The sequence below is a fragment of the Alosa sapidissima genome, chromosome 22, assembly GCF_018492685.1.
Source record: "Alosa sapidissima isolate fAloSap1 chromosome 22, fAloSap1.pri, whole genome shotgun sequence".
NCBI lineage: Eukaryota > Metazoa > Chordata > Actinopteri > Clupeiformes > Clupeidae > Alosa > Alosa sapidissima.
In genome coordinates, this window is record NC_055978.1 from 11566111 (window position 1) to 11638199 (window position 72089).

The 72089-nt window shown below is 41.6% G+C and overlaps 1 protein-coding gene across 1 annotated transcript; it reads left to right on the plus strand.

The window, feature by feature from the left end:
• The first annotated feature begins 7128 nt into the window (after positions 1 to 7128).
• cradd (CASP2 and RIPK1 domain containing adaptor with death domain) lies at positions 7129 to 57516 on the plus strand. Its single transcript, XM_042078233.1, has 2 exons — positions 7129 to 7776; positions 55495 to 57516. The coding sequence occupies exons 1-2, from the start codon at positions 7473 to 7475 to the stop codon at positions 55788 to 55790; spliced, it is 600 nt and encodes a 199-aa protein (XP_041934167.1). The 5' UTR covers positions 7129 to 7472; the 3' UTR covers positions 55791 to 57516.
• Positions 57517 to 72089: the final 14573 nt, after the last annotated feature.

The following is a 72089-nucleotide window of genomic DNA, read 5'->3' on the forward strand; positions in this document are numbered from 1 at the left end:
AACTTACAGAATATGAACACTACAATAGTTAAAAATAATAGTTTCAAATAAAGTTGAAAAGCCTACATTAAGCATAATAACAATAGTATCAATAATAATAACACTATCAAATGAACAAAAACCATAAACATACCAACCATAACTCTGTAACAGAATTAATTGATTAAGTGCAAGGTGAACAGATGAGTCTTAAAATATTTCTTAAAAATCCCAAAACTATCACAAGAACTCTTGTCTTGACTATGACCTCTTAGTGTTATTGGATGGCCTTGTCTAGATAGATAGATAGATAGATAGATAGATAGATAGATAGATACTTTATTGATCCCCAGGGGAAATTCAAAGTCTCAGCAGCATACAGACAACTAGCATCTAACTCTGGGGTAGATAGCTAATAAGCCAATAAGCTCATTTCTGGATTAAGGTGCCCTGTGACATGTAAAAAAAAACTGCACAATTGTGCCAACCATATCACCAAAAGACGCTTTTCACCGTTGACACTCTTCCTGGTGCCAACTGCTCAGCTAGTTCTTGCTTGCGCTTTAGAGGTGAGTTTGCATGGTTTAGACCAAATGTCCTTAACGCTACTTTAAGGACGGACATTGTGCTGTGTAACATTGTGCTTTTTGTGCTAGTGGCTTTTTTGTATTCACAAACACAGGTTTGAAGCCTTTTTTCCTACCATCTCCAAGATACTTGGCATGGCGTACCCATCCCATTTAGGTTATGTACTAGGCTACTGCACAAGTTGTTATTTTTATTTGGATTGCAATGCGATTTGACATACAGTAGTTTGATTGCACTGAGAGTTTATGTCCATTGCTGATTTACAACAGTTGCCCCTAGTTGGGCCAGCAAGCCAGTAGTGAAAGTTTGAGAATCAGTCAGTGCAGAGAAAAGGTGATCCCCTCTCAGCCTGAAGATTAGCTGGGAACTGATACTCAACAAGTGACTATGACTGATACTCACCTCTTTCAGTTTAGGTCCATTAGCCTTGTACGCATTATTGGTCATGGTGATTACTGGCCAGTCGAGTCGTTCTTGGAAAGGTTACAGCTATATTTGACTTTTACTTGTCAAATATGTGTTTTTTTCCTTCTTTTCTAAGCAAACCCAAAGCAATTGAAGATACTGGTGGATATGTGTTAAATCCTATTATAGACATGTGACATCATGGAAAGAGGTACATGGAGGGCTACACTTTTTGCACACCCTCCACATGCACACACACACACACTTTTTGCACACCCTCCACATGCACACACACACACACACACATACACTTTTTGCACACGCTTCACACACACACACACGCACATACATTTTTTGCACACCCTCCACATGCACACACACACACACACATACACCACCACTGGCATTTTGATGTTCTTTTAGGGTTTCTGCCGACACTGAGGCCAGGAAACACTGTGTAATGCTCCCTGTCATTTCCCATTTCTCCCAACCCATTCACAGCACGCCTTGACTTGCAAGCAGAAATATCATAGCGTTCCTGGTTATTCCTACGTGGAATCAGTCAAACTCTCCGGGCAGAACACATAACTGATCCCTGTACCCCAACAGAGGGCTGCTTGAATGATGATCTTTCAAATGGATGAACTATGCAATCGTCCCACCTACTTTTAAGGCCATATAACAATGAAATCATTATAACTATGTTTAAAAAATAGGATAGGTGCTAAAATGAACGGTGTGTGAACCTGACACAAAGTAACATTTATTTATAATGTGACCACTTCAGTTCTTTACCTTATATTCTTCATTCTTGCTTGTAGAATGCATTCATTGGAAGTGCAACTACTCTTTGATATGTATTCATGTCATTCATCATATTCCATATCAAATATCATTTCATAACATCAATGAAGAAACTTGTGTTCTATTTGATTTCAATTCAGTTCTCATATAATTTCAGTCTACAGTATACCCATTATTTTCAAAGAGAGTGAGATAAAGGGCCCTATTTTCGCGATGCAAAACCTGGCGCAAAGCGTATTATTATTCTGACACAAATTTTTTTCCTATCTTATACTTCACTTTTATTAAATAATGCGCCCAGGGGTGTGGCAATTACTAACATAAGGTGTGGTCTGGCACATGATCTAAAAATCGCTATCTTATACCGTCTAAAAAGCATTACGCCACTGACCAAGAAAAGCCTGGTCTATAGTAAAAGGCACATAGGAAACATGTCACTTTCACGAGATGTAAGCAGCAATTCCTCTGCAGAATAAATATCCTTAGGTTATTTATTCAGTCATTCGAACATTATAGGGGGAAGTTTTGCTTTTTTCAGGCAATGTTTTTGCTGGTAACCCATTGTCAGTCAATATTGAAAGTAATTAACTGTGTATAACTGTTTTGTCGTTGACTATGACACCACAGTGAAGTTAGTTTCACTTATGCCTATATGTTCAATTAATAGACAAGTGCAGATGTGTGTAGCCTATACTCTACTCGGTTTTAGTAAAGAATGGCTTAGTGGAATACCTGTTCCATACGGTCTTGCGTACAAGCAGATTCCTTCAAATACACTGCTGACTATCAAATTACTGATGCGCTGTTTGAAGTTGCCCTGCTTGCTGTTAAAGGGAATGACAGATGTCCTCCTCATTGGTTTAAAGGATGTTAAGCCCAAAACACATCCATGACTGATTAAGAAACATAAGAGCCACCTTTTTGCGCCAGGCACCTGACGTTTGATAACAAAACCACCCCGAATGTGGACTGGACAAACCCCTAAATGTATTTACGCTATTTGCTAGTGACCATGCCTTTTATATTGCTAAATTAATGCCCAAAGTGTGTGTGAAAGAGAATAAGAGTGAGTGAAAGAGTGGGATAATTTCTTAACAACCAACCAACAGCAGGATCTGCGTTCACATGCACTCTGTGGCGAGACAAGTTTTTCTTGCTTGTACTGTAAGTGGCATCCATCGGGGGACAAGAGGCACATTTTATATATAATAAATGTATTTATATTATTTATTTATAATTTGAACATACTGTTTACATACATCATAATAAAATATTTAAAAAATAATTATGGAAGTTTAAATTTAAAATAAAAAGCTTTGACATTTCAAAAATCGCTTAAATTGCAATCTAATTAAACCCTTTTAAAGCTATTGTTCATGCTAAACAGTTAGTCACTATTTAAATTATAAAAATAATATAATTGGCACCTAAAATTACATACTCTTGGCCCTGAATCTGATCAAACTGGTCTCAAACAGAAAAGATAGAATTTCTATTTAAAAGCAGAATTTGCAGGCATTATTATGGACAACTATGTACACACTTCACCTTTATGTGAATATTCAAACACAGTTTTTACATTAAATTGAATATTTTATGATTATTATGATTTATCAACATTTTTAACACATAGGTTACATGTCAAAGGTCATACCATTTGACATGTAACCTAAGCTTGCCTGGCCATGGCCTAAAAACACTATTATGTTACTTTAAGAGAGTTGCTAACCTTGACTCATAGCAGTTGGGGTCTTGAAGGGTCCTTCTCTATGACATAATTTCCTGTCACATGATTCTCTGACATAATACATACAAAATTGCTCCTTAAATGGTGGTTACACCACTTTATATTTTAAGTGGTTGATGTGACAAACACGATTCCCCATATTAATTCAAACATTCAGAACAATGGGGTTTCATTACTTGTAATAAATATAGAAAAGTTCTTGTGCAAGATCATGCCAGATTTTTTTAGAAGGGATTTTGGAGAGAATTTCACATTTTTTTCAGCAAGTGTAAATTATTTGGTTCATGTTTTTGTGGTTACACCGTGTTGACAATTTTACCCAAATTCAGTTAATACTCTTTCAAAATTAAATAAATCCAAAACTTGATTATGGTTTGATGAAAATTATATTTGAAAATAATTTGTCAAATTATTTTCAAATTTTAACAATTTTGTATGTAATGTATGTAACCCATATGTACACAAAAAAATGAGCGTCACGTCATTGACCCGCGTATTGTGTGTGTGTGTGTGTGTACTGGGAAATTAACAGGCAACGTGTGTAGCAGAATGACTCAAAACAATGAGATTTAGATGGGAGATTACAGGGTCAGCAGAAGGTCCTGTTTGTGTCAAGAGGGACAAGATTTCCAACACCTCCCATCCCCCACACTAACACTAACTAAAAATCTCACAGTATCCACACAGTGTTAGGGGTACCGCTAGGGTGTGGGGTGTGGGGGAGTTAGGACGATTCTAAGAGCCCAGCACTGACAGGGGACCCCCAGAGAATCCCCCTGATAATACTATTAAGGTCAAGTAGCTTAAATGTATAACACACACACACACACACACACACAGCTCCATGCCCTACAGGAGCAGTGAATGTCTTCTGACGTGAGGGGAATCCTAAGGTTAATTACAGTTCTTTTCAATCTTTTTCGTGCCAAATGGTTCCATTCAAGCCATTAGCTTCAAAGCTTAAAATCTCTTAAAACTAAGCAGCAGACTAAGCTGGCTGCAAAACAGCATGCTGTCAAGTCCCCTTATGTTTTCCCTGCTCACAGGCACAAGTTTGAAAACACAAATGCGGGGGTGATAACTAGCTTCCCAGATGTCACACACAATATACCAGACACACAAGTTTGTGACCGTAAAATAGCAGGAAGGGATGCAAATGGATACTTTGCATTTCATGTCCTAATCTAGAGATCAAACAGTGCTCTACTGTTCATCTCAGGTGCAATACAACATAAAGACAAAGACTATACTGTCTTATTTCAACATTTTGGAAATATGCAAATAGGACATTCACCATACCAATCTAGAGAACACACAAACGTTGCTTTCCTGATCATGTGAGACACAATGTTATGTTACACAGACAAAGGTTCCATTGTGTCGCAACATTTTGAATAGATGCAAAAGGGACATTCTGATCTGTTGTGATAATATCAGTGCCATGGGTGCCATGGGGGGCTTTAGCACTCTGGCCAGGTGGCATATAAAACACAGCGAAATGAGTAGGCCTCACCCAGTCTCTTTGCAGCTTTTTAGAGCACTGGACCGAAGTTATAACTCAATAAAAGAAAAGGAGAAAAGGCCGCTCTGTGCAGAAACTTTCATGTGAAACCCTCAAAACTACCCCAGGTATTGGGACAACTTGCTATTGGAGGCAGTCAGGGGCGTAGGCTAATGCAAGCGAAGGGGGGCACAACAACCGAATATGTGTGTGTGTGTGTGTGTGTGTGTGTGTGTGTTTTGTGTGTGTGTGTGTGTGCGTTTGGGTGGGGGTATACAGTGCTGAATGAAGTTGGGTATACTCTATACGTCTGGTCATACAATTATTGTTTTTGTAAAAATTGTCACCAAAATACATCACTAACTAAGAGTGATCACAATAAGGCCTATAAGCCAGACAGAAATGTTAGCTAACCATGGAATATACTGGCTCTGGTTAACAATAACTGTTGCATAGAATATACTGGCTCTGGATGACAACAACTCCTGACCTGAGGCACTCAGACAGGGACTTTCTGTATGTTTTTTGAAAAAAATGCTGACTTTTCCCTCTGCATTTTGACTGGGAGATATCAAATGGAATTCAGAGTTTTAAAAACAAGCCGTTTAGCTTACTGCCATAATATTCAAACAACTGTGATTATGGTCTACACAACAACGCATTACCTAAATTATTATTTATTGACTACCATTCATGTTGCAAGGAATATAGCCTGTATGCTTCAAAAATAAAAATGCCCACTCTATGGCTTAGCCACTTGCAAAGAAATATGTAGAGAAATAAATGGAAAGGAAATACATTAGTATTTTGAGATATTTTTTCATACATAGTAGGGTGTAATGTTGAATACAAGGCAGAAATCTGCTGTAATTTCTACATGAACACATACCAATGGATTTAATAAGTTATATTTTGACATGAAGTTCAAGAATCATGTGGTGAGTGAGGAGCTTGGGAGCTATTTAACTGAGTAGTAAGGGCGTGGAGATTGACAGAGAGCTGTATGTTATACATGAATAAATTTGATAGCTATAAATTCAAAGTCATTATTCTTGCAATGATCCCCTCGGCTCAGAGGCAATTTACAACTATCAGTAGTATGGCTGCACAACTAATTCGATTTTTGATTAAAATCACAATTTGAACTAGAAGTTAGCTAATCGCAAAGGGTACAGTTAATCATGCAGCTTGCAACTCAGCCCCAGTAGTTACAGTAATCTTGTCACATCTACGATTTTTATATCCATATCATCTGCAATGTTTTACAGACTGTGAAGCTTTCCTATCAGAAGTAGCTACTGTGCTTCTAAGCACTATGCATGCTCACCATGTCAGAAGTGGCCTAAATTAACACAGTCTACGAGTCTGGGGGGTCTTTTGGAATATAGAACTGAAGCATTAACTTTAAAAAAATAAAAATAAAACCAAATCACAATATCTGTCAGAAAAATGGCAGATATTTTCCCCAACATGTGCAGCCCCAGTAACATTGCATCAGTGGTACCTATAAGGCCTTTGGAGCCGATAAGCATCTGTAATCTGTAATTTTGGCTGTAATAGCCCATGGTTAAATTGATTTTCTCAGTAGGCTACAAATACAGAGGAACAGTGAGCCAGGCAGTACCTGGAATATAATCTCAGATATAACTGACAACTCATTCCTCTCAGTTATGATTCAAACCAAAGGATTTGCATTTTTCAAGAAATTTCAAAATGTGCTAAATTGCTAATCTGTCTAAGCCTGGCTTTGGAGTTGGATATTTTCATCGAAATAATTTGTTGTGTAGCTTTTTTTTTTACATGACTTTAGACCTCAGGGATGTAAAAATATTACTAAAAGTATTACTAGGCTACTGCTGAAAAAGTAGCCCTAAGGTTAGTGGAATAGCATCAACCTGTTTAATGCCTACTAATCAGATTTATTTTTTCAAATAATATTCAAAAGTGCTGTATCACACACAAGCGCTTGCCTGTTTTTAGTAACAATGTCGGTAAAACGCTCAAATAGCCTAATACAATAGGCAGGCACTTCTATTCACGCCACACCAACAGATGTTTCCGGGGTTTTGGTTTCTCATCGGACGGTATGTAGAGCGGACACGAGCCTCCTGGAAAAGTAAACACGAGAAACATTGACGTAAGAAGAACAAGCAGTAGCTATCGTAACATCATATTTCACAGTACATTTCTTATGTTATGTCTAAAGAAAACAATTTGCCCTTGAATATGCCTAGTAAATGTTTATTGAAGTGCAGGACTTTGATGAAGGCTAGATACGAGATAAATGCATGTTAGCTCATTGTGTGATGAGTGACTTCAGACTATCAAGTTAGCTTGCTAACTAGTCAGAAGTTCTTGGTTAGTTGTGACTTGCTGCTGTGACTTAATGTCATTTCATTCAGCCAACACGTTACCAACGTATTTATCAGATAATTTGCTGGTATTGACATGGAGCCTCAGCATAAATATATTCTTCGTAAACACAGACTGGATCTTTCCTCAAACATCAGCACAGACGACACTATCGTGCAGTACCTTTACCAGGAAGACATCCTAACATTGGATCACGTGGAGGAGATTCAGGCACAGAGCTCTAGCAAAAAGAGAACTTTAATGTTGCTCGACATCCTCCCAGGCCGAGGGCCGAAAGCCTTCGGGACATTTCTGGAGGCTTTGGAGGTGGAATACCCATGGGTGCAGGAGAAGCTGTTGCAGAGACTGGACAACAACGCTGTCCAAATCACAGGAACAGGTAAAAATAGGGCCCTAACCCATGGGCCTGGTTAAAGTCCCAAAGTATGTTATGTTTTACGAGGGTACATTATGAAAGTCCTTACAACTTAAAGGAGAATTCCGGTGTGATATTGACCTAAAGTGTATTGAAACATGATACCGAGTGTGAACGTATGTCTCATAGCCCATCTCGACTTGTCCCCTGCACTCCAAAATCTGGCGCTAGTTAGCCGATGCTACCAACAACTTTTTCAGTACTGGTGCTTCGGCATCGGGCTAGCCATGCAAATAAATCACTGTTTTACACCCATTTATGAGGCTCAATGTATCTCCACACTTCATTGGTAGACTTCCTAGGGCCCTGACATTTAAAACGAGACATTGAGAACTTTGAAAAAGCACTGGTAGTTTACTTACAAGACGATTTATACAGACAGTATAAATAATTCAAAAATAATTCAGTGGAAATGCATGGATTCCAGTTTCTTCCAGTAGCAGCAACTGGAATCCATGCATTTCCACTGAATTATTTTTGGAATCTGATCCCTTATCATAGCTGTTCATTCTTACTCGTTGCTCGACTTATCGTGACTAAATTCAAGATGGCTGCAAACGCTAAACTTCGTGAAGATACTGTCTGTATAAATCGTCTTGTAAGTAAACTACCAGTGCTTTTTCAAAGTTCTCAATGTCTCGTTTTAAATGTCAGGGCCCTAGGAAGTCTACCAATGAAGTGTGGAGATACATTGAGCCTCGTAAATGGGTGTAAAACAGTGATTTATTTGCATGGCTAGCCCGATGCCGAAGCACCACTATTGAAGAAGATGTTGGTAGCATCGGCTAACTAGCGCCAGATTTTGGAGTGCAGGGGACAAGCCGAGATGGGCTATGAGACATACGTTCACACTCGGTATCATGTTTCGATACACTTTAGGTCAATATCACACCGGAATTCTCCTTTAAACTACTAGTTCTACAGCAATTTAACAGCATCTGGCTGTTTGGTTTTGTCCATTTGAAACACTGAAGATGTAAGCTATAATATCGATGCAAATGTAATTTATTATGACAATCAGTAAATCCTAACAAAATCATAATTTTTGATCATAATTCAATTACTTTTTTTGTGAATTGTGAAGCAATTGTGAAGTGTCTGATAAAAAAGGCACCTTTTAAAAATCTAGATAGAAATGTAGCCTACACAGTTTAGAAGAAGAAGAAACATTTTTTTGATGGCTGTTAACAAGTAACCTGACTCTCGCCAGATGAATTTCGTTCAGCCTAGCTCCACTCATCCATCTGGGATCAATCCATTGAAGTGTTGCTTCATAAGGCTGGGCCTAATCAAAAAATGCTTGCATATGATTGGATAAGCCACTTGTCCGTCATCTATTGACGTGCTACCTCAACCACTCACATCGAAGCCAACCCGTGACGCTGATAACAGTCTCACAGTCGCTTCTACGCTATGTCACATCTATGAAACTCCCGCCCTGCGTCCTGATTGGCTTTACCATAAAATCTGGCAAGAGTCAGGTTAGTTAACAAGCACCATTATTGTTGTTTTCTAGTGATGCTTTGTCATTCTGACTTCAGGTAAGAGCCCTGTCATAACATGATAGTTGAGAGTTTTCTTAAAAGCTCTCCCTCAAAAATGGCTCTGCCAGGTAGTCTATTGCCAGTGTGAGTAAACCCTCCGGGTCAAAGGTCACAGCTTATTTCTTGGCAGTGCCAGTACACAACATATTGAGAGGGTGGCTGCATTTGGATTTTCTGTATTCCTGTAATTTTTTTCTATCCTCTTCCCCTTGACTTTGATGGAGAACACGATGAGGTTACAGGTGATATGTGGAGGTCTGTAGGCTTTAAAGGAATGATCCAGAGTTAAAACAACCAATGGTCTATGTTTGGATGACTTACGTTAATTGGAGTACTTTTGAGCTAGATGTTGTGTGTGATGTCTGTATGCTACTGAGACCTTGAATTTCCCCTTGGGGATCAATAAAGTATCTAAAGTATCTACCTTAATGCAACGAAATGGCTAATAGCTTGTAGTGCTAGGGGCATGAAATCACATCAAAGCATAATCAACTTCACAAAGCAAACACGCATCACATTCAGCCAGGTCTGCGCAGCGCTGCATATAAGTTTGAACTGGATGGGTTCTAGTCTGGGTTCTGGGTTTCAGTGCATGTGTTTGTTGCCCTTCACCTGTCATAACTAGCCTGTTGCCTAATAACTACCGGTTATCAATATACATTAGAACTTCCACATGTACTGTACTTTATTTATCTGTTATTGTCATCTCTGAGCCAAAGTGGGGCCTCATAAGAGCTGTTGCTATCAGCCCAGCTCGGCGTCAGTACAGAAGATGAACCAATGGGGTGACTGAATGCCGCAATTATATCGAAACAATAACTCAGACTGAATAAATGAGACAAACAAGAAGAATTAAACTTGACAAATGACAAAAGGGATGAATCTGAAATATGTTCCTGAACATCCAAAAGAGCCTGTTTGAATTCTTTAAGTTTCCTACTGCAGAAATATTGAATAGGCTACACAGTTCTGAGTTCTATGAGTCTCAGAATGACACATGGAGAGCATTGATATTGTTCCTCAGTTGACTCCGAACAATCTCTGTGTTTTTGTTTAATTGACCTTATGAGCACTTTAATCGGCCAATGCTCATTATGACAAAATATAATAATAATAATAATAATAATAATAACAACAACAACAACAACAACCTGGATTTGTATAGCGTCTTTCATGAAACCCAAGGATGCCTTTGAATTACAAAGAAAGTGTATTTGTTTTTGTAAGGATGATGACAAGTGATAATACACTAGTCATGTTGTTATGTCTTTATAATGTAGTGTGGCATGTATCTTGTTTTAATGAAATCATTTCACATTATTTAAAAAGTGTTATCAATATAGCCTAGAGAGAGTAACCTGACTCTCGCCAGATGAATTTCGTTTGCGTGTGTGTGTGTGCGTATGTGTGCGTGTGTGCGTGTGTGTGTGCGTGTGTGTTTTAGTGTATGCATTGGTGCATGTGTTTACTGTTGTATATCATGTGTATCTCTTTGCATAGCTTAAAGCAAGGGTAAAGTCGGGATATAAGGAGGGGATATAAGATTCATTGTTGTACCTTGAGACACAGACAGCGTTCAGTCCTGTTTTTCATGGAAGCAGCACTAGTTCTCAGTATTACTGCAGAACACACACACATACACACACGCACACACGCACTCTCCCGTATCCTTCTTTCTAGGAAAAATATAATCAAAGCCATTTGGAGGCTGCTTGCCTCTGACTCTCCCTCCCCCTCTCTCTTTCACTCAGTCTCTCTCCCTCCCTCTCTCTCTCCCTCCATCTTTCTCTCACTACCTCACTCCCTCCCTTATCCATCTCTCTCTCTTTCACTCACTCTCTCCATGGTCATCTTTTTAACTCCCTCCATCGCACTCTTTAATTCTCTCTCAGGCTAACAATCTCTCTCCCTTTCTTTTTCTTCTCTCTCCTTCTTCCCCCTCTCTCATCCCCCTCTTTCTTGTTCGTTTTATTGACTGGACTCTGGGGAAGGCGCTCATAAATGGCGGTAGAGGAGGTACAGTGGGCGGTTAGCACGAATGCTGGAAAAATCAACTCCTTGGGATTCGAAGAAGCATCAAAAGTATACAGTTCTGTTTAATACAACTCTGACTGCAACGAAGCGTGTGATATGAACAAGGTCTATGCAGCATGTTTTTTGCACTGGAAAGAAGTTTAACACAAGTATTAATAACATGAATGCTAATAAATATTCATGGCTTCTGTTCTGCGAGTTCATTGTTTTTGTTGATGGCTCCGAATGACGCATGACCGTTGCCATGGAAATTGTTATGTCCCTTCTTTAAAGACAAGTCCTGTTGAAGTGGGAACTAGAAGCCCCACTCCCCCACCCCGTTTCATTTGGTATCAGACAAAAAATAATATCATATTATTATATATATGTATATAATAGACAAATGTCTGTGTTAGTGGATAAGATGGAGCCCTATTCCTGTAGCTTGTTTGGTGCCGAACAATAAGCCTGTAGGTAGAGGCACACGTCACTACTAATGAATGTTGCATTCGCTTAATATTCTGTGGTTGAACAGACACCGCACATACCCGTGGCTGTGTGTGTGTGTCTGCGCCACTGCCTGCCCGGCTGGTAAACATTCATCTGATCTTCTCTCAGAGGAGCTCAGGGCGATGAGAGCTTGTGTGTGTGTGTGTGTGTGTGTGTGTGTGTGAGACAGGGCGACGAGAGCTGCTGGGTGTGTCAACACAAAGCGGACGCAAGTATATTCGTCACTTTTCAAATGTGTTTGTGACATCCTCCAGTCGAGTACGCACCACTGCAGCAGAACAAATACTCAATGTTGACAACACCATGTGAATATGAGTCAGTAGAAACAGCTGAGTAAATAGCTTAACATTTAATCTAATAAAGGCTTAGCATGGTACATCTTGCTGTGTGTTCTTGTGTGTGAGAGTGTTTTATAATACCTTTATGTTGCCTTTGGTCCAAGCCTTACACAAAAAGTGCCGGGAACTGATAGAAAAAGGAGATGGTGCACTGAGGGGCCATCCACACGGAGACAGCAGAAAGCAGAATGACAAGAAAAGAGAAAAAAGTGTAGGGTGTTCTATAGCCTGGTGTTCTATAGCTAGGAGTTCTATAGCCTGGTGTTCTATTCCCTGGTGTTCTATAGCCTGGTGTTCTATAGTGTTCTATAGACCCTTTCAACAATAAAAACAAATGCTTGAACGTTCTTTTTGGTTCCCAATCTACTTCCTCTGCATTAAGATAACATATGGAATGTTAAAACAGAAGCCTTGTGGGGCCAACTATGATGCTGATAATGGAACTCTCTTGAAAGGGTCTATAGCTGGTGTTCTATAGCTAGGTGTTCTATAGCCGGGCCGCAGGACATTCCTAACCGGGCCGTAGCCTACGACATGAGTTTAAAAAAAATGCATGCGAACTAAACTAAATTTAATTCGCAATAATGTCACGTTTTTACATGGCATAGGTCTATATGCAGTTGTTTGATTGCACGCATGTTTGCATTTTGCAAGGTCTATTTTCTTACGTCTGTCTGTCCCGCCTTCAACACTTTTACATATTGCCTTCAGCGCTGCGCAGCCTCAGGTCAGCTCACTTCACTTGATCAGTTCTTGGCGAACGGTAGTGTCACACAAAGTTAGCTAAACTGCTAGAATGAGCAACAAAAAACAAGCATCTTTAGCAGGTCACTAGCAAGAGTGTTTGAGTTGCGAGAGCTGCTGCAGAGATTTCTTACAGAAAAAAAGTCACCGTTAGCTGCACATTTTAGTGATGAGGACTGGGTGTCAAAACTCGCTTACCTGTGTGACATATTCGGGTTGCTTAATGACCTCAACTTGTCACTCCAGGGGAGAATGACGACTGTCTTTAAACTGGCAGATAAAGTCGCTGCATTTAAAGCAAGCTTGATTTGTGGGGACGATGAGTGGACGAGTGGGGTGTATTTGATATGTTCCAAACAGTAGTGGGGGTTTTAGGAGAGACTGAGGCAGGGCCCTTTCTCTCGCAGCTGGTGCGCGATCACCTTGTTGCGCTTTCAAATGAGTTTGAGCGTTACTTCCCATCCTCCAAAGATCCACGGCAAACCAATGAGTGGGTCCGCAACCCATTTGTCAATATCCCGAATAGTCCTAACTTGTCAGCGCAGGAGGAAGAGCAGTTGATCGAAATTGCAAATGACGGTGGTCTTAAGAGTGTGTATAAGGAAACCTCTCTGGCGGGTTTTTGGATCAAAACCAAAGCAGAATATCCCGAGAGAGCCGTAAAAGCGCTGAAAACGTTTCCCACCACGTATCTATGCGAGGCCGGGTTTTCGGCAATGACTGCAACTAAGACCAAATTGCGCAATCGACTGGACATTTCAAACACACTGAGGGTGTCACTGTCTTCCATCACCCCCAGATGGAAGCTTCTTGTTGCAGGGAAACAAGCAGGGCTCACACTGATTATATTCGTAATGCACGTTTAGTTCCCATGTTTTGTTCCCATATTTTGTTAAGCATGTTCACACTTTAGCTTCAAGTTGTTCAATATTCATAGTTCATATTGTTCAATTTTCACTTCTTCAAGTTCACGTTTTTCACAAGAGATCGTTACCTTCACTGTTCATACATAACTGGAGCTAGTTCTTTTCAAGTAATGCATGCACAACACATATGGAACATGGAACCCCCGACCCCCCCCCCCCCCCCCCCCCCCCCGCCGGTCCGTGAAAAAAAAAATAGGAATCAAACCGGTCCATGGTACATAAAAGGTTGGGGACCCCTGACATATCGCTGCTGTTGGGTGGACTCCTTGTATCTCCAAATTAAAAAAAAAAATGATTTGATGACGCAGTGTTGGATTATTTCGAAAATACAAGGATTTTTCAATTTCCTGAAATTTAATGGATTTGGAGATACAAGATTTCCACCCGACAGCAGCGATATGTAAGTTGCTTTGGATAAAAGCGTCTGGTAAATTAATAAATGTAAATGTAAATGCCTGATGTAGCTGATTCAGTCTGTGAGAGGGTGTTGTCACAAGGTCTTGGGCCACGCATGGAGGCTGTAGATCTCTGTCTTGAGGTCCTGATTGTGATAAAAGTAAGGTGACCGTTAGTAAGCATGAACTGAAAGGTCCCGACAAGAGGTCTAACCCACAGAAGGCCCGTCTGAGGCCTGTGTGTCTCCTGCGTGGTCCTTAAGGCCCACAGCGTTTCGCTCAGTACATCCGTGCAACCCCAGTGTACCCCCCCCATCCCCTTCACCTCATTGAGGAAATGGCACAACCTTCATCTTCTCCTCTATCTAGAAGAGCCTGCTCTCGCCTAATTGCTTATTTTTTTTGGGGGGGGGGGGGGGGGAGAATAAATGTCCAAAGAGGCAAGACCAGCACATCCTTCGGCATGCCTCAAGTTGTTTTTCCGAGAAGTTTTTAAAAAGTTCCACAAAAACCAACCCTTTTTCTTTATTGTCGGTCGGCCCTCCCCTTTTCACATCCTTCCTTCTACTCTCCCCCGACTTCCCCGAACCGAGGCTCACAGTTTCCATGGAGATGTGATATGATAAAGGCGGCTGTCTTCATGGTTATGCCATTCCACTGCGACTCCTGTAGCACAGAGGTCTCTAAAAAGAAGTCATGTGTTCGTCTTTTGCCCCACCGTTACCACAGAGGCTTTCGAAAAAAAGAAACCTTGTTCTTCTGCGAGTGTTCATTAAAAGTAAAGCCCAAGAAAAGAGGTTTTTGATGAGTTCCTATCAGTAGCATAGGGCAGAAACGTCTAGCTTGGCCCTGCACATTCAATCATTCTGTGATGTGGACAGTCAGACCCATTCAAATGAATGCCAATAAATTAAGAAATAGATACATAGATAAATAGATAGATAAAAAGAGATACCGGTTGATGAAATGTTTGATTGCACGATTTGAATAAATCTAATTTTCAAGATTCCAAGAATTAGCCTGTTGGTTGCTGACCAAGAGTCTTTCCTCCAGACTCTGTGTGTGCAGTGTAAACATCAGACAGGAAGTGTCTGTGTAAGCTGTGTTGTCATTAACGTTGAGGAGCAAGGTGTGTGTTTGTGTCTTTGTCCGTGGGGCTGGTTACACTATGTCCTAACTGCAAGTGTCGGTGACAAAATTAGTTTGATTTCTTTGTTTTTTAATTCGAATGTCCTGACTTGATGCGAGCAAAGCAGTCCTGTACAGTGTGACACAACACAGTGCTTTGAGCACAACTTTTGTTGGACACCCTGTTTTTAAAGCTATATTGAACAAGACACATGGCTTAATAGCAGAATATTCATATTCTTTTTTAATGGATTCAGTGTGGACAGACAGCATTCAGTGCTGCATGACCGTTGGTCGCTCACAAGCAGTTAGGACAAGCTGTTACTGCAGTTACTACCCTGGAGCTGAGCAGGAGGGGGGACAGGGGTGGGTGTGTGGGGGTGCAGGAGGGAGCCCCCCCCCCCCCATCCCCCTCTGTGAGTTGGGCACATTAATAAGCCTCCTTAAAGGCTCTCTGGCACAGAGGAGAGCTTCTCCGTTTGTTTTTCTTGGCAGATATCAGTAGTGCTGTTCTCCCTCCTCCCTCCTTTTTCCCCCATAAACTTTTTTTTTTCTTTTTTCCTTCTCGCTGAGAGCCGTACGCTTTCCAGGAATCTTGGCGTGGCAAGAACTTTTCTGTCAGCGCAAGACTAGGGCCCCCGTTCTGCAAAACCAGAGAGAGAGAGAGAGAGAGAGAGAGAGAGAACAAGGGAGCAGTGAAATCAAAAGCAGAGAGGGGGAGAAGAAATCCAACATGGAAAGATAAAGAGAGAGAGAGAGAGAACACAAGGGAGCAGTGAAATCAAAAGCAGAGAGGGGGAGAAGAAATCCAACAAGGAAAGAGAAAGAGAGAGAGAGAGAGAAAGAAAGAGAGCACAGAGAGGGGAGAGAAGGACACAAGTGAAGACAAAAAAGGTCAGACAGTTTAAGGGAGATGAACTTTAAAGAAGGGAACAGAGAATGAGGGATTCAGGAAGAGATGAGAGAGAGAGAGAGCTGTTAGAAAGAATGAACTAACACAAGTCACGCTCCTCTTGTTCTAAAAACTGCTGCTGGTTGTTTGTCCATCTGTTTGTCCATCTGTCCAAATGTCCATATGGTGTAGGCTAGCTAGCCTACATTAAAGATTTATTTTATTCTATTCTAATCCACCATGCGTAATGTAGGGATGGAGAATGCTTTTCAAGTAGCCTATATTTAGGATTCAGCTGAAAAACTCGTTTGGAAAAGAATGGATAGGCTATCATGTGATGTCGTGGTCTTATCGCCCTCTCACGGTGAATTGCACGGATGAATATTACACGATTTTGTGCTTCTTTGTCAATCGGACCTTCGTCAAAATGAAACGCCATTGCGTGACGTATAAAAATAGCGGCCTGATTTGAACATGCACTAAAATAACCGAACATAATTTAACATAACCTGAACAAAACCTACCCCCTACCAGGTTAAGTTCAGAGCCTATGTTACCATAGTTACTTACATAGCCTGATCATTTTTGAGCTTTCTGGAACTGAAATCCCAGGTTTACCGTTTACTCTGGGTTTACATACCCAGTTAAGCCAGTAAACCTGCTTTCTGGAATACCCCCCTGGTGTCACGCATCGCAGTTAGGTACCAGAGCTTGACCCCGGGCGTGGCCCAGGGACTCGCTAGCGCCCCCTTAGGTGACTGATCCCGTGGTGGGCAAATATTTTGAGGTGGTTAACATAATCGAAAAGTCTTGAAATTTGGCCCACACATCACAAAGCAGCTAGGTAAAAAAGCTTGGCCCCGGGTATGGCCCAGAGACTCCCTAGCGCCCCCTTATGCCCCCTCAGATGACTGATCCCGTGGTGGGCATATACTTCCAGCTACACACACCAAATTTGGTAGGTGTCTGTATCTCCCCAAGATGAACGACTTTCGTATGTACAATGCCTTAGCCACGCCCAACAGGAAGTGAGATATTTGGGATTTTGTGCAGACTAATATGTGAAGAAATATGTGATGAATCATGATGCCAAAAGAGGTGCTTCCCATGGGTGAAACCGCATGAAATTTGGCACCCACATCAAGTGGTACAGTGAATAGACAGGGATAAAAGCTTGGCACCGGGCATTGCCCTGGAACTCCATAGCGCCCCCTTATGTCACTGTGACTTGTGGTTGGCATATAGTTTTAGATACACACACCAAATTTGGTGGGTGTATGTAACTCCCAAAAACAAACAACTTTTGTATTAACATGCCATTAGCCACACCCACAGGAAGTGAGGTAATTGGGATTTTGTGCATTGTGGACACAGGGTTACGTGGACTGATTTCAGGGGGTACGCGAAAAAAGATCTAAGTCAAATGCCTTTTCAAACGTTTTCTCTATCCCACGTTGGGAACTTAACTTCCGCATTTGCACTGCACATTAAAAACTTATTTTCTCCGCATTAACAAAATATTCGAGTGGAGACAGAGAGGGTAAATTAGTGAACGTGCTTGCAGATTCAAACATGCGCTCTTCCTCCAAGAAGAGGCGACTCGGAGCTCAAACACGCGACAGCACTTTACCTCGGGAAAGCCACCTTGCCTCGCTGTGAAACAGTACAGCCTTTTGGTCAGCTCCCATCTCCTCTCAAAGTGCGGAGAATAGACACGCTTTTAAGGGCCGGGTCTTGATGAAATTCACCACTCTCACAACCTCGTTCAAAATCTCATTCAGGTCGGGACTAACTAAACTGCCTTGACACGAGCGCTTCCCTATGAATAACACAGTGCGTCCATTGCTCATCGGGTGCTACCTGGGCCTAGGCTACTACAGATAAAAAAAATAATAAAAAAAACTCCTGTTTTTCACGTCAGTTCACGCCCCGCCTGGCATGTCTCCGCGACCCACAGTTTGAGAAACGCTGACTAATGAACATTTCTTGACGAAGCTGGCTTATCTTAGCGATATATTTGGAAAGCTCAATGAGTTAAATCACCAGTTACAAGACAAAGACAAGCACCTAGCAGATAAGATCACTGCATTCAACAAGACGATTGTGTGTGAGATTAGGTGCAGATCTATTTAAAAACATTATATTAAGCACATTTGTAGGCCTATCATATGTTGACTATTGATGAGATTTGTATCATATGTTTATGATCCTATTCACTATTCTCGACAAAATTGATAAAAATAAATATTAATAAAACAATTTTAAAAAAACTTGTTAACAATTGGTGGTGTTGGGGGTACTCCGGAAGATTATAATGTCTCAGGGGGTACATGCCTGTTAAAAGTTTGGGAACCACTGTCCTAGACGATTGATCTGATTCATGTGAAAGTTGGTATACATGATACCAATATGCTTCTGATTCCAAATTGTGAAGCTTTTTTTAATATGTTGTAATTTGACGAAATGGCGAAACTATGAATTTTAATACCCTTCCACATAAACAATAAATGTCTTAATTCACCATGCATGGCTTGAAATGTTTTAAATTTCACAGGTCTTTGAATACCATGGTAGTGATGATATTCTCATGCCCATAATGCATATTTGGCATAGCGCCACCACCTGGCAACAGAAAGAATGGCAATTACACTGATGTCACATGATCAATTTGAACATACTCCTTCTAGACAGTTTGTCAGATTCATGTGAAATTTGGCAAATATGATGCCAAGATGTTGCTGATGTTAAATTGTGAAGGGATTTTTGATATGTTGGAAATGTGTCATAAAGTCACAGTGCATTGAATCAATGGTCTGAAACTTCTCAGGTTAATAGATATTATGATTATGATGATATCCAGACACCCAATGGGCCTGCCTGGCATAGCGCCACCACATGGCCAAGTAGGAAATGTGCCAGAAATGCACAATGCCTTTATTGGTTGATCTGAAACTTTACAAAATACTGGATATCATTATTGTGATGATATTCACATGTGTAATTCACATGCCTAGCATAGTGCCACCATCTGGCCAAGCAGGGAATGTTCCAAAAATGTTCAAGGCTTTGATGGATTGGTCTGAAACTTTACAAAATATTGGATATTATGATTATGATGACATTCACATGTGGAATTCACATGCCTAGCATAGCACCACCATCTGGCTAATCAAGAAATGTGCCAATAACGTTCAATGCTTTGACTGCTTGCTACAGTAAGCCTCCTCTACATACTTGCTGCACACTGCCCCCCCCCCCCTCCCTACATACAGTACACAGCACATGGATCTTCTCCAACACACATCCTCTACCTACTTACAGCACACTGCCCCCACCTACCCACACACACACTACACACACACACACACACACAGTCACTGCTCCACTCCCCTCCCGCCCACACACACATCTTCACTGTCATCACTCACATACATCATACATACAGTACTCTGCTTGCAATAATAAGTCCCTTCATCATACTTGCAGTGCACTGCCCCCCCCCCCCTCCCTACACAGCACATTGTCTCATGAGGAAGCTTCTCCAACACACTCCCCCATAAATGCACAAATAGGCTGACACCAGACATAATTTCACTGCATTTCTTACTTCCAGTAACTATATGCATGTGACAATAAACTTCCTTGTATCCTTGTATCCTTGATTGATCTGAAATTTTACACAAAATTAGATATCATGATGATGATATTCATATGTCTTATTAACATGCCTTGCATAGCACCACCAATTGGCAAGAGAAGGAATGTTTACAAAATTTTAATTAAATATCATTATTTTGATGATATTCACATATGTCATTTCCATGCCTAACATAGCGCCACCATCTGGCCAACCAAAAAGTGTATCAGAAATGTTCTTTGCTCAAAATGAATGGTCTGAAATTTCTCAGGTTAATATATATTATGATTATGATGACACCCAATGGGCCTGCCTTGCATTGCGCCCCCACCTGGCCAAGCAAGTAAATGTGCCAGAAAATAAAATACAAAAACAAATAGCACACGCATCAAATATGTACATTTCACAAACGGACCACGTCGGTGCTTTGTTGGATTCCGAAATGTCACAGGTTGCGGCCCGCAGGTGCCTGGGCCCGCCATTGCCGCTTGCGGCTATATTTATTATTATTATTATTATTATTATTATTATTATTATTATTATTATTATAGTTTTGGGTCTTTCAAGAGGGGTCTTCAAGGCCTGAATATAGTCATTTATTTTGTTTCTACTCTACTAAAGGGTATAATAACAACAAAAACCAAAGAAAGAAAAAAAAACTATCAGTATCAGCAACGTTCATTGGCCAAGTTCTTATTTTATACGGTATCAAATTTCACAATCGGTGCATCTTTAGTTTGATAAATAGATAGATAGATAGATAGATACTTTATTGATCCCCAAGGGGAAATTCAAGTATGCTGTGTAACAGTTGATCAGTGCCTTGCAGTGCAATGTCTAATAACTCAGTTGTCACACATGATTACGAAAACAGAGCGTATCAGGGAAAGTTTGCATGTACACAGCCACACACAGAGATGCATATGTGCGTGCGTGCGCGTGTGTGTGCTGTTATGGTTCTTGGTGGCCTTGTACAGTGGGCAGTGCTTCGACTTGGCCAGCTTCACTAGCGGTCCGCGCGTGGGATCACGCGACTTTAATTTGTATTTTTCCAGTGAGACGCTGCAACAACCCAAACAACCGGTAGATGGCTCAAGTGAGCAGGGTGTCTCGTAAAAAGAAATGCAGCCTGGAAAACCCTACACAGACTTCACTACAGACTTTAGCAGACTGGTTTAGAAATAATTTAATAGCCAGAAATATGCCTGCCCTGCCCTAATAAAGAAATATTTGGTTAACTGCGAGTGAATCCCGTTTGCAGCCGTAGAAGAAACGCAGGACAAATTAAACGTTCTGTTTTTCTCCGAGTGCAACGATGATAGACAGACATCATTTGGACAAAATATAGAGCATATTAATCTCCGTTGCTCAGCCAAATGCCTTCCTGTTACGTCCTGTTATCACGGAGTTACAGGCGGTAAACGATTTTTGATGGTCACAAGTTTACTTCATTAGCGTTTTTTTTATTTTTTTTTATTATTATTAAAGAGTGTTTTTCATTTAAAGGTTTGACTTTGTGCTTATTCAGTAGAGCATTTAGTGCTCTCCCCAATCCCAGACGATCACATTGCATGTTTGTTTGTAATGGACATAGACTGTATATATAGAACTGGACAGTGTGCCGTCTCTTAAGAGTGATGCGAGCGCTAGTCCAGAGCCCCCTGGTGGCTGGTTGCAGTACAATGCGTAACTCCGCCCATCTCCATCTATTTCAATGGGCAAGTAGCCAACTTTCCGTGTCACTTTTCTCACCTAAAACTATTTTTGCATCTACAACTTTTTATTCGAAAAAATAGTTTTCAAGATGCTTCAATACACACTATTTTTCTTTCTCGACGCTTTGTCGCTACCTTATTTTAACGACACCTGATATCGACACCTAATCTAACCTAAATAAGTGTTGCTGTTATTATCATTAGGCTATATCTTATCACAGTCTGATTAAATACATATTGATAGTCATACATTGTGTGATTGTTTGTAAGAGACATCGTTGTTAGTTGTGACAGATTCTTAGTGAAAAAATATATGTGCTGTTCTTTCGTAGATGCTAAGTATATTAGCTTATAGCATGCTAAATCATGCTAGCATTAGCCAGTTGAGAGGTAAAGTAAAAGGGCTCTGCTATATTGATCCGAAGTAACGTTAGCCATAGTCACGATCATTTACAGTCCTATTTGTTTCAAATGGTTTAATGTGACCAGTGATTGCCGCCACCACCGTTGCAACTTCATTTGAGTACACTTAAGTCACTGGGAGAAGGCGATGTTAAGTTTCATTAACGTTAACTCTTGCTTAGTTTTGCACGAATGGCAATAAATGTCACCTAGCCTGCTAGGTCGACAACCTCGGTATGACCATTTATTAATAAGCCAGACAAATAACGTTACTTGTTTTTTAGTGAACACATATTGGACCATAGCTTAACGTGAGGAGAGATTCAAAGTTACAAATGGACAATTTGCTTAGTATGCTCATAACAGCGGTATCTGAAAATGCTGAGTTAAGGTATTGTTGTTACCTGCGATTGCACTGCTGGAGAAGCATTTTGCATTGGTATGATTTGATCAGGTCTTGCCAGTGATGTGTAAATCCTCCCGTAGACGTACCCCATTTCAATAAGTCTAAATTGAAAACTGTGACAACTCATCATAGGCTCTCTCAATATGTCTGTAATCGTATGACTCTACCACAGGGTTGCTAGTACTAGTCTTTCACCAGAGAGGGTGCTCTATTATAAATCAAAAATGTAATATTGCAGCCTTCATGTCGGCTGTAAAAATATGAGAACATGGACCTACTACATTAGGATACTCTGTAGACATTTTACACATAATCAGGAAGCTACTTTGCTGTTCAGTGAGTCATGTGTTTAAAGTGGTACTACATTTAAAGAAACATATTTTTATTTTTTGCTTCAAGTGCATAAGAAAATACCACATTATGATGGCTAGGTTACACTTTTGTCCAAAGCCATATACAAATACAAAACAATATAATACTTAAATTTAACAGGGATCAATCAATAGCCTAATTAAATATAAACAATGAGAATGAGGGGGGGGGGGGGGCAATAATAAATAACAATGCCCATTCAATCAATAATATAACAATAATATGGTAACACTACATTAAGGAGAATATCAATAAAAAAAACAATGTCAAATTAATCAACAGCCTAATAAAAATAACACAGTACTATACAAACCATAACACTTAAGAAGCGCTTAATGAACTAAGTGCATGTTGAACAGATATGCCTTTAGACCCCTCTTAAAAGACCAAAAACTATCACAGGAATGAAGAGCACTGGGCAACTCATTCCACCAACATGGAACCACTGAGGGAAAGAGTCTTGAATTTGACCTAGCGTTTAAGACTGGTCGACATAACAGACGCTCAGCAGAAGACTGCAGTGGGCGGTTGGGGATGTACATCTTGATCGTTGAATCAAAATAACAAGAAGCAGATCCAGTCAGTGTCCTATAGGCCAAAGTGTGAGATTTAAATTTAATTCTGGCTACTATAGGGAGCCAACGGAGAGTAACTAGGAGAGGGGTTACATGTGTCCTCTTAGGCTGATTGAAGACCAGGCGTGCTGCGGCATTCTGAATGATACTTCAAACAAAATAAATAAAAACATTCAAAATTGATTTAGTATCAACCAATAATTATTCTGATATTAATGTTCTTCTAACTTCTACATCTGTGTGTAGGCTACTGTTAAATACCAAGGCAGTTAAATGCAGTGGTATAGTCTATGTGATACACAGGACTACACAGTAAACCCACTTAAAAAGCATCACCATCTCAGTATACCCAAAAAAGGCAGTTAAATGCAGTGGTATAGTCTATGTGATACACAGGACTACACAGTAAACCCACTTAAAAAGCATCACCATCTCAGTATACCCATTTAAAATAGGCAAGGATTGCTCACAGTATACCCACCACTACAGCTAACTAGACTACACCACTGGTTAAATGGCGCATTGCAATTTACAATTTGTGTGAGTTCAGGGGCATACAGAAAGTTGAAGTTTGGGTGGCATCAATAAAGAAAATAGAAACAAAGTGATGTGTACAGCCTCAAGTATGAATGATGTCAAGTTAACAGAAGGTTCAGAGCAGCGGCAGACCTATCTTGGTGCCACGCAAGTTATTGAAAGTCATGTGTTTCGTAGTGGTGCTGTGCCATGTCCCATGTATAAGGGGCTTCAGGTTGATCCAGTGACAGTGGGTGGTGTCAGGGAGATGAATGTCTGGGAACTTGGAGAAAGGGGGAGGACATGCCACCTCAGACCACCCCAGCCAAACCACTTCACGTAGGCATTCCCTTGCAGACTAATGGAGACCTCCTTACCGCCACCTCCAGTACATTCAGCCATCACCCATACCTTATCTGCAAAAAGGAAAGTTACAATAAAGTTAGTCAGACAATTTTAAAATATTACAAAGTATATAATGAGGCACTCAACAACACTAGTAATACCAATTAATTAAATATATGTGTGCAATAAATGTCACTGCCTACCTAATGTTAACTACACGTTTAAACATGCGATTTTAATATTAAATTCTATATTTAAATATGTGAATTATCAACTTGCGTCAGCTTGAAAAATAACGTTATCAGTATGACTGATCATGGACGTTAGATGACAAATTGAGGTGTTACTTTCACCGATATCCCTGGGAATTTGTGACTGGTTCTTGGCGTAGTGTTTAATGCAGGCGTTTCATTTATCGATCATTCACTTATGCGGTCTACAACTACCGACCTACCGTCACAGGTGTAGCTCTAACGGAGGTGTCTTTGTCGTTAACGTTAGAAAAAATGCAACGTTGGTAAACTGGTTAGTAGTTACATTAATATGACAAGTTGATGAGGTCCATGCTTCATATAACGTTAACTTACGTCAATGGTTACTCCATGTTGAGATGGCATTACATACATTCAGATTGAGATATTTGAAAACAGCAAAAACTAATAAAACCGACTAAACATGCATCGACTCTTACGGGAGCTGTTTGCTAATCTTCACCTCAATGACCAACTTAGCCTACCGTTTACAGTAACGTTAATGTAGCTGCTAACGTTAGCATGTAATTCGCTGTCCGTATTTCTGTTGTTAGCTGATTAGTATTCACCATACTAATTTCTCACAGTCTGTAATCAACATAATAAGCTCTCTTAGACGTATTTAACAACAATAGACAAAAAAACTTTTCAGTTGATACACAAAACTTACCAGACAAGAACAAACCGAAGACTGTTGTTTGTGCTGTTTAGCTAACTCACAGCCGCTAAATTCATTCAGCCAGCTAGCCTTCGGCGCCGAGTCGACCTCATTATCGACCTGTGTTGTGGAAAGGAGAAGGGGGCGGGTTTTACTCGACAAGGGGCGTGTTTAACTCACTGAGTGGGCGTGCCTGACCGCGACTCCTCTTCACTGCGCATGCTTCAACTTCTGCTGCGCAGCCGCACTTCAAATTGGTTGCAAATTTTTCAAGATGGCGTCGCCTCGGCGGCTTCAATTCCATAGAACACTGCAGAATGCAACCACACTGTCCAGTTCTATATATACAGTCTATGGTAATGGATGCAACCGCGAGATAGGCTATGCGTTTGACGGCAATGAGTTGTTAACAGACATGAACCAAGACATATAGCCCAGCAGCAATCTAGGGACTGTTCGTTATTTATTGAAGGGGCCACCGGAGGAATTTTGAGTGCTTCAGTCAAAAGTTGCATGACCCTCTCTTGCCTGCTAGAAATTGTTCAATGACCCTCCGACAGAATTGTTAAAAAAGACATGACCCTCCCCTGCCAATTGTCGCTGTCTTCCGCCCGCGCCACAGCCACACACTGTGATAACGTTCTTAAATCAATCTTTCCCGTGAGCTTGCATGCTACCAGTCCTTCCTTTTCAAATGTGTTGCGCCTGTTTGCACAATTTCACAAATAATCATATGTGATTAATAATATGACAAATAATCCCTGTGCACGGGGACCGAAACAATGCATGCAACTTTTTCCGTGTTTATCACGTATTTTAACTTTCCCCCGCTGTCTTGCCGTTTTAATGTTTTCCCGTAGAATATCCCATATTTTAATACTCTCATAACAGCCCTGCCATCGGGCCTGTCTCTGTGTTGCCCTGTTGCTACCCCTTGCCCTTCCAACGAAACAGATGTCTTCAAATCATCGTTTTCCTTGCTTGAAGGCGAACTTAGAGTGATGTTAACCTAGTTTAACGGCGTGATTGTCGTGAGAGCACGATTCATTGGCGCTTACATGTTCGGCCTTATGTCTACGTGCGCACCTGAGGCTACTCGGCTACAAGAGAAAGAATTTCCCCTGTTTGTATGTTCACTCCAAGTTGACCTACCATAACTTACCAACTCTGCACTGTAGACCCTAACTGGCTATTTATATTTTCTGTGAAATAAGCAAATGTATTTGTTCAACTTTATGAAGCAGAATTACGCATAGGCTACCTGGAACATAATACATTTGACAAAGGACAGATGTATGTTGCTAGTGACAAAATATTAACTTTCAGTGTTTTACGATGTCTTTGTCATGGGGAAGTGTTTTTCCCCATGCATTTATTCTAGGTTACTGTCAGTGACTGCCGTGAGAGAAGCGGGTTCTGTGTTTTGTTCATGTCAGTGACTGACGCGAGAGAAGCGGGGTCTGTGTTGTGTTGTGTTGCGTTAATTTATTTTCATTGGGCGTGCCGTGCCGTCCACAGCTCTTCAGTTCTGACAAAGCCAAAATTACTCCTTTTGAAACAATGAGTGCAGGAAGCGCGTTTGTATGGTTATATTGCTTGACGGGGGATCCCAAGCTAACCTGACCCTAGCCAGATGAATGTCGTTCCGCTTAGCTCCGCCTAGCTTCACTCACATCCATCTGGGACCTCTTCCATTGAGAGTGATTTCTCCAACCAACTTTATGGTTTAGCCAATCAGAACGCAGGGCGGGAGTTTCATAGATGTGACATAGCGTAGAAGCGACTGTGAGTATGTTATTAGCGTCACGGGTTGGCTTCGATGTGAGTGGTTGAAGTAGCACGTCAATAGATGACGGACAAGTGGCTTATTCAATCATATGCAAGCATTTTTTGATTAGGCCCAGCCTTCTGAAGCAACACTTCAATGGATCGGTTCCAGATGAATGAGTGGAGCTAGGCGGAGCGAAATTCATCTGGCTATTGCCAGGTTAATCCCAAGCAGCTTTCAGCCATAAGGATACTTAGAGAACATTTCAATTCACCCGATACTAATATTCAAAATGTTGAAAACTATTTCGGCATAGCCTATAAAGCAGTTTAATTAAATGGAATGTTAGTTGTAAACAAACGAGCTACTTGGTGATGCTTGGCCTCACAGATGCGCTCGTGCCTTAATGGCAGGAAAAATCTTCACGATAGGCCTATTAACTAACCACCCGATTCACGTTGGCTGGGGGGAAGGGGGGCCATCAGACATTTGTGCCCAGTTAATCGGCCCTGCCCCCAACAAATCACACCTTCCCACCTCTGACATCTTAAAAGAAGTCAAGAGGACTCCTTACTCACAGACCTATTCACAAACCTGCGGCATTTTGCCGTGTTTTGAAATCCTATGCAGTTACAGGAGCTTCCAATCGTGAGGAAGCAATTTTGCATTGTAGGCATAACTAACATGCAATAACGCCACCAACAACAACCAAAACTAGGCTAATCATTGTCAACATGTAAATTAAATGTAACATTATTGTGAATCAAATTAAAATGTTCTCTTTTGCAAACGTAGGCATAGTAACAGAATAATTTAATAATGTTACAAAGATACTACATCAATCCGTATGTTTCATTAGGCTACTAGGCTATTTGTTTTGCCTTGATTCATTTAGGCTAGGCCTTTTTATGCAGGGGCCGTATTCACAAAGAATTTTAAGGCTAAAAGTAGCTCCTAACTGGCGAATTTAGGAGCAACTCCTAAAAATAATGGGCGTGCCACTCCTAACTTTAGGACTCCTAATTTTTTCACTAAAAGTAATTCACGAAGCATTTTAGACCTAAAAGTAGCACCTAAGTCTGGGACAGCTTATGTCGAGAGGACTCCTAACTCATTACGACCTATTCATAAACAGCTTTTTTGAGGCATTTTACGTTGCGATGTTTTGAAATGCGTAGCCTATGCGCAACAGGAGCTTCCAATCGCGAGGGAACAATTTTGCATTCATAAAAGGGATGCAATAGCCACCAACAACAACCAAAACTACTCATTGTTAACATGTAAATTAAATGTAACGTTTCATTGTGAATCAAGGCTAAAAGTAGCTCCTAACTGGCGAATTTAGGAGCAACTCCTAAAAATAATGGGTGTGCCACTCCTAACTTTAGGACTCCTAATTTTTTCACAAAAAGTAATTCACGAAGCATTTTAGACCTAAAAGTAGCACCTAAGTCTGGGACAGCTTATGTCGAGAGGACTCCTAACTCACTAAGACCTATTCATAAACAGCTTTTTTGAGGCATTTTACGTTGCGATGTTTTGAAATGCGTAGCCTATGCGCAACAGGAGCTTCCAATCGCGAGGGAACAATTTTGCATTCATAAAAGGGATGCAATAGCCACCAACAACAACCAAAACTACTCATTGTTAACATGTAAATGAAATGTAACGTTTCATTGTGAATCAAATTAAAATGTTCTCCTCTTTGCAAACGTAGCCTAGGCATATGGTGACAGATTAATTTAATAATGTTGCAAAGGTAGGCTACTGCATCAATCCATAGGCCTATGTTTCATTAGGCTACTAGGCTATTTGTTTTGCCTTACTCTTTATTCATTTAGGCTAGGCCTTTTTATTCAGTTATTAATCATCTTCCGTCCTTCGCACTACTTGTGTAGGGCACGCATTCTCCGACCTGTCACCTGTCACTCATCATCGGAAGAGAGGTGTTTGGAATTCCCGCGTTACAATTGTCAGCCAATCAAGGTGGTCACTTCAGTCAAGCTCGTGCATGAGTAATGACGTCATCCATAGCAACGAAGACTCACTCCTAGTTTAGGAGTTGTCTGAAAGGCTTTGTGAATAACTTTTAAGAGAAAACTCCAAGCTAAAATCTTTAAGTGCGATTTAGGAGTAGCCTACTCCTAGTAGTAAGATAAAAGCCTTTGTGAATAGCCTACGGCCCCAGTTATTCATCATCTTCCGTCCTTGTGTAGCGCACGCATTCTGAGACCTGGGCCCACTTCCCCGAAAGCATCTTAAGCCTAAGAGCGTCGTAAAGTCCCTCTTACGAACGTCTTAAGATTTGCCGACTGTTTCCCGAAATCATCGTAGCTTAAGAGCATCGTGAAAACACTCGTAGATCTACGAGTGCTCCAGAGTACTCGTTACCGGCTAAGAGCGTCTTAACAGTACTTCTCACTGAGGTCACCAACAGGACATACAGAGGAATTACAACTTAGAATACATAATCCAATTTACGTTCCCATTCTTTATTGTGTTTACCTGTGATGAATCAGATTTTAGCGTGCAAAATAGCCTACATTTAATGGTCATAATAATGTGATGAAAAGCGGACAAAAATGCAATCAAGTTATGAAACGAGACGTTGCCAGAATAGTTTGACATTATCTTTGCTAAGTGAATATTTTATTAGGCCTATGAGGTAAAAAGCAGAGAAAGCAACATGTGGTTTAGTCTGTAGGCTACTGCATTAAAATCTAAGCCTACACATTTCCTCTCTTTCTTACTCGACTTCTTTCTTATATTCAAACGTGTTCTTAAGTGGCACTGCGAAAAATTATTGCATGGTGCAACAATCTAATCTTAAAATAATTACAATTATTTATGTCTCTGTGTGGTATATAACCTACTTGGGATGCTTACATGCAGATGTCAAAGTGTTTCTATTTTCGTATTGATGTGAATTAATATGTAGATCCGAAGTTTAAATGGTAGGCCTATAGCTGTGACGTGCAGTCACCTGACATCACCGTCAAATCAGAGGATATTTCAGAACTATTAATGTGGACAGCTCCCCTTAAGAGCATCTTAAGAGCAGTGCATGCGCGTTCACGCTACGAGCATGTTCGGGAAACAGTCGGAAAAACCAAACGAACAATCGTAAGATGAATCGTAGAAAACCCTCTTAAGAGCGTGTCTCCGTCGTTATCGGGGAAGTGGGCCCTGTCCTTACACTCATCATCGTAAGGGAGGTGTTTGGAATCATGACCGCGTTACAATCATCAGCCAATCAGGGTGGTCACGCTTGCCCATTTACCCAAATTAATGGTCGAATATCACTGATGATCATTGTTACTTAAGAACATGCAGTGTGCGTAGGGTACCAAAAACATCTTGCTCGTAAAAAAGCATCATAACGCACATTCTGGCGTGTCTGTTATTTACTGTAGGCTGCGCAAACCACAGGCCTTTAGCCTATTTTGGGCAAGCCTGCATTCATTCATTCATTCATTCATTCATTCATTCATTCATTCATTCATTCAACCTTAATTTATTCTCGGAGGGTCATTGAGGGAAGCCCTGATTTTCAATGAAGCCGAGATTACAGAAGCGAAGCAAAGCGCTCCACAAACAAGACAGCATTCGAGGCCTTCTGTTGAAGAATTTTATATAAAGCCTGCGCTAACAGTAATCCCCTGATAGGCCTACCACAGCTGTGGATAGTGTGGAATGTTCAAGTAATAACACAATCCAATGTGTGTCTCAATTGTCCCCCGCTGACCACCTCACACATTTCTCTAGATTTTGCAACGAACTTACATGACACAATGCCATAACATATGCCAGTTTTAGGACACAGAATAATGTTTGTAATGATACCAGGTAGGCCTACGTTTAACAGTAACAAGTGTAATGAGCTATTCATTGTCGAAGGTGCATGGTGAAGTGAAATTCTTACTTTGGAAAACAAACATTTGCCGATATCATCGCCGATCATCAGAATATTGCAACAGATTCTGTGTGTTCTGGACTGCAGGTAACTTGTTAAGCCAGTGGTTCTCAAACGTTTATTTCATTCCCCACTTTGATCAAGGGGCATGGCTGATGATAGTGGAGATAACGTGTTATCCCGAGGCTTTTGCAAGTCAGCATCTTCGACGGTAGTCTATTAAAAATATACGTTTTCGATGTCCCAAACGGAGAGCCATAGGCTACTTTATTGTTTTTAACGATCTCTATGCTACTCACAAAAATGTAGGCATGGGGACATGATGAAGTAGGCTATCCAACTGTCGTGTGTTAAATTATTGTGATTACGAGCCAGTGGTTTTCAAACATTATGCGTGACTCGGACATCTAACTAAATGCAACAGGCTCATATCGTCCTCGCATTCGCAAAATGAGGACCAGTGTTTTGTCAAATTGCAAATAGCTATTCGTTTTAACGAATTTTTATGATGGTATGAAGTTCTTTTTGTATAGGCTACTATCTTAATCTTGGAATATGCTGAGGGAAGTGGCGCGTCTGCAGTCCGCCAAATATGAATGTAATTCTGCGGCATAAAGCAGATGTATTTGTTTATTGTAGAGAAAAATAAAAATGACATGTCAAGCAGGCAATTGACTACATTGCAGTCAAGAAGTAGGGCAAATTAAGACACTGTTTTGATTTGCGTAGTTGCGTTACCCCCAACACTGACAATAGACAGCAAATTAAGATATTTTTTAGTTTTGTGGAGCGGCACCGGTAGGCTATCAAAAGCAGATTTCGATTTTCGCTACCACCGTGTAGTCAAGCCTTAAGCCATACCCAAGTAGCCTTAATCGAGGTAATGTTTAATTACGATTTATTTTGTTATTGAATTCGTAGGCTGGGATTCCTCTCGTTAACAATTACCACTGACAGAGCGATGTACAGTGGCAGAGCGACGCACAGTGGCTGAAAGTGGTACTAAAGCTTCACGCAGCTTCACGCCTCGTAATGCGCGACTGAAGTGGCCATTTGAAAGCGATGCCCACTGTATCTCGTCTGATGTGTCCTCAGAAAACCATTATGCACGTTGGACTTGTTAAACATACACATTACCTTTACATTGAGCATGTTTGTACCCTAGTAGTAGTAGTAGTAGTAGTAACTCCCAGTGGGTTTATGAGCTATAGATTTACACACACACACACACACACACACACACACACACACACACACACACACACACACACACACACACACACACACAGAGAGAGAAGCACGGAGGTCAGTTTTACCAGTCCCTGTCCTGCAGAAAGGCACACACACACACACACACAGCTTGGAGGTTTGCATTGCTAGTCCCTGTCACGTAGGACACTATAGTGGTTGAGCTTGGGTGGGGTGGAGTGGTTGTGATGGAGATTTATTCCCTTCAGCGGATACAGCCTCTTTTCTGAGAAAGGACAAAACAAAAAGAAAAATGTCCCTAGTTGGTGGAACGAGGATATTTATCAGTCCAGTAGAGAGTGACAAGTAAACAACACACACACACACACACACACACACTGAAGCTGAGATTTATCAGAGAGGGCCCTGGAACTGGTGGGCTTTTCAGAGAATGTTCCAGAAAGCAGAATGGCCTCGAGCTTGAGTGATGTAAATCAGGGGATAATATAGCGAGCCACGGGTTGGTCGGGTCTGCTGGCCAGCCAGCAGTGAACAGGCCTCTTCCTTTCCCGGAAACAGTAAAGCGTGGAGTTCCATACAGACGCTCACCCAATATGAACTTACAGCATCCCAAGCACACACACATACACACACATAAACGCACGCACGGACGCACATATGCACACTCTCACGCACGCACACACACACACACACCGCTTATACATTCACACACACCGCTTATACATTCACACACACACACACCACATGCTCTCTAATACAGAGACTGATCACGCAGCGCACACGCTGTCTGTTTTTTTTTTGTCTGTACTTGTCTGTACGAGTACATGTTTTGAGAAATGCTTTGCTAAGAAACTGACACCCCCGCCATCAATAAACCCTTGGATGCAAATCTGTGGATGCAAATCTGTGTGTGTGTGTGTGTGTGTGTTATGAAATATTCCTCCAGGTGTTTTATTTAGCATTACACAACTTTTCCATCGCTGGCAAAGAAAATTAGCTCAAAATGAGCTTATATCCTTCATAAGGCTCAAAATGAGCTTATATCCTTCATAAGGTTCAAAATTAGCTTATGTCCTTCATAAGGTTCAAAATGAGCTGATATCCTTCATAAGGTTCAAAATGAGCTTATGTCCTTTATAAGGTTCAAAATGAGCTGATATAAGGTTCTCCTTGTCAGCACTTGACATCTATCTATGTTCAATTAAATATGGAATAACGTTATTTGTAAAGCATCTCTTTTTTATTTACATCTCTGTGTCCAACTGGGTTGTAAAGGTGTGTGTGTGTGCGCGGGCATGCATGTGTGTGTGTGTGTGTACAGTACTTTCTTTCTCTTGTTTGAAACGGAACACAGTATTTCTGGGAATATCCATTCCAAACTGTGATTTTATAGGGCTGTCACATTAAAATTAATTACTGCTGTGTGTGTGTGTGTGTGTATATGTGTGTGTATGTTGCCTTAAGGTTGGCTAGTTGTCAACACCCTACCCCCATCTACATGATTATCCTTGATTACAGTCCACCCATGACTGTGTGTGCGTGCGTGTATTGGGGGGGTGGGGTGGGGGGGGGGGGGGGGGGGTGGGTACAAAAGTTATTAATTTTCACATATTGTTATATGGTTATGGTTACGCTTTTGTCCAAAGCGACATGCAAATACAAAATAATATAATACTTAAAATGTAACAGGGAACAAATTAAGATGTTGGTCAGACTATACTAAGGAGAACAGAAATAATAAACAACCATGTCCATTCAATCAATAGCCTAATGAAATAAACAATAAAAAAAGACAAAATAGCATTAATAAACAATAATGTACATTCAATCAATAATATAATAACAATAGCATGGTAAGACTACATTATGGAGAATATCAATAATAAATAACAATGTCAAATTAATCAACAGCCTAATGAAAATAAAACAATACTATACAAACCATGACACATAAGAAGTGCTTAATGAACTAAGTGTATGTTGAATTATATATCAGATACATAGATATGATTGGCTGAGCAAATGCTTCCGCGAGAACTCTGGATTCCCAGGGTATGTCCTATAGGCCAAAGTGAGAGATTTTTTACATTTATTTATATACTATTAAATATTGTATATAACTAAGGTAATTATCAGCACTGGCATAACTAGCACCTAAGTGGACTTGCAGACGTGCAAATTGTAACACTAGTCAATGGCCAATCAGTGCCCTGAAGCCCACCTCCCTGTCCACCTGACATTAAGTGTCCACACGTGTGTGAAAACTCACGCTGGAGCATGTGCCCTCGTCATGAAAAAAGTCCCTGTTCTTAGAAGAGTGGAATGTTTTGCCAAATCTCGGGGAATGTTTGGAGAGCACCAGGCGTTTTTATCAACGGAGGCCTAGGCAGGGCAGTGGCTGGCAGTATACCCCTCGAGTGCCCATCCTCATTGGCACACATGTCTGCGTCTGCCTCTGCCCCGCCTCGAATTTGCTAAATTCGTTTAATGCTAAATGCTAAATTATTTCCCCCCAAAAAATGTAGTTTCACTCGCTGGCTGCCCACCTCTCCCTACCAACCCAACTAATCACCCACTCACCCTTCCCTCCCTCTCCTTCCTTCTCTCCCTCCATCTCTCTCCATCTCTCCCTCCATCCCTCCTTCTCTCCCTCCCTCTCTCTCTTTCGCTCTCTCCTGGTGCTCGTTTTTGTTCTTTGTTTGTCTGCCTGCAGCCGACCCCTTCGCATCCATTTTTAGTTCCCTGTTAGAACACATTTGGCCCGGTTCTCTTGGCATGGGGCTCGGAACGTGCTGCTTTCCCAGAATTCGTTCTCCCCAGCGTGTGCCGAAGAGCAAGTTCACGTGTGCGGCACTGGGAACCGCACACGCGCCGCGATTGGACTAAAGGCAAAACAAAAACAATGACACAAAACATAAATGTGGAATCAGGAAGTACCATCAGCAGTGTCTGAAACATGAGTCACACCGTGAAATGCACTTGAGGTCGATAATTGGGGGCCAAGCAGCGAAGCTGCGAAGGCACCCATTGTGTTTCTATGATTTCTTATTATTAAGTGTGCTTGCAAAGCAGCACACTTATTGTTCTTCTTAAGTTTTATTATTATTTTTCCCTTCTCCCTAATTTTTTGTCAGCCCTAGCGCCTAGGCCCTTTGAGTTATTAGAATGCTAAGTGGAGATTTAACATCGTTAATTTCTTGTGTGGTTAGAAGCTAGCTAACTATGTCATAGGGAGGAGATGTTGCTGTAACGTTATGGGATTTATGTTGCTTAGCATAATGCCATGGTCATTTGATATGAGATGCTTGTACTCGTAACTTCGTCACTCGTAACTTTAGGACTCCTGTTTTTTTAGTAATTTCAGAGTAATTTAGGAAGCATTTTAGCCCTAAAAGTAGCGCCTGAGTCTGTGACAGCTTAAGCGAGGACTCCTAATAAGACCGATTCACAAACAATGTTTTGTGGTGGCATTTCACGTCGCAATGTTTTGAAATGCGTCTAACAATCACGAGGGAACAATTTTGCATTGTAGGCATAACTAAGGGATGCAGTAACACCACCAACAACAACCAAAACTAGCCCACTCATTGTTTACATGTACATTAAATGTAACGTTTCATTGTGAATCAAATTAAAAGATTCTCCTCTTTGCAAACGTTGGCATAGGCATATGGTGACAGATTAATTTAATGTTGCTGCGTGAATCACGGTAAACACGAATGAAGTGGCCATTTCTTAATGGGACTCACTGTATGGAAGTAGGCTAAGTAAAATAGAGATGTTTAAAATAAGATAAAGTTAGGATATGCCCGCTTGACAACGGCAGAGATAACTGGCCTTTGGCTATAGCAACCATCCATTTAGAACGACTGGCCTTCATAGCAACCAAGGATCTTAGCTGTGATTCATGTAGCTACAGTATGCATGCAATGTGATGCAAAGTATAGAAAGGTGATGAAATATACAGAGACAGGTCAAGAAATATAGTGCAATGTAGACAGTAGTATACAGTTGATTTACATAAGGTGGTTTAAAGTAATATGAATTAAATATAAGTATGTGCAGTGTATTAGCAGTTATCTCATACAATAAGTAGAATAATGTATGTAGATGTAGCAGTAACATTATAATAGTAGAAATAATAATATAGATATATGCAGTGTATTAACAGATTATAATAAAACAGAATAAATATGGATATTCAATATGACAAATATATAACAGATATGTACATAACATACAGCTATGTGCAGTGTGGAAACAGTGTCATTGTAGTGCAGAAACAACATGAAACAAGCTGAGCTTGATCAACTAGAACGTCTAAAGAACCAGAACTTCAGTGTAGTTTTTTGCTGGGTCCCAGGCCATGTTGGTCTGAGGGGAAATGAGAAAGCGGACAGTGCTGCCAAGCAAGCCCTCAATTAAGAAGTCACAGAATGTCAAATCCCTGCCCCAGACCTTAAACCTATACTGAACTCTTACATCACAGATAAGTGGCAATCTGAATGGGATTAAAATGTACCAACAAGCAAGCAGGGAATGTGAATTTTTTAGCACGTTTTCATGATCCACTGGGTCGTTACGGGCCAGACAAAATACGGTGTTGCTAAAATTACTCCTATTGTGGCTATTAGAGACATGCGTTCATGAGTATCCAGCTACATTCAATGAGTTAAGTAAAATACATTCACACACACAAACATCACTAATGTTGTGGACATTCCTTTATTCTGAGATACATCAATAGGCTCTCAAAACAATCCCAAACAGACATAAGGTCTTTATAGAGCAAATCCATATAGGTTATTTGTCAAATAAACCAGTAAAAGAGAATTAGGGGATTGAATATATTAAAATAAATAAGTGAAAAAGTATCCTGACAAACAAGCTGTTGTTTTATTTTATTGATTTGATTTTAGTCATAGAAGCTAAATTCGAAGGCAGGCCACAGGTAAAATTTAACGAACCGCATTCACCCCGCAAGGCAATAGTTGAATAGAGCTTTTGAGGTATTGCTACTGCTCCAACACTGAAAGGCACTGTTAGAATGCTTGGATCAAGCCAGGTTTAGCATAGCATATGTCACTGTCTGCTCACGTTGGTGACCGGACCAGGGCAAGCACACTTTCGCAGTTCCCGCCGGAAATGCAGTCTAGTTATTATTTTTCCATCTTTCCTCTGCCATTGAAGTCTATGGCAGCCCATAGAACCGTCTGGTAAAAAAGTTGTGAAATTTGGCACACTGATTGGGGACAGTCTCATGATTAATTTCACCAAGTTTCATACCGGCACCTTGAGCGCTCTAGCGCCACCAATAGGCCAAAGTTGGACGTGCGTTCACGCATGTAACTTTTGACTCGTTGACCGGATTGTCAAAAATTAGGTATCGTTGGAATCCTTGGACCAAGCCGAGTTCAACACACTCTATGACGTCAATTTCCGCCATGATGGTTTTTCCGCCATTTTGGATTTCATCAAAAACACTAAGAAGTTTTCACAGGTCACAAATTTTGTCCAATCGACACCAAACCTGACACAAATGATCTTCAGACCAAGCCTCACAAAAGATACTCCTTTTTGTCTTCGGAACTAAAACCGTTCGCCTGTTACAGCCAATCTAAATTTGCAGCGAAGCCGCAAAACAGGAAGTGAGCTCATATCTCAGCAAACCCATTGATCTATCATAACCAAACTTTGTACATGGACTCAGGACCCAATCAGGGGGACGCTCAAAACAATCTGGTGACCTTTGACCTCTAGGGGGCGCTGTAATTTAGAAACATGCCTTTTGGCCTGTAGCTGCTGTTGTGCTTAGAAATAAAACGCACTAGTGGTGTCTGGAAATACTGTTGGAGGTCCTTAGGCCGACCCAAGCCAACTTGTGATGTCATTGTTATTGATTCGGCCGCCATATTGGATTTAATCAAAAACGCGTACAAGTTTTCGCAAGTCACAAATTTCAGCGGATCCTCACCAAAATTGACAGAGACCATCTTCAGCCCATGCCTTATCAGTGCATTGCTTTCTGGAACAATTGACAGAAGCATTCGGCTGTAACAGCCAATCGAAATTTGCGGCGAAGCTGCCAAACAGGAAATGAGCTCATATCTCAGCAACCCTGCCATGTATCATAACCAACCTTACTACATGAATTCATGACCCCATTAGGAGGACACTCGAAAACTTCGGTGACCTTTGACCTGTAGGGGGTGCTGCAATTAGCAATATTGCATTTTTATCTGTAGTTGCTGATGTGTTTTATCAATCTTTTATTTTTTGATGTGAAACTTATGAAAACATGTTCCATCCAGTTCATTCTAATGCGTGCGTGCAAGGGCGGGGCAGGACGGGCAGTGTTTCCCCTAGAATTTTTTCCAGCAGCGGTGCTGTTGATCGTAGGAAGCCCCCCCCCCCCCCCCCCAAAAAAAAAGAGAAACATTTGAAAAAATGACTCCTTAAATTATGACTTCTGGTGGATTTTGTGAAAGAAATGGAGTTACAAATTATGACATAACCATCAACACAAGCATGATTATTGCAGTACTTGAACAGGATTATTCATGTTTTTCTTTCACCTTTTTCATTTACATTATTAGTATTAGCCACTGTACACCACTGTAGGCCACTGTACAAACTATTACTATTTAGAATATACAGTGCTGTGCATAAGTTAAGACATTTATATATAATGTATTTATTTACGATACATGATGCATTAAAAATAATTTATGTCCTATTTTTTTTTTTTAATTAAGGCATTAAGACAAAAGGCAAAATATGTTTTTATTCCTCCCTTTAGTCAATTTCAGCATGGGTGTCTTAACTTTTGCACAGCACTGTATAAACTATATAGACTTCTCTTTCATGCCATTACACTGTATTGGTGCTGTGCAAGTCGAATTGAGTGCCTGTCACTTTAATGCCGTGACGGCCCGTGACGCTGGCTTGATTCTCACGGTTTTAAGCTAACTTAGTAGCGTTGTTGTGCATGGTGCATAAGAATATGTGGATGAAATTAATTATGTTTCCCATGTCATTTGGTAAAATAAATGGTCAAAAATTTGAAGAAAATTCACTTGGATTATAGCAGATAAGTGTCTTGTATCATATCTATAATTTTGATGAGCTCTACAGGAATTACAAACTATCTCAGATGTAAATGCTTGCGTATCCTATTACTCAAATTCAATTAAACCCACCAATAGGCTAGCTAGACCTTAGTTTCACAGACTAGGTATGTTAGCAATACAGGGCTTGAAAGCATTGCCTGAATCACAAACAAAAACGAAACAATGCGTGGATTTATCTGGGAATAGGCTACTGAAGGTAGGGGCGAGCTATCTCGCTGGCGTGTTTAATTTGGTTCCTTGGTTAACATAATGTAGGCTACGTTTTTTTGCACAAAATTGTGTCTGCTAATAAACTTAAACATAAAAACAAACAAGCGTGATCTCCTGTGGAATCCCTGACTGCGCCTTCAACGTTGGCCTATTATTTGTTGACATGAAACCTGAACGAACGGCAGCTGTTCCTGAAGTTCACTTGCGTCTATTTTTTTTTTTAATTAGGCAACTCTTTTTGCAGTGGCGCTTGAATTCCAGGAGCGGCGCTGCGCCGCTGATGAATACATTGTAGGGGAAACACTGACGGGCAGGGGTGATTACGTGGGGGGCTGGCTGGCGGAGGCGGTGGCAATTCTCAGCCCTGTTTCAGCCCTACAAAATCAGTTATGTTTTGATGTGACACTAGTTGAAAGTCTTGATCGCGGATGTCTGCTGAGTTCTATCTTGTCGCCATGGCTACTCCAGCTTATTCTGCTTGGCCCCCTCATTGCTGCTTGCAGCTATATTTAACATCTTTCTTCCGCCATGGGAGTCTATGGCAGCCCATAGAACCGTCTGGTAAAAAGTTGTGAAATTTGGCACACCGATTGGGGATAGTCCCATGTTTAATTTCACCAAGTTTCATGTCAGCATTTTGAGCACTCTAGCGCCACCAACAGGCCAAAGTTGGACATGCGTTCACACATGTAACTTTTGACCTGTTGACCCGATTGTCAAAAATTAGGTATCTTTGGAATCCTTGGACCAAGCCGAGTTCAACGCACCCTATGACGTCATTTTCCGCCGTGATGGATTTCCCGCCTTTTTTGGATTTTAGTGAAAGTGAAACTAATTCTTCACAGGTCACAAATTTTGTCCGATCGACACCAAACCTGACACACATGATCTTCAGACCAAGCCTCACAAAAGATACTCCTTTTCGTCTTCGGAACTAAAACCATTCGCCGGTAACAGCCAATCAAAATTGGTGGGGAAGCCGCAAAACAGGAAGAGAGCTCATATCTCAGCAACCCATTCATCTATCATAACCAAACTTAGAACATGGTCTTAGGACCCCATTAGGGGGACGCTCACAAAATCTGGTGACCTTTGACCTCTAGGAGACGCTGTAATTAAGAAACATGCCTTTTGGCCTGTAGCTGCTGTTGTGCTTAGAATTAAAACGCACTAGTGATGTCTGGTAATACTGTTGGAGGTCCTTAGGCTGACCCAAGCCAACTTGTGATGTCATCGTAATTGATTCGACCGCCATATTGGATTTATTCAAAAACACGTTCAAGTTTTCGCAGGTCACAAATTTCAGCGGATCCTCACCAGAATTGGCAGAGACCATCTTCAGATCATGTACTATCAGTGCATTGCTTTCTGGAACAATTGACAGAAGCGTTCGGCTGTAACAGCCAATCGAAATTTGTGAAAAATCGAAATTTGCAACCGCCAAACAGGAAGCCAATCGAAATTTGCAACCGCCAAACAGAAAGTGAGCTCATATCTCAGCAACCCTGCCATGTATCATAACCAAACTTACTACATAGATTCATGACCCCATTAGGACGCACAAACATTTGGTGACCTTTGACCTGTAGAGGTTGCTGCAATTTGCAATATTGCATTTTGATCTGTAGTTGCTGATGTGTTTCATCGATCCTTTATTTTTTGATGTGAAACTGATGACAACATGTTCCATCCAGTTCATGCTAATGCGTGCAAGGGCGGGGCGGGACGGGTAGGGAAGGGCAGGGGTGATTAGGTGGGGGGGGCTGGCTGGCGGAGGCAGTGGGAATACTCAGCTCTGTTTCAGCCCTACAAAATCAGCTATGTTTTGATGTGACAATTGTTGAAAGTGTCAACGGGTGTCTGCTGAGTTCTATCTTGTCGTCGTTGCTACTCCGGCCTATTCTGCTTGGCCCCCTCATTGCTGCTTGCAGCTATATTTGGCCTTGTACTGTATTTCTAAGAAGGAAATCTCCCCGTGCAGTCAAGCCACGGTCAGCTTTATATGGCCTGGTTCAATCCCACTCACTTTAATTTTCTGAGCACAAACCTTATCATCCGAATATCTGATAGAGCCACCCTTTAACTGCCTCATTAAGTTCATGGAACCCACATGGAATTATTTTAAATTAACTCACAATTGGATTGTTGGAATGGAATTGGAATGTGTTTTTTACAGTCTATGAGGCAAAGATTCTAGAGCGGAGCTCTGTTCTAGAATCTTTGCAATGAGGTGAGGTTGTTAACTATGATGCTAGCATTCCATGCCTGGTGAGGTTCGGCATTGATACACGTAGCTGGGGTTATGGTTATGGTTATGGATTTAGCAGACGCCTTTGTCCAAAGCGACACAAATACAAAACAACATAATAATATTTAAAATTGAACAGGGAACAGATTAAAAATGTAGGTCAAATATAGTAAGGAGAATAGTTGTAGTACACAATAATATCAATTCAAGCAATAGCCTAATAAAAAGCAATGTAAAAAAGGGGAAAGGCAATAATAAAACAATAATGTCAATTCAATCAATAATATAAAAACAATGACATGCTAAGACTACATTAAGGAGAATATCAATAATAAACAATAATGTCAAATTAATTAACAGCCCAATTAAAATAAAACAACATTATATAAACCATTACACATAAGCGCTTAAACAACTAAGTATATGTTGAATAGGAATGTCTTTAGACCCCTCTTAAACGACCCAAAACTACCACAGGAACGGAGAGCACTGGGCAGTTCATTCCACCAACATGGAACCACTGAAGAAAAGAGTCTGGAATTAGACCCAGTTTTCATGACTGGTCGACACAACATACGCTCACCAGACCGCAGTGGGCGGTTGGGGATGTAAGGCTTGATTATTGAATTAAAATAACTAGGGTTAAGGATGTTATTCTTTGTACGGAAGCACTTAACCACAATCCGCTCTAATGAACCGTGGCCTAAATTGCCTCCAGCATGCACTGCTGACGTGTTTATATTTAGCAGCAGGAGAGAGACACAAATAGGTACAGTAATCTGAAAAATGAATACCAGGAATAACTCAGAAGAAAATAGGTCCGTCACTGTTCCGTCTAATTTAAGATGCCTTCACAGAGATGGATTGCATTAATGAGGGTGGTGTGTGTGTGTGTGTGTGTGTGTGCATGCGTGTGTGTGTTAAAACAGAGAGCAGAAATGTGTGTCCTGTGCATTTGGTCCTGTGTGTGTGTGAGAGAGAGACGTGTGTGTGTGTGTGTGTGTGTGTAGAGCTGGTGTTCACTGATGAACACCAAACACGTCCAACTCTAGGGGAAAAAAAACATGGAAGCTTTAAAATGTGCAGACACACACACACACACAAACACAAGCAGTCCAAAGACCACTAGACCTATGCTATTACAGCATACCTGAACATACCCACTAGGGTTCTGATAGCCTGAAATAAATGTTGCCATCATTTCACAGATGTCATGCTCTGATGATAAAAATGCCACAGAATAATAAGGCTTTTGGACACATCTGTAGTATAGCACATCTGTAGTGTAGCACATCTGTAGTATAGCACATCTGTAGTATAGCACATCTGTAGTGTAGCACATCTGTGGACACATCTGTAATATAGCACATCTGTAGTATAGCACATCTGTGGACACATCTGTAGTATAGCACATCTGTAGTATCTGTAGTATAGCACATCGTAGTATAGCACATCTGTAGTATCTGAGCACATCTGTACTAAATCACATCTGTAGTATAGCACATCTGTAGTATAGCACATCTGTGGACACATTTGTAGTATAGCACATCTGTGGAAATATCATGGTCTGAACATGCATAGTGTTAGACACTTGGGTGGGACACTTAATAAAAGGGTAAGATGGTGAAAACCTGTGTGTGTGTGTGTCATGGCTGTGGATGAGTGGAGATCAAGGGGAGTGTGTTTGTGTCTATGCTAGAAATGTGTATGGTGGGGGTGGGGTGTGTGTGTGTGTGTGCATGTATGTAGAGTATTAAGAGTTGAGTTAAATGGCACAAACACAATGAGCACAAGGAGAAGATCATGTCGTAGCGATAGACTAGGCTGCAGCCAGACACACACACTCTCTCTTTCTCTCCCTCTCACAGCATGCTCTTCTTTACACAAGCACAAAAGGGTCCAAGTTCCCTACTTCTTCTCTAAAAAACATATACTCACACACACACACACACACGCACACATGCAGAGGAAATCATTCACCCTTGCTTACAAACACACACCAGCTGGCATGACCATTGCCCTGTAATCAGGCTGAATTGTTCTAAACTCCTATGGGCAGTCAGTGGGCACAGTCAGATTCTTCTGATCTGGGTTCTCTCTGACCAGATAAACCGGTTCCTTACACGTGGAACCCACCACACAAAACCAGAACCAGAACATGCTCCTGTATATATTTATTTATACCGAGCACAATAATATTCAGGCATTGACACTACTGAAAAACATCTCAAAATGCAGAGGTGTGCTTAACAAGATCCTGAAAAATTATTAATTTATTTTTCCTCTCTGTGCGTGTGCATGCATGTGTGTGTGTGTGTGTGTGTGTGTGTGTGTGTGTGTGTGTGTGTGTGTGTGTGCGTGCATGTTTGTAATAAAAAAATAAAAAAAAGTGTCCAAACTGACTGGATAGGAGGCGTCTCTGTGATCCGACGTGTGTGTGTTGACTTAGCGTAGTGCTCAGCTGTTGTCTGGGGCCCAAGCCAAAAGGTGGTGTTTTCGCTCACACGCACACACGCCGTTTCACAACACCACATGAGCATCTAGTTCTGTACGAGTCTGGCCCGCTCCACGGTCCTGGTCAAACATGCTCTAATGAGGGGGTGTATGTGTGTGTGTGTGGCCCGCTCCACGGTCCTGGTCAAACATGTTCAAAGTGCCCTGTCAGAGCCACGTCCCTCCTTCCAATGACACAATTAATTTAGAGATCATAATATGGACGCTGAGCAAAATTTAAATAAAACCAGAATGCCATGATTTGCAAATCAAGTGAACTCTATATTTAATTGAACATAGTGCAAAGACAACATTTCAATTGTTGAAACAATTATATTTCGTGTTCTTTTGAAAAATAACTTGATGCCAGCAACAAAAAGTTGGGATTGGGGCATGTTCACCACTGTATTGCTTCACCTCTTCTTTAACAACAGGCTTTGGGGACATTTGAGAACTGAGGAAACCAGTTGCTAGAGTTTTGAGAGTGAAATGTGTATCCCATTCTTGCCCGATAAAGGATTTCAGCTGTTCACCGTTGTGGGATTTTCATAATCATGTTTGTCATTCCATGATGCACCCAGAAGATTTGATATTCTTCTCATATTTACCTCTATATTCCCCTCATATTTACCTGATATTCCCTTCATATTCACCTGATATTACTCTCATATTTACCTGATATTACTCTCATATTTACCTGATATTCTTCTCATATTTACCTGCAATTCCCCTCACATTTACCTGCAATTCTCCTCATGTTTACCTGATATTACTCTCACATTCACCTGATATTACTCTCACATTCACCTGATATTCCCCTCATATTTACCTGAAATTCCCCTCATATTACCATTTACCTGGTATTCCTCTCATACAACCCGAACTCTGATGCTTTGTAAAATGTGAATAAAGAAAATAATGCTTCGATTTACGAATACTGTCAACAGGGTCGTAGCGCTGTACCAGTGCTGTGGTTTAGTGTGGTATGATCGTCCATGGTTATCATGTTGTGTACATTTACTTAATTGTTTTAGGGCAATTTCATGGAAAATTATGTTTTTTGTAACATCCATAACACCAATAAAATGTGATGGTATGGTATGATGTGAATGATTACCGTTTTTTCGGACTATAAGTCGCACTTTTTTTCATAGTTTGGCTGGTCCTGCGACTTATAGTCAGGTGCGACTTATATATGAAAAAAATTATATAATTGAACATGTTTTTAAATGTTAATTTATATTAACTGACATGAACCCTACATGAAACATTATTGTCTACAGCCTTGAGAGAGCGCTCTCAAATGCACAAGTCGTGAAACACACGTGCATACTTAAATCCTCAAATTACGGCCAGGATTCTATTTATAGCCGGGCCTCAGATTCGGACAAATAAAAGCCAGTATAATTTTGTTTCAATTTAACTCATAAAAGAGCTCTTAATAATTGATATTGTTGGTTGGTTTAATATTGTTGCCAATGAAAAGTTATCGTCCTACACCATGAGTCTCCAACACCTTGCTCTCAAGCTACCAGTCGCACGCAGGTTAACTTACATTTAAACACAATTGTTGCTGCCAGGCTACAATTTTAGGCCTACGAATTTTATAAAACAAGTAAATCATGCATAATTTAAAAAATAACTAAATTTAGGCTATCTTAGACTCTTTGGCTATACGGAATAAGGTTTCCCTTGCAGCACAGCACACGTTCCATGAATGAAAGCGGATGTATTTCATACATGAAACTTAATAGTGAACCATTGCCATTGATAGCCTACCGATATGCCGCTCCAAACGAAAAGTATAGGCCTATGTCTCACAGTAAAACGCAAGAAATTAAGGCCTATAGCTGACTAGGATAGGCTACAAGCCATGGTCCAAATAAAGGTGCTGTGCTTTGCCCAGCCATAAATTCAGGATTCACGATAGTCCCCTAAACATTCCTCACCCGTTATCTAGACATGCATGAAAACATTTTAAAACAAAACTCACTGCCATGTAATATTTGATCGCTGTTTTGCTACTAATTATCTTTCACGTGAATAGGCCTACGCACAGAAAGTGAAAGTACTAGAACTAGAAGAAAGAACTATGCGCTCTGTGTCTGTAGCTGTCTGTTCACGTCCACAATCGATTATAACGTTCCTCAAATGGAGAACACATCCATGTTCTCTCGCGGTATATTATAGGCTGTCATGCTTCTGTTTTTGCAAAATTGCTGACGGTTCCTGATCGCTAAACGTTTGTTTTCCTTTCCTGTCGATAGCGGTTGATGTAGAAGCACCTATAGGCTAGGCTATAATTTGACTTTAGCGGTGACAAATCCTGCTGAGAGAGAGAGAGAGCAAAGAGAGAGAGGCACCCCCAAAGTGGTCCTGCGTGCGTGCACGTCTCTGCATGGGGTTCAATTGAAGTCAGAGTTGGTCCGTCCAGTCAATAGTCCCGCATTCAGGCCGCTCCATTATTAGATTAACGTCAAACAGCGCTATAAAATGTGTGGGAATTTCATGCTTTATGATGGCTATAGTTGCGGGACTTTTATTAGTATGCGCAATCCCACGCTGAAATTTAGGCCCTGGTTTTAAATGCGCATCTTTTTTTCTCTCGCTCTCGGCGAGCATTTGTTCTGCTGCCAGCTTGTGCCAATATATCGTCCAAAATGCTTGATTACATTGCATTCTCCACATTTTTAGCTAAATTTTCATGTACCACATCAGCATTTTTGTTTAGTGAATCTTTTGTAAATTGCTTTACAATAGCGTCGGGCCCTTGTCAGCAGCCTTCGGCTTGCCTCTTGCCACTATTCACTCCTTCGTCTTCAACATTCCCTGTAGAATTCTCAATATTTTTGGCCTCCATGTGTCCGGTTACATAGTCTGTCTGTTCTTAGTCTTGGATTTTGTGAAATAAATTTCTAAATATCACCTGCTTGCTGCAGCTTCGGTCCGCACATCCTTTTAAAACCGCATCTTTTTTTCTCTCAAGCATTTAATCTGCTGCCGGCTTGTCTCTCCACATCGTCCAAAATGCTTGATTGCATTGCATTCTCCACAGTTTAGCTAAATTTTCATGTACCATATAAGCATTTTTGTTCAGTGAATCTTTTGTAAATTGCTTTACAATTACCGTCGGGCCTATAGGCCTATTGCCTGCTTGCCTCAGCTTCGGTCACGTCCTTTTAAAACCGTCTTTTTCTCTATCAGGACGTGAGCATTTAATCTGCTGCCAGCTTGTGACTCCACATCGCCCAAAATGCTTGATTGCATTGCATTCTCCACATTTTTAGCAACATTTTCATGTATCATATCAGCATTTTTGTTCAGTGAATCTTTTGTAAATTGCTTTACAATTACTGTTGGGCCTATAGGCCTATTGCCTGGCTTGCTTCAGTCATGTTTAAAACTGCATCTTTTTCTCTCTTGTGAGCATTTAATCTGCTGCCAGCTTGTGACTCCACATTGCCCAAAATGCTTGATTGCATTGTATTCTCTGCATTTTAGATACATTTTGGTGTACCACATGGTATTTTCTTTCAGTGAATCTTTTGCTTTGCAATTACCTTCCTGCCCTCCTTCACTCCTTCGTCTTCATTAACATGAATCTTTTTGGCCTTAATAATCCAGTCTCTGTTTTTGGTTTTTGTGAAATACATTTCTAGTGCGTCAGGCATTCTTGTGCGTCAGGCATTCCTTGTGCGTCAGGCATTCTTGAGATATCACACTCAAGGTGGGTTTGGCCTTGACATTTGACTTCATCATTGAGTCCATACAAATGTTCACACCAAATTTGAAGCATGTGCGTCAAGCCGTTCTGAAGTTGTGACACAAGCATGAAAGCTGGCCTTTGGAAAATGTAATTCAGTATGCAATGCAAGACTACTGTACCTGCAAAACGGGGCTTTCAGTTGGTGTTGATGACTGCTCATTCTACAGACAGCTAACAATTACTTTGTCAACGTTAAAATAATTGAATCAACGTCACAATGCAACATTTATTCTACATCACTTTTGCACCCTTCATTAATATTAAAGCAACGTTGAAATTCTAACTACAGATCAATGGGATTTCAATGGTATTTCCACTAAAATGAATATAGAAACAATGTTGAAATTACAACCAAACTAAAGATCAACGTGATTTCAGTGCTATTTCAATTGATATTAAACCTCAGTAAACCACTATTAGCCTAATCTGGCAAAATATTGGGAAATTCATATCCTGCTTTATCTACAGCCAGGATAAATTTGGCTAGGCCTAGGTATGTCTTGTTTAGGCTACGCAAGCTTGCATAAATAACCATTGACAACTTGTTATTAGTTAAGCAAGTGCATTTATTCACTCTTCATCTAGAAATTCACGTGTACTGTGTTTGCAGAGTGAAGCGGCACCTAACAGAAATAGAAGGGGGGGGGGGGGGGCAGCTGTTAGATAAATATGTTCAACTGAGCAACAAACTAACAGCTAAGCCTACAATCAAGTTATTTTACGCCAGTGGTTCTCAAACTTTTTCTTTTATTCCCCACTTAGATCAAGGGGGCATTTTTAAACCCCACCTGTCCCTCATCGCTCTAAGAAAGTGGTAGGTCAAACTTAAAATTGTCAAATTTATTGAAATAATGACAAGTTCCAAATATATCCTCGGCAGCAGAGTTAAAATCAGCTGGTGCTGCAGATATAATAAATAAATACATAATGTGCCATTGTAAATTAAACACACATATTTCTGTTTTCCAGCAACATATTAGGAAGCATAGGCCAATATTTTACAGCATTGTACAATATATTCAATGAAATACCAACATGCTGCATTAAATGGATCACTGCTGGTTGGGAAATATTTTTTAAATAAACTTTGCAGGGATGTGATGTAGGCCTACAGTGGCTCCCGAATCAGACGTTTCAGTGATTTCACTCAGATTCTCAAAAGCATAATACTGTCGTGACCGAGGCGCCTGTCCCATACCTCAAGTTTTTTGGTGAATGCAGTAATCTTAGATCTGCTAGGTGAGGTAGGTGCTTGTCTTAGCCTTGTAACTGGAGATTTAACTCATTGAGCCACTCATACAAACGTAGTTCAAAACGAAGGCTAAGTTTCAGCCAGTGATTGTTTGCCATTTCCCTCGTCAGGCCAGCTATCGCTACGAAAGGTGGCTGGCTGGCAATTTGAGTGCTTAGCTAGCTGCTACCGCCTCCACTGCACACAACCGCGAACCTAGAAACATGAACTTACTATGTTGCTAAGCTACAAGTTTAAAGCTAACGCCAGCTTGCTTGCTTACTTGATTAGCCGAGTCGTTTTAAACAGACTTCACACACTCCATTCAAATACAAAACACAAAATAATTCTAACTTACATTGGGTGTGGTAGGAAAACGTCCGTTTCGTCGTCGTTTGTTGGACGAACCAGACAACAAGAACGTAAACTTTCTTCAAGAGGATGCTTGACAGCAGCAGTGCCTGTAGAATCAGTAGGAATAAATGAGGCAAGGAGAACGCTACTGCGCATGCGCACAAGTTAATTACGGGATGTGTAGTTTTAGGGAGCACCAGATTGTATGCATTAGAAGCTGAGACCGTTGAATTCACAGGTGACACCTGTGCCAGTGTTCTAATTAGCCCGGGAACTTCTCTGGTTTACAAGCTTAACAAGCGCAGCTGCCTTTAGGCCATTATGACATCACAGCCTTTGAAGTCTATGGGGGACAAATGAGCTTTTTACCATTTTTAATCCCTTATTTCTCAAAAAGTATAAATTTTTTAAAAATCTGAAAAAATAACTCTCTTGCCCCACTCCAGACCTTCAGAACGGTTATTTCAACATGTCTGTACGTTAAGCGGTTAGAGTCGCATTAATTCTTGAAAAGGTAAAAAGAAAAGGTTATAATAATAACTAGAAAAGCATTTCCTGAAGGAAATACAGTGCATGAAAATGCAAAAAATATGATGTAAAATATCATACAGAGTAAAAACAAACTATATTGGTTGCTAGGTAGATGAGGTTTAATATAGTTGGAATGACTGAACAGTTAAATAGGTGGATAGCTTATATAGTTAAATGATTTGCTTGGTAGATAAGGTTTAATATAGTTGGAATGATTGAACGGTTAAATAGGTGGATCATTTAAATGGTTAAATTATTTAGGTAGATAATTGACGATAACTGACAGTTGGAATGGCTCTAATGTTTGCTAGCAGTTATGCTAACTATGTTATCAAAGATAATAATGTTAACCAAGTTACTTAACTTAGTTAACTTAGCTAATGTTTTCATTTTTAGTAGTTATGCTAACTAGCACTATGTTAACCATGTGACTTAGCTAACCTAGCTAATCATTTTTAGCAGTTTTGCTAAAAATGCTAACTAGCATGCTAACTATGCTAACCATGTTACTTAGCTAACTTAGCTAATCATTTTTAGCGGTTTTGCTAAAAATGCTAACAATGTTAGCAATGCTAACCATGCTAACTAGCTACAGTGGGTAGGAGTCATAGTTGATGATAAGTAACAGTTACCATGGCTGAACAGTTAAAAAGTTCAGTAGTTTAAAGGGTTAAATTGTTTAACAGTGAAATATTGTAGTGAGGACTTTTATTTTGAAACAGTTTTTGGCAGAGGAAGCAGTTGAACAGGATGTGTAGTCTTAATAGGTCCAGTTTGTATGCTTAAAGCCTGAGACTGGCAGTTGATCCAGGTGGCCCGAACACCTGCCATAGGATTCTAATTGCTTAACGGCCGTATTGTAATGTCATAATCATAATGTTAAGTCAATGGGGAAATGTTGATAGTTTTTAATTAATAGTTTAAAAAGTATAAAAGTTACAAAGATGAAAAATACAAAGCCCACATGTCCCTATTAAGACCTACCCGTCAATGTTTGAATGACGTTTCTACGTTAAACGGTTGAAGCTGCATTAGCTGCGTTAGAAGAAGAATAATAGCTAGAAAAGCATTTCCTGAAGGAAATACAGTGCATGAAAATGCAAAAAATATGATGTAAAATATCATACAGAGTAAAAACAAACTATATTGATTGATAGGTAGATGAGGTTTAATATAGTTGGAATGACTGAACAGTTAAATAGGTGGATAGTTTATATAGTTAAATGATTTGCTTGGTAGATAAGGTTTAATATAGTTGGAATGATTGAACGGTTAAATAGGTGGATAATTTAAATGGTTAAATTATTTAGGTAGATAATTGACGATAACTGACAATTGGAACGGCTCTAATGTTTGCTAGCAGTTATGCTAACTAAGTTATCAAAGATAATAATGTTAACCAAGTTACTTAACTTAGTTAACTTAGCTAATGTTTTCATTTTTAGTAGTTATGCTAACTAGCACTATGTTAACCATGTGACTTAGCTAACCTAGCTAATCATTTTTAGTAGGTATGCTAACTAGCATGCTAACATGTTAAGTATGCTTACCATGTTACTTAGCTAACTTAGCTAATCATTTTTAGTAGGTATGCTAACTATTTTAACTAGCATGTTAACATGCTAACTATGTTAACCATGTAACTTAGCTAACCTAGCTAATCATTTTTAAAAGTTATGCTAACTAGCATGCTAACATACTAGCTATGCTAACCATATTACTTAGTTAACTTAGCTAATTATTTTTAGCAGTTTTTTTAAAAATGCTAACTATCATGCTAACTATGCTAACCATGTTACTTAGCTAACTTAGCTAATCATTTTTAGCACTTATGCTAACTAACATACTAACATGCTAGCATGCTAACCATGTTACTTAGCTAATCATTTTTAGCACTTATGCTAACTATGCTAACTAGCATATTAACATGCTAGCATGCTAACTATGCTAACCATGTTACTTAGCTAACTTAGCTAATCATTTTTAGCAGTTTTGTTAAAAATGCTAACAATGTTAGCAATGTTAACATGCTAACTAGCTACAGTGGGTAGGAGTCATAGTTGATGATAAGTAACAGTTACAATGGCTGAACAGTTAAAAGGTTCAGTAGTTTAAAGGGTTAAATTGTTTAACAGTGAAATATTGTAGTGAGGACTTTTTTATTTTGAAACAGTTTTTGGCAGAGGAAGCAGTTGAACAGGATGTGTAGTCTTAATAGGGCCAGTTTGTATGCTTAAAGCCTGAGACTGGCAGTTGATCCAGGTGGCCCGAACACCTGCCATAGGATTCTAATGGCTTAACGGCCGTATTGTGATGTCATAATCATAATGTTAAGTCAATGGGAAATTTTGATTAGTTTTTAATTAATAGTTTAAAAAGTCTAAAAGTTACAAAGCTGAAAAATACATAGCACCCATGTCCAACATAGTTTGAATGAAGTTTCTACGTTAAACGGTTGAAGCTGCATTAAGTGCGTTAGAATAAGAATAAGCATAAGAATAAGAAGCCTAGGAAGAACAGTACAGTGCATTTTCATGCACTGTAATAAGAAGAAGCCTAGGAAGAACAGTACAGTGCATTTCCATGCACTGTAATAAGAAATTTTGGAAGAACAGTATAGTGCATTTTCATGCACTATAATAATAAGAAGCCTAGGAAGAACAGTACAGTGCATTTCCATGCACTGTAATAAGACATTTTGGAAGAACAGTATAGTGCATTTCCATGCACTGTAATAAGACATTTTGGAAGAACAGTATAGTGCATTTTCATGCACTATAATAAGAAATTTTGGAAGAACAGTATAGTGCATTTTCATGCACTATAATAATATTAAGAATAATTTGGATAACAATAGAGTGCATTTTCATGCACTCTAATAATAAAATGCCTTGGAATAACAGTACAGTGCATTTTCATGCACTTTAATAAAATGCCTTGGAATAACAGTACAGTGCATTTTCATGCACTGTAATAATAAAATGCCTTGGAATAACAGTACAGTGCATTTTCATGCACTGTAATAATAATAAGAAGAAGCCAGGAGATTTCAAGATAGTGGATTCCATCCACTATAATAAATGTGACTTATAGTCCAGTGCGACGATATATGTTTTTTTTTTCCTGTTCATGACGCATTTTTTGACTAATGCAACTTATACTCAGGAGCGACTTATAGTCCGGAAAATACGGTACGTGAAATTTGAGCATTTGCCATTTTTGGCTGAAGAATGTACATGAGGGAAAATGCCCAAAAAATGAATTATCATTCACATCATACAAATGCCAAGGCATTTCACTGGCGTTATGGATGTGACAAAAAGTCAATTTTCTGTGGAATTGCCCTTTAATTGTTTTTGTATGTAGCATCTTTTTGCACAAAACTCTGGACACTGAAGTTGCTGCTGTTTTTTTGTATAGTATTTTGCACTCTGACAATACACATCTCTTGCATTATTACACTTTTGCACATCTTTCTGCTCTATAGGCCTACAATTTCTTCGCTAACTGTTACATTCTTGTGTTATTGTCTTGTGATATTGTTGTCATTTATTGTTTTGTGTAAAAAATGTCCTTATCTGTTGCGTTGTTTCTTCTTCACAGTGGGATAGAGAGAAACACAATTTCAATTCCTCTGCATGTCTAGTATATGTGAAGAAATTGACAATAAAGCTGACTTTGACTTTGACCTAATATCAGTATTGAGAAAATGCAAATGAATTGACGTAATGCGGCTGCTATATTAAACATGTTCGCCCATCTTCGAGAACACCGCCTTAAACCTAGCATGGTTTAGACCCAAATTTTCTAAAGGTTTGTGTGGTAATTCCTAGGCTACCATCCCCAGCCATGATTTTCCCAGCGCCAGGCTAAATCTGACGTGCAAACAGACACAAAATACAATACTGTATTCTGTGATCTCTTCAGAGACACATATTATCACACCCGCAGAAATCTTAAAAAGTCCAACTCGAGATCAAGTGTGCCTGTCGTCGGCGTTTCCAGCTCGAGATTTTCCTCATCTCCTTGGTGTGTGTTCCTATCGTCTGTGCGTGCGTCTTGTTTCCCCCCTCCCTCCTTGTGTTTTTCATTTCTAGGAATAAGCATAGTTTTTAGCCTTACTAGCACCCACTAGCACCCACAACCCTGTTATACAATACTTTTTTTTTTCTCCTCTACGTTCCTTCTCTCCCTCGCTCTCTTTATCTCTCTCTCTCCCTCCCGCTCATATATATTGTATTTTAATGATTTCTATCTCTATTCTATCTCTCTTTATTTAATTAAATGAATTTTCATTGTAATCTGATATCATTTTAAAAGGCTAACTGAGAAAACATTGGAGAACCCTTTTGCAATTATGTAAGCACATAATGTAATCTGAAAACTGCTGCCCTGATTAAAAAAACAATGCAACTGATCTCAGCTGGCATTTTGTCTATAATGGAGTGGAACGGAAATTTCAAAGTGACCCCAAACTTTTGACCGGTAGTGTAAGTTGGTGCTCTTAAAAACAACCTGTTGTATTCGGAGCAATGTTTTCTTTGTCAGTGACACACACACACGCATGCACAAAAGATTGTGAAATGGACCCCCGATTGCACAGTGTGTCGTTGATAGTAGTTTTTCTCTGCTTTGTGGCCTAAAGGGTCAGTTCGCAGCAGAAGGGTTACATCACTCAGGCCAAATTATTTATTTAGTTATTCATTTTTTTAAATGTATTTATTAATTTTATTTGTTAGGGACTATGTACAAGTTTTAACATAAATGTACAAATACAAAGAGCACATAGGGAAATTAAGGTTACACAAAAAACATGCACCCAACTGTGTTGTGGCCACATGATAACTGCTGTATAGTAGTTGCCTACTATTTAAAGTACAGTCAGTGATCTGATGATTTCAAGCTCATAACATTTTTTGTCACATTCAGCAACCATCTCCTGACGACCACTAGCTGCCCATTCACTGTGCATTCACAGCACACTGTACAAAAAAACCTGGTCTCTGTAGGCTGCTCAGGATCTGACAACTGGAAACAAAGTGGGGGCGGCCTGTCCCCCAAACAAAAACGAAACCCTGTGTGTGGAGTTTCTCTGGGAATACTGAAGGGAGGGGTGATCTAGCTCTCTGGTGTGTCTCGTTTGGTCCTTGGCTAAAATATAGTGTACGTTCTTTTGGACAAAGGTGTCTGTGAATAAATTTAAATATAAACATAAACAAATGTGACTTCTGTGACTTAAGGATTTAATTGTTTATTGTGTCTACTGTTTACAATGTGTTTCATGTATTGCATTTCATGTGTTGGATGTGTCTTTGCAGTGACTTTAGTCGATGCAGCATTCTGTGGATCATGCCATAACATTTTGAACTAGTGGAGTTAAACAGACAATTGATCTCTCTCTCACTCTCTCCTCTTTCTCTCTCTCTCTCTCTCCTCTCCCTCTCCGTCTCCTCTTGTTCTAGACCACTGGGCTGTTTCAGAGTCGGTTCTGCAGTCAGTTCCGTCCGAGCGTCAGCTGAACCGGCTGGCGGGTCGCCTGGGTCCGGAGTGGGAGTCCGTTCTGCTGGACCTCGGCCTTTCTGCCGAGGATGTGTACCGTTGCCGTGCCAACCACCCTCTGGCCGTGCAGAGCCAGGTTCTGGCAGGCCTGGTTCTGTGGAAGCAGCGGATCGGCCGGAGGGCCACGGTCCAAGCGCTTGTCCAGAGCCTGCAGGCCGCGGAACTGCACCCCTCAGTACTGGACCAGGTGTTTCTGTGACCCAGGGCCGCATACTCCGCCCTGTCACCTGAAAAGCACTGCAGCACTGCCTACAGGACCAAATTCAACTGCAAAGCACTGCAGCACTGGTAGCCTACAGGACCAAATTCACCTGCAAAGCACTGCAGCACTGGTAGCCTACAGGACCAAATTCACCTGCAAAGCACTGCAGCACTGGTAGCCTACAGGACCAAATTCACCTGCAAAGCACTGCAGCACTGGTAGCCTACAGGACCAAATTCACCTGCAAAGCACTGCAGCACTGTCCGTCACACTCATAGCATTCACATGCCACTATATGTTGCCGTCAACCACTCACTCTTAAAGCACTGGACACCATTACAGCTCCCAACGCAGTAAGGTTACCGCGCTCCGCACTCACGTCAGAGTTTGCGCCTGCCACACTTGAACCAACAGGAAACGGCTACAGGACTAGCAGCATATTCAATTGACATTCATAACAGACACCTACAAAAGGATTGTCCATGAACTTGAAAAGCTACTGACTTATTGGTCATCTCTTAAAATTCTTTTGCAAAGTAATAAAATGGAGAAAATTAGGTTTACACAGCATGAGAATAGCATCCCAATGATTCTTTTCCCCCTCACTATTGTTTGTGAATGCAAAGGTGCTTTGTGTCCTATCTGGGTTCCTGTAGCCCAGCTGGGTAAGCATGCGTGTGACGTGGTCTGTGTGTGTGAGAGAGTGAATACGCTTGTTTTTGCTCTTGTTATAGTGTTTGTTTACACATTCGACCAATGTGTCCTGTTTGCCCTCAGGTGAACCCATTCACCGGCCTCTGATATCCTCACCTCTCTTCACCCCAACACAACCACACTCTCACTTACACACACACACTCACACACAGACCACCCCCACTCGCCCCTGACCTGCACTTTCAAAAACACACTCATACATGCTTCTGACCTGGACTTTACCCAGCAAACTCACCCACTGACACAGCCGATGGTACAGGGCCCAGTCAGGCGCCGTGGTGTTCGTGGCGGGTTAGGGGTGGGAGGGACTCCCCTGTCCTCCCTGTTTAATGATTGACAGGAAGCCACTTGTTTGTCTGTTTTTTGTTTTTCTGTTTTCTATCTCAGGATTACAATTGAAGTGTCCGCGTTTTCTAATCTAAATTGAATTTACAGGTTGTCTATACGAATCAGCACCATCATCACCTTAGTATTTGACTTGTTTTAGGTGTCTTTTAGACAGAAACTAATTGATAGTTTTCAAATGAACTAATCAAAAACAAATCAAAATGTGCATAGGGGCCATTACTATGTTGTTGTGTATTATCGCAGAGAGTAAAGTTGCACCTCTGGTTAGATGCTAACTGCATTTCATTGGCTCTGTACTTGTACTCAATGACAATAAAGTTGAATGTAATATAATTTGATCTAATCTAGAGGTTTAAGACTTTCAGATTGGAGGTGCATGTGCATTAATGAACTTTAATGAAAGGAAACCTTTACGAAACACTGATGAACGCTGAAAAATAGTCCTCTTTTATAAAATAAAACATGTAAAATGAAAAAAAGACATGTGTATCTGTGTTTTTAGGCCTTTGTGCACTGATCAGGGATTTTGCATTTATCATTTGCAGTTATCATGTGAAGCTTTATGAGATTTTCTGTCTCTAAAGGTGTTTAGTCCCCAACGTGTTTATCTTGTCATGTTTTTTTGGTATTCTAATTTAACAGACCATTAAATGGATGATGGCGTCTTGTCCAGGGCCTTTTGTTATCTATTAACCTTCTGTGTTGCACCACATACCACTGATGTCCTTTTTCCTTACCAGACCATGAGAATATATGTGTGTTTGGGTGGCTAAGGAACAGGGCTAGCATGCAGTAGCCAGAAAAGTGGCCACCTTTTGGCACTTAACCCCGAGATGCTCTGAGAATAAATGGTAGCGTAAGCGTTAGTTCTGTCAGGAAGACTTAATTGGTCACTCATCATTCATTACTTCCGTCCAATCACCTGTCTGCATCAGTCTTTATAATGACATGACTTTGCACCTGCCTGTTGCTTTCAGGTGCCGATTTTCGATGTTCCCTCCCTCCCTCCCTAACCACCACCAGTTTGGCCTTGTCCAGATGTCCGGGGGGTAGGCTCCGCCACCTGCCGTTGCATTCCGGCAGGATCTGCAAGGGTCTGCACATTCAGTGACCTGGACCGAGGACGAGGCCTACGCCAAAGACTTATTGTTGCTTATGTATTTTGTGTATCCTTCGATGGATTAAAACATGTGTTAACTTTCATTATACTTCCCTGAGTCTTTCTGATAGAACTGACATGTATAAGGCACTTTGGATAAAAGAGTCTATATGTGTGTAGCGTTTATGAATGCACTATACAAATACAGCTAGAGTTTTTGGTTACACTTGACAGTGTCGACATAAGAGTGACATGACACTGTCATGAATAAGTCATAAACGTTTATGACATAACGCTTCTGTTATTAAGTGACATTCATTTTGTCATAAGTTAGGGTTAGAGATTAGGGTTAGGTTTCATGTGTCATGACGGTGTCATATTACTCATGTCGATACTGTCAAGTGAAGTGTTACCGATTTTGATATATATTTTTTTGCCTTTTTTTACATTATTCAGATAGGACAGTGCAGAGTGACAAGGCCAGTGTGAGAGAGAGATGGGTTGGATTCGAACTCGGGTCCCCATGAACCCAAATGACCACGGATGGATTCGAACTCGGGTCACCATGAACCCAAATGACTGCGGGTTGGATTCGAACTCGGGTCCCCGTGGGCACATGAACCCAAATGTGATTTGGATGCTTCAACTGCTTGTGCATTTGTTTTACATTTATTAATTTAGCAGACACTTTTATCCAAAGCAACTTAGAGTACATAGGTCAATTATATTACAAGGGCCGGAGAAACTCAGGGTTAAGTGCCTTGCTCAAGGGCACAACGGCGGAAGGCGGGAATTGAACCCACAACTTTTTTCAGGCTACTGCATGCTAGCCCAGCTCCTTAACGACTACACTACCACCTTGGCCACTTTTGCCACAGTTCCCCCTAATACAGCCTGATATCATTTTTTATTTGATTTGGTTAATTAGCTCCCTGTAGAGGTCTGCGCAGATTTTTCAGTCCTGTGCCCGCCTGCTTCCGCGACATTCTGTCCCGCTCCTGCAATAATGTGTCATTTTTAGTCCCGCTCCTGCCCGCATCTGTAACATTAGGTCCTGCTCCCGCCTGCAAAAGCCCGCAGGATATGCAAGTGGGATATTCAGTTTTGCCTTCTGTCTCACAAAAGGAGCGCTTGATCATTGCTATTTGTTATTTTACGCATATATTTAATTTGCGGGAGTGCAGTGAATCATCTGTTTCTCCCGCACGCGCAAACGCACCTCTCTCATCCCGCCCACTCCCGCAAAGAGCTTTCAAAACATGTCCCAAAACATGTGCCGCACTCTTTTGCGCCGCGACCCGCCGGAGTGCAGACCTCTAGCTCCCTGTGAGTCGGACCCACGAGCGGGTGGTCAGGCGGTTGTAGTGATGTAATGTTTGGTCACCCATCAGTGGACTCAGGGGTGTGTGTGTATGTGTGTGTGACTGTGAGTGTGTATGTGTGTGTATGACTAAGTGTGTGTGTGCGGGTGGCTTCTTTAGGCTCTGTGTGTGTATGTGTGGGTGTGTATATGACTGAGTGTGTATGTGTGCGGGCAGCTTTAGGCTCTCTGTAGGTTGAAGGCCAAATCTAAGCATGTGCTTAGGCGGTTGTAGTGATGTAATGTTAGGTCACCCAGCAGTGGACTCAGGGGTGTGTGTGTGTGTGCACGTGTGTGTGTGTGTATGACTGTGAGTGTGTATGTGTGTGTATGACTGAGAGTTTGCATGTGTGCAGGTGGCTTTAGGCTCTGTGTGTGTGTGTGTGTGCGGGCAGCTTTAGGCTCTCTCTGGGTTGAAGGCCAAATCTAAGCGTGTGATAGCAAGTGCAAGTGTTTCTTGTAATAAAGAAGTAAACAAGCACAGCTTTGGCCTTATGGGACTGGTAATTCACTCTCCACACACACACACACACACACACACACACACACACTCCAGCTGTATATTTGGCCTCCATGGTCAGCTCACCCTCCTTTTTCTCTCCACACACACTCTGGCTCTCCTTCTCACTGACGCACAGGCATGATGAGCGTTTCAGAGTTAGCATCAAAAAGCAGGTCGTCAGATCAGCGAGCTGGACAGACGCACACAGCGATGGTGACTCACTGGAAGGCGTCTGATGACCAGCACTGCTATGATCACAAGCCACAGGCTGTGTCCTCCGCCCTGACAGTAATGAAATCATACAGGACAGTCAAACTTCGTCAGTCAGAACAGGGACCGAAGAAGGAGCCGCGAGCCTTGGAGTCGGTTCCTCATTAATCATTAGGCGTTGCTTGTGTGTGGGCAGCAGCCGCGGGACTGCTGACTGGGTATTTAACCTGTTGAGGAGTACTGGTCACAAATATGTGATTAGAATGTTCGCGAACCGAGATTTCCGCACTATGATGCGACAATTACCCTCATAGATTTTTCCCAATAGACTGTATAAAGAACACTGAAACTATAGAATGTTTGTGTAGAAGGAGCCAGGAAAAGAATTCACTCCTCAACATATTAAACATCAGAGATGACGCTCAACATGCTACCAGAAGTAGCCAGGGAGGGATACGGAGGGAGGGGTTAGGGGTAGTGATGATGAGCTAGACTTCCAGCTCATCAATTCTGTTTGTCAAATACTTGGCAAAGCAGTGTCGTTCAGGAAGGAGGCTGGGCCAACCACTAAATCCTCAAATTACGGGTGTATTGTCTTAGCAAAATGACACACTTGCAGCCACAGAAGCTCACACACATGCACACCCTCCATCATATCAAAGAGATACATGCAATTGGGAGATGGAGGAGAGTTTGGGTTACTGTGAGAAAGGAAGGATTGACTTTACGTTACTTTAAACAATGACATGTAACAGCTGCTACTTCTTCTTCATCTTCGTCTTTGTATTTCCCTTCTCCTTCTGATTGTTATTGGTGGTGATACTTCGTTGCCTCTTAAGTTGTGTGGTAAAGATGATTCTCCAGGACAGGGGGTTGCTGGAGGTGGCTCCTGAGGTGATGGCCCTGTGAGCTGATCCAGCTTAGTAAAGAGCAGAAGAGGACAAGGTTCTGCAGCGTTGGAATGGCCCTCGAGGAACAGAGCTGGAGCAGCGGCCAGAACACTTGACCTCCGCTCTCCGACAGACAGACGGATAACCATGGCAACTGACGTCAGATGACAAACAAAACAGTTAAAGTTGACTGATATTTAGCAGACGTTTTTATCCAAAGCGACAAGGACTCGCAATGGCAGGTGTCAAACTTGGGCCAACCGATTGTCAGTTGGTGATGTTACCGTTGCTCCACCACGCCCATCTCTTCAGACAGACAGACAGATAGGTTACCATGGAAACTCACGTGAGGTAGGCACAGTGCCATTTCAGACGTCCATGGGGCCCTAAGCAAAATCCTACTAAGGGGCCCTCCTACCTGAACTCTGTGGGCCAAAATGTAACCAATTTTTTACAGTTTGGATGTCTACAGAAATGACTTGTGTAGATATTGTGTAAATCACCTTCACAGATATAAATGCCCAGTTTTATGGTCTGGGCTGCTTGCGTTTGATGCTTGCTGTAGTCTACATATCTGGTTGTGCTAGCCTCCTACTGGCTGAGGTTGACTGTTCTTCACCTGTGTTTGTAGTAGGATATACTTGCCAAATGCGTATAGTGCATACGAGCCAACACCGCTGCACTGGTCACCTCAACACTGGTCACCCTAACACCACTGCACTGGTCACCCTAACACAGCTGCACTGGTCACCCTAACACAGCTGCACTGGTCAGCCTAACACAGCTGCACTGGTCACCCTAACACTGGTCACCCCAACACCACTGCACTGGTCACCCTATCACAGCTGCACTGGTCGCCCTAACACCACTGCACTGGTCACTCTAACACCACTGCACTGGTCACCCTGACACTGGTCACCCTAACACCACTGCACTGGTCACCCTAACACCACTGCACTGGTCACCCTAACACAGCTGCACTGGTCACCCTAACACTGGTCACCCCAACACCACTGCACTGGTCACCCTAACACTGGTCACCCCAACACCACTGCACTGGTCACCCTAACACAGCTGCACTGGTCACCCTAACACCACTGCACTGGTCACCCTAACACTGGTCACCCCAACACCACTGCACTGGTCACCCTAACACTGGTCACCCTAACACCACTGCACTGGTCACCCTAACACAGCTGCACTGGTCACCCTAACACTGGACACCCCAACACCACTGCACTGGTCACCCTAACACTGGTCACCCCAACACCACTGCACTGGGCACCCTAACACTGGTCACCCCAACACCACTGCACTGGTCACCCTAACACAGCTGCACTGGTCGCCCTAACACCGCTGCACTGGTCACCCTAACACTGGTCACCCTAACACAGCTGCACTGGTCACCCTAACACCACTGCACTGGTCACCCTAACACAGCTGCACTGGTCACCCTAACACCACTGCACTGGTCACCCTAACACCACTGCACTGGTCACCCTAACACTGGTCACCCTAACATTACTGCACTGGACACATCTCACACACACACACAAACACACACCCATGGGCGTAGATTTGGGGTGGGACGCTAAGGACTAGTCCTAATCAATATTTTAAGATGACAAAATTGTCCCCACCAATATTTTAGCGAACTTATTTGTGCTGCTGATCATTCCGACAGCCAGTACAACAGTACAAGAAATGTCGTCATATGATTTGCTGAAAAACAGAGGGGGAGGGGGAAGGGTTATCTGACATGCACGCTACAGTAGGCCTACACGCACGGAGAGTGTCAAAGGCTACTGTACTTGTTTGCACCGGCAGTCAAGCGAGCGGGTGTGTCAAGTTAGGGCTGTCTGCCAATACATAGCCTATCCCAAAAAAGGCCAGAGTAAAACATTGTGATATTCCCTTTGCCCTTCAGCATGTACATGTTTGCCCCTTTTTGTGGTTTGTAGATCAGCTTTGCCACCCCAAAATACAAAGCTTTTTCATTTCAGTCTAGGCAAAATAATTAGCCATACAAACTGGCAACTGGTGACCAGGCTTTCAAATGCATATTTTACTGTGTAAAATAGCATTACCATGACGGCACACATAAATCTTACCGATGTCGGGCCGATGAATGCCGTTACAGTCTAGAAGACATCGCATAGGAAGCGTTTGCTCATTGGCAAGACATCTCTGGGATGTCGGCAAATCATCGAAAACGACAATGAGCCAATGTTACAACGACTCATCAAAGCTATGCCCACCCCCGGCTTATACAACCTTTATTTATTTAGGTCGGAACTTGAGATTGCACATTTTAGGCTATAAATGATTAGATCTATAAAGACACAAGAAAGATGCCAGAAATATTTTCAATTCATTTTATTGAATGTTTAAAAAAGTCTGAATGATGAAAAAATGCTGTTAGAAAATGTTCCCCCAAAAATCAGGTTCTTCTCCTGCAAGAGACAAAAACAACAATTAATTCACCCTTAATAACACTTTCATCTTTAAAGTCTACCCTTACCGATTGCTGTTAATGAATTTTCATAGATGCAGAGAACCACTACCGAGCTCGGAGAAATAGATTTCAAACCCATTAGAATTACCTCAGCTGATATTTCAATCAAGCAGAGCTAATGCCGTTACTTGGCTAGCGCACTAACGCCGGCCAAAACACGAACTCTGGAAGTGACTAGAGAAAGTTGGGACTGAAACGTAGCCTACATTTGCTTTGGGAACTTCGGCTGATGCATCTGTGCATTTCCTCTGTGCAAAGGCGTTATGATGACACGACCAGCAGGTTAGCTCAGCCAAGACAGCAACGTTAGCTAATAGCCTAGCTCCCACTCCTCTCCATACAAAAACGACAGCCTTTCCTGGGTTAAGTCTCACGGTCAAATAATAACTTGCTATTCTTACACCCAAGCATATTGCTGTCCTTGTACCGGTAATCATGGATGCTGTAGCGTTAACATTTCGCCATAGCCGCTAGCTAGGTTTAACATAAAGTGGAGAACACTGAAGTGAAAGAGTTGTCGGAGGAAGACTTTCAAGTCCTGAGAGAGCGTCTGCTGGAGAGAATTAAAATGCTTGAGCAGAAGGTGCTTGAATGGGAAGGTCTGGAGCCAAGATAACAGTCTACAAGCAGCAGCTATACATAGCTGGTCAACAGACTACATGACTGGGTGCGGAGCTGGGAAAAGGTGAAGCGGACAGAAGAGGTCGACGAAGAGGTTGAAGAAGCAAGTTCTGATGAAGAACAGAGCGAGTCTAGCACGCAGCCCCAAAAGATCCTAAAAGCCCTTGAAGACCCCAGTGTAACACCTGTACCTACTAGAGCACCTGCGTTTCCATATGTTCCACCACAAAGCATCCTTGGCCTGCATCCCGGGGCGTATGACTTCAGACCACAGATCAGTCTTGAAAGAACATGCCTGCCCACATTCTCGGGAGACATGACCGACTACTATCGGTGAAAGGCTGAGTGGGAAGAACTGGAACAGCTGGGGAACCCACAGAGGACGGCTGGTGTTACAAGGTTCCACCTCCTAGCAAGTCTCAGCGACAGGGTGAAGAAAGACTTGGTTCTGTCCAGCTGTGCGTCGGCAGATGAAATGTTCAGGCGCCTCGACAACCGCTTTGGGAACAAGGCGAAAATCGTTCTGAAGATATCTGAAGAGGTTCAGGGCCTACCCCCCGTAAAGGGAGATAACCCTAGAAAAGCGATTGAGCTGATCCAAGCAGTGGAGCGGGCCCTTAGTAACCTTGTGGTCCTGGGAGAAGAGGAGGTCATAAAGAACCGGTGGGTAGCACAGTCCCTTGAAAGCAAGCTACCAAGCTCTCTGAAGGAGAAATGGATTACGCACAAGACCAAGTCTGTGAACAGTTTCGCTCCACATAACCTCTTTGACTGCTTACTGCGCTTCCTGAAGAAGCAGGAGGCAATCCTGGAAGAGCTGGATCAGCTGGAGGCGAGCCCAAGAGAGGGAAGCTCCTCAGTGAAAGGCCCAGCAGACAAGCCAGAAAGAGGAGTCAAGAAAGCGTTCTCCAAAGCTACCTCAGGCCAAAGAGAGTCGCCTCAGTCGAAGCCACACTTGGGCTCGTGCACTGCCTGTGCTGATGAGACACATGCTGGCAGGCTGTTTGCCTGCAAAGTCTTCAGGGAAATGGATCTCCAGAAGAGAAAGGCCCATCTGAAGACCCATGGAATATGCAATCGGTGCATGTGCTTCCACCTGAAGGATGGCCGTTGCAACCCAAAGTTCCTCTGCAGTAAAATGGACTGCCGCAAAGAAGAGCCTCACCACTATCTGCTCTGCCCCAAGTGCATCGCTCAAGAGAAAGACGCTGGCCATGAGGTGCAAAGTACCAAAAGGATGGAGAGAAAAGGCCTCGGGCTGACTAGCAAGCAAGAAGAGCTCCTGGCGGAACTAAGAGCAGAATTCAGGAAGGCATTTTCCAACAAAGCCTCAACCACAATCTGCACTGCTGGAGTTGGACTGAAAGAGTACCCAGTTATAATGATGTTACTGGAAGTGACAACTAATTCAGGCCAGCTGATAGGCACTCTTATTGACCTTGCCTCTGACACCAACTACATAACAAACAACGCTGCCCAGCGCCTTGGACTGATTGCTGAGAGCATCAAATTAATTGTCCACGGAAAAGGAGGAATGACAACGACAGTCACAACCAAGAGGTACTCCCTGCGACTAAGAGTGAAGACCATCAAGGGGACGGTAATGGAACACAAACTACTCTGCTACGGCCTGGAGAGTATTGCAGAGATAAGTCAGCCTGTCACTCCGCAACAACTGCAAAAAATCTTTCCTGACATTGCTGCAGAAGAGCTGGTCCGCCCTGACAACATCGATCTTCTGATCAGCCACAGGGAAGGTCGTTTAGTTCCACAGCCGTTCAAGTTGGAGGGAGATCTAGTCCTCTGGGACGGCCCATTGGGCAAAACTGTTGGCAGTACTCACCCTGATCTCTTCGAGACCTAACGCTGCACCAGTCTGAAACTCACTTTGCAAGATCTATGAGGACATCCTCAAGGGTGTACAAAGAGGTCCTTGTGGACACCAAAGACCTGAGTGAGGACCCAATGAGGATGGAAGAAGTGACCCTTAGCAGCACCACTGCCACAAACAAGGAGGTGTTTGAGTGGTTCAAGTGGGATAGTATTGGGGCAGCATGTGACCCGAAATGTGGGAGCTGCAAGTGCAGCAAGTGCCCTTCTGGAGGCAGAGAGAAGACCCTTGGAGAAGAAGGGGACTTAGAAAAGATAAAGGACTGCCTCTCTTATGTGCTAGCGGACAAACACAGTGACGCCCCTCACTGGGATGCTGCCTACCCATGGAAAGTGAACCCTGCAATTCTGCCAGATAACCGCCGAGCAGTGGAAGCAACCTTCCGGAACACCGAGGCTCGGTTGGCAAGGGAACCTGTGTGGAAAGCGGCATATGGAGAGCAGATCCTTGAGATGGTATCAAGAGGAGCAGCCATCGAGCTCACAAAGGAAGAAATCGAAGGGTGGAATGGCCCAATCTGGTACATCAGCCATTTGGTTGCCCCAAATCCTCATTCTAGCTCAACGCCAGTGAGGATAGTCTGGAACAGTAGCCAGGAGTTTAAAGGGTTGAGCCTGAACAACCTCCTGCACAAAGGCCCTGATGTCCTCAACCCAATCCGAGGTGTCCTGTTGAGATTCAGGAGCAGATTGTATGCTGCTCTTGGCGTTGTGAAGAAAATGTATAATTCTGTGTGGCTGAAGGACGAGGAGGAGATGATGGCCTTTGGCAAACAGTTTAGGCCTACCCAAAATGAGTAAAACCAAATTTGGCGAAAGCTACCATACGAGACACCAATTATAGCTTGACGAGCCGCATGTGGCTCGCGAGCCGCGCAATGAGTAACACTGCTCTAGTAGCTGAGTAGCCTGATGGTAGGCAGGTGCGCTCGTAGACATACGGCCGAACATGCAAGCGCCAATGAATCGTGCTCTCACGACAATCACGCCGTTAAACTTAAATAGGTTAACATCACTCTAAGTTCGCCTTCAAGCAAGGAAAATTATGATTTGAAGACATCTGTTTCGTTGGAAAGACAAGGGGGTAGCAACAGGGCAACACAGAGACAGGCCCGATGGCAGGGCTAATGTTATGAGAGTATTAAAATATGGGATATTCTACGGGAAAACATTAAAACGGCAAGACAGCGGGGGAAAGTTAAAATACGTGATAAACACGGAAAATGTTGGCATGCATTGTTTCGGTCCCCGTGCACAGGGATTATTTGTCATATTATTAACCACATATGATTATTTGTAAAATTGTGCAAACAGGTGCAACACATTTGAAAAGGAAGGACTGGTAGCATGCAAGCTCCCGGGAAAGATTGATTCAAGAACGTTATCACAGTGTGTCTTTGTTGGCAGGGGAGGGTCATGTCTTTTTTGACAATTCTGTCATTGAACAATTTCTAGCAGTCAAGAGAGGGTCATGCAACTTTTTACTGAAGCACTCAAAATTCCTCCGATGGCCCCTTCAATAAATAACAAACAGTCCCTAGATTGCTGCTGGGCTATATGTCTTGGTTCATGTCTGTTAACAACTTATTGCCGTCAAACGCGTATCTCGCGGTTGCATCCATTACAAACAAACATGCAATGTGAACGTCTGGGATTGGGGAGAGCACTAAATGCTCTACTGAATAAGCACGAAGTCAAACCTTTAAATGAAAAACACTCTTTAATAATCAAAAAAATAAACCGCTAATGAAAAACTTGTGACCATCAAAAATCGTTTATCGCCTGTAACTCCATGATAACAGGACGTAACATGAAGGCATTTGGCTGAGCAACGGAGGTTAATATGCTCTATATTTTGTCCAAATGATGTCTGTCTATCATCGTTGCACTCGGAGAAAAACAGAGTGTTTAATTTGTCCTGAGTTTCTTCTATGGCTGCAAACGGGATTCACTCGCAGTTAACCAAATATTTCTTTATTAGGGCAGGGCAGGCATATTTCTGGCTATTAAATTATTTCTAAACCAGTCTGCTAAAGTCTGTAGTTAAGTCTGTGTAGGGGTTTCCAGGCTCCATTTCTTTTTACGAGACACCCTGCTCAATTGAGACATCTGCCGGTTGTTTGGGTTGTTGCAGCGTCACTGGAAAAATACAAATTAAAGTCGCGTGATACCGCGTGATCCCGCGTGCGGACCGTGAGGGAAGCTGGCCAAGTCGAAGCACTGCCCACTGTAACATAGACAGTAAAAGATATGGACAGAGTCATCACGCAGACGTCAATGGAGGCAGGTGAAGCAAATTTCAACCGTTTCCTGTTGGTCGACGAGGCTTTCTGCGCAGGCTCAGGGGACCTAAATGTAACGTAGGCAAGGGGCTGACTCGTGTAACTCTTGTGATAGCTGCACCGAGAGATTGGGTATGTAGCCACTTACTTCGTTACCACCATGTCTACATTACTGTTCTAAATGTCCTAGTTGTTCGTAGATAAATGTGATTTCATATAAACAGCACTCGCCACATTCATAGCCTAGGCTACTGTCAATCGATCAAAACTTCGCAGAAATGTGCTCCGATGCTTTCGTTCTTATCCAGAGAATACGGTTATTTTGCTCCTGTGCGACGCTTTCACCCGCTCTGGTTGTATGCTCATTACGTCACTTTAGCATTGATTTCGGAAAAAAGTTTATTATTCAGCCGTTAAGTCAGTTACGAGGTTATGACGCCAATTACACAATGTTGTATTACTCCAAAAATAGAAAAAGTTCATATAAAGGCTTAAAACGCTTCAGCTGTAACGCTATTTGATGTCAAAGTGGCGCCAACATTGAATGGGCTTCAATGGGATGGCTAGGTGAACTGGTCTACTATTTAGCCTCAGATCAGCCATAGTGTCTACGCTCTCCGAACGTACGCCTGCCCCCTTGGTTGATAACCACGGCTCCATGGATGCTTCTACTTCCGGGAATTAGATAGATAGATAGATAGATAGATAGATACTTTATTGATCCCCAGGGGAAATTCAAGGTCTCAGCAGCATACAGACAACACAAAGACATTCTTTAACAGCAGAAAGAGTAATTAAAGTATATATTATAAAAACACAACTAAGCAATAAGGACAGTAGGTAAGGTAAGGTAAGGTGCTCTGTGTGAATGAGTGTCATGGTGATAGTGCAATGGTGATAGTGGTCATGGTGATAGTGCAAATGAGTAAGTCCGACAGTGCAACAATGCAGAAATAAAGTAAAGTAAAGTCTATATATCTATATATTTAACTATTTTAAGAAAAGGTATAAGTGTGGCCACAGTTCGGCTGTGGCATGGAGGGAGGGGTTATGCATATGTGCTAATGTGCTAATATAGCATGCAAACAGTGAGGCAGAAAGACAGTGGTAAAAGTGGCATTGAACAGTTCAATGGCCCTGGGGACAAATTACTTTCTCAGTCTGTCTGTTGTGCAAGGCAGTGAGCGAAGTCTCCAGTTGATCAGGCTCTTCTGCTTAACAATAGTGCTGTGGAGTGGGTGACACTCATTGTCCAAGATGTTGATCAGTTTGTTCAGGGTCCTTTTGTCAGATAGTGAAGTGATGCACTCCAGATTAGCTCCCACTACAGAGCCAGCTTTCCTTACCAGCCTGTCAATTCGCCCCGCATCCTTCTTCCTTGTGCTTCCTTCCCAACATACTACTGCATAGAAGAGGACGCTGGCAACAACAGACTGGTAGAACATCCTGAGGAGCTTGCTGCACACATTGAAGGACCGCAGCCTCCTCAATTGGCCTGCCCCCTTGGAAATTGCAGCCTCGCGCAGGCAGGTCGTGCACGGAAGATTTTTTTTCAGATGCGTGCGACAAGCAGGATGAGCTTAAAAGCCAAGATCAAGGAGCATGCGTGCCTCTATATAGACATCAACCACATTCAGGCATTTCATATAGCCTAGCCCACATCTTAAATAAACATGCTTGAATAGTCAGGTTGAGAAGAGAGGGAAATTAACCTGGCTAGGTTACCAGCGAGAGTTTGTGATTTTTAAATAGTCTGCTGGATAAGTTAATGAAGCTACCAGAGAGAGGGAATTAAGATGAAAGACCTAGGACCCAGGTATATGCCAATAATCCAGCAAAAGGTAACAAAGATATTTATTTTCAACCAAAGGATATCTAAGACCTGAAATAATCTCTTTCCACCTTAGGAAATTTCTCAGCACCAGCCAGCTAGCTTACTTGCTAAAATTTCCCTCGGGATGAATAAAGTATCTATCTATCTATCTATCTATCTATTTAGCTGCACACACCTTGGAAACTAGATGGTAATGATAGTAGTTGTGAATAGCAGCAACCGAAGTGTGAAGTATCATCACAGAGGGTAGTTTTTACTGCCATTGAGGCCAATGCCAATTCAGGAGAATATTGCAACTAGTGTCGCGACCACCACGCGCGAGTATAAATGGTTACGGCGCTCCCGTGACGTCACATTGTCGCGCTACCGGTCGGGAGTGGCGAGTATGTTGAAGTCTTTAGAGAGCACAAAGGGCCTTGTGGAGTAGAGAGAAAGAGAGAGAGTGTGTGTGTGTGTGTGTGTGTGAAGTGCAGGGGAAGTTTTGTGGTCGATGTATCGACCCATTCAGCAGTTCAGGGAGGCCATTGGTCTGGATATATTGGTGTTTAAGAGTGCAAGTGGCCGTGTGCAGGGGATGTGATGGTGTTTGAAGTGTCCGGTCAGGACAATGACCCCACACAGCAGAACTCAGTGTTCGTGTTTGTTGTTTGATATTTGGACGACAAGTTATGGCCCCTTTGAGAGAGAGAGAGAGAGAGAGAGAGAGAGACTTTATGCTTTGGCAAAGCTATTCTCTAGTAAAACATGGCCAAAAATCTTACTGAAATTGAATTATTGAAATGTGTGTGAGAGAGTGAGAGAGAGAGAGCAAGTGGGTGTCTGTGAGCAAAAGAGAGAGAGTCTTTTGAACGGCCTTGCATAAGACTTCTGTTTTTCTGTGTGTCCGATCATGCACGTGAAGTGTTAGGCCTATGGTCTCTTATGATTGGTTATGATCCACGATGATGTGATTTGTTAGGCATATGGTCTGTTATGATTGGTTATGATTTATGATGATGTGATCTGTCATGAAAATGCAGGGGGCAGCACCTTTGTCTCAGTTAAGACACTTAGAGGTGTGTGTGTCTCTCTTTCTCTGTGTGTGTGTGTGTGTGTGTGAAAGAGAATCTCAGTTAAGACACTTAGAGGTTAAGTCTGAACTTATTGCTGAGCACTGCACGAGACAGGCTTTTATGAATAATGAATACGATTTCACCAGCATACACAACCAAGCTCTCCACACACTGATCACTCACAGAGGCTACACTTCAAACACACTCGTTTGGAGGCTCACTCATGTTTTCTTTTAAATATTCTCTCCTCTCCCTCTGTCTCTCTTTCTTCCTCTCTTTTGCTCTTTCTCCCCATCTCTCTCTCTCTTCCTTTCTTTCACTCTCTCTCCCTCTCTTCATCTCTCCCTTTATTTCACTCTTAGGGGCATGCCTTCCTTTAATCCCCTCCCTGAGCATCTGAGATAACGTTCATTCCTAAACACCCACTGGACTACTCCCTAGTTTCAACCTTCATTTTTTGCATTTCAACAAAGGTGTTTGAAGTAAGGAAGAGTATGGGTACAAAGGCTAAAAGTAAAGTAACTGATCATACTTGCAAAATGTTTTGCTTGCATAAAGGGATAGAGTCATTAAGTATAAACTGCAATGTAGATTGTGGCAATGTGGTAATAACAGAACAAAGAGCTCTTTTATTCTAACTATTTCTATACACTCTTTTATTTCTTAAAATAGTTAGGCCTGTTCAAATGCATAATGCTTCTCCTTGATTAGAACCTTGTTAAAAATGACTATTGGTCGATATACCTGTTATCGGTATTTGAAAAACTTAAAAATCGAAATCAGTATCAGCCTTCAAAATCCCATATCGGTCAGGCTCTATAGATGGAGACAAATTAACATACATACACACGCATGCACACACACACACACACACATCCACACACATGCACATGCACACACACACAGGCACGGACATACTTAAAAGAGTAGGGGATGGAGTAGGAGATGGAGACAAATTGACAAGCGTGATTTATTTTTG

What these genes read in the sequence shown, in the direction of transcription:
- cradd (XM_042078233.1), top strand. Translation starts at nt 7,473, where the DNA reads ATGGAGCCTCAGCATAAATATATTCTTCGTAAACACAGACTGGATCTT. An exon ending in TGTCCAAATCACAGGAACAG is followed by an intron (nt 7,777 to 55,494) that starts GTAAAAATAGGG and finishes CTCTTGTTCTAG; the next exon opens with ACCACTGGGCTGTTTCAGAG.